Consider the following 52,538-nt stretch of genomic DNA (forward strand, 5'->3'; position numbering starts at 1 on the left):
TTTTGTCTGGCCAACGATTGAAACCCAAAGACAAATATAAACATACTATAGAAAAGCAAAGCTTTACATTGGAGAAGCTGGATCCAGAGAACGTTTGGAGTGTTTGCTTGAAAAATAATCAATATAACAATAAATTAACAAAAGTGTTGGCAATAAAGCTGAGACAATTCATCAATTGACAGAAAATCAATCTGTAGGCCTAATTATTTTAATAATCAAGCAACAGTTTGTCATTTTTCAAGCAAAAATGCAAATATTCATTGGTTCCATTATCAATTTTGAGATTTGATTGGCTGCTGTTCTTTGTTTTATAGTAAACTAAATATAAGTTGATTTTTTGGACTGTTGTTAGACAAAACATGCAGTTTCAAGATGGACTTTAGAAAATTGTGACAGGCATTTTACACTATTTTAAACACTTGTCGTTTCAGCTCCAAACTAGTCTTGCATTGCAAGACTTGTCTCCACAGCGCTGCGAAGTAAGGTCTGGCTGGCCCCTCCGCATACACTCCTGGATAGGAGGAAAAAAACGGTCTTGGTTTAATTGCATTTCTTTAAACCAATCACAATGGCCTTGGGCGACGGATCTGCCAAATGGTTTTGGGAAGGAACTTGTTTTGGTGGAATATTTGTAGGCCTACCACGCAAAAGGAAATGCCACTTACAATATTAAATAAAGTTAACTGTTAACACAATAGCCTACAGTGAACTATTTAAATTTGCTGTAGCTATACATAAATGTAATTTGGTTTTACCAGTTTATTGCCGTGTGTAGCCTATTTTTTCCATAGCAAATCCCCGCCAATCGGTACCAAAACGTCCCAGTTAGATAAATGCCGTAAACATAGGCTATTCTTTGTAAATCTTTACAATCATTCCCCGAAAGAAACAAGCAGGCCTGCATGTTGCACAATCCAAATGTTCTTCAAAACTTGCCATTAACAGCGTGTAGGCGAAGGACATCCTGCAGAACATCTGGCGCTGCCGGATTATCCATTAAATTAACTGTCGTCGTTCCAGACTAGTTAGGCTACTAGACACACCCAAAGAGAAATATCTTCCCCCAGACTATAGCCTATGTTGGCAAAGATATTGACTGGGTTTCATCTAGGCTATTATTGATTGATTATCTGGCCTATTGAATAATGATGATGATGATGATGATGATGATGATGATGATGATGATGATGATGATGATGATGATGATAATAGGATAATAATAACAATAATGATCATTCCTCTCTGCTACAAAATCCCTGTGGCCTGCACTGGCAGCAATGTGACATTAACGAGTCCTTGGAGCAAATGTTTGTGGTTTGATTTGTTCATGAAAAAGCTTTGGCACTCACGTTGAAACTCTGTGTAGACCTCCCTCTTTCACTCTCTCTCTCTCCCTCTCTCTCCCTCTGTCTGTACATATACTCTGCTATATTCCGCTCACTACATAGTCGCGGTTAACGTGCGTGCGGTTGCCAGGAGAGACGCGCGTACAGTTGGCTACGGCGTACAGCTGTAACGGCAGAGCGGTAATAAGGGCTCTCCCCCCGCCATTTCCTCTTGTCAATCCCTGGAATGTCGAGTAGCGGCTCGGGCTCTTCCTCGCGGAAGGAGTTCGATGTGAAGCAGATCCTCAGGATCCGATGGAGGTGGTTCGGTCACCCCGCTGTCCCTCCGCCTCAATCCCCGCCGCTCGGAGACTACTTCGCTGGGAGGAGAGCGGGCGGCATCTCCACAGACGGACCTTCAGTAAGCGGCTGTAGCACCTCGAACCCCAGCGCCGGGGGGGGTCACAGCGGGCTGGTCGCGAGCGGCAGCGCTGGTTCTAACCTGTGTAACAGCAGCAACAGAAAGTTTGCTGATCCGGCGGGGAGTCGGGGCGGTGGAGCAACGGGCAGCTCCTGTCCCCGCTCCTTCAGCCAGCCAGAGTGCAGAAGCCCCGCCGCGGCGTTGTCGTGGGTCTCCCCGCCGCTTCATCGTCGCTCCCGTCCGGCGACGAGCATGGAGACCCCTGGCGATGCCCCGGTGCCCCAGCTGGAACCCGAGCCACTCGCTCACGTCGGGGTTGAGGAGGATGCGGTGGCGGTGGCGGTGGCGGTGGCACCGGCAGCGTCTGGCACCGAGGACAACAACAACCACCCGGAAACCGACTCCAGCTCCTGCAGGTAGGAGGGGACGGTTTGAGTGGTCTTTTTCGGGACCATTGCTATAGCTAAAACTAAAGTTGTAAGCGAATAAAGTCAGTGAAATTATCAAAACACACTCCTAAAAAGTTAGGGTACCGGTAACCGGTTTAGTTAGCCTGGCTTTTACATTTACAGAAAGCAAATGTGTTAATTTGATAATCATTCTTCTATTCTTCTTTATCATATTTAACCACGGTTTTATAGTTCTGGCATTACGTTTTTGTCACTACAGTCATATGCATCATTACTGGCAGATGGAAATTGTGAATATCCTCCTGAATATAGCCTACTGTAGAAAACGTAAATGGGGGATTCACTAAGCAAGAGGCGGGTCAGACAGTAGCCTATGCAGCAGAGGGCTACTCATCATATCATATCAGATATTGACAGAAAGAGGGAAAGAGAAAATGATGGCTGAGTAGGCTACCTTTGGGACAGCATGTGGTCCACTGATTTGATTTCTCTCCTCAACCTCCTAATGAGGCTGCACCAACCAGGCTCTGTTAGAAGACAAACACAAATGCACACTCTTGTGAATTTGGGATTTTCAGAGTCAAATTAACAATATGACTCCAGGGCTGAGCTCCGCATGTAGCAACATACTGCACTTGACATTTATATTGTTTTGTCTTCAGTGACTGATTCTCTTTTAGCTTGTAGGCTACTCACAATCCTCAGTGCTGTGCATGTTTGTGTGCACATGCATGGTGGAGTGTATTGCATTGGTGTCATTCAGCTGTGGTGTGAAAGGGCATTTAATAGTTGCCGTGGAGACAGCAAAACAAAACAAATAACTCCTCTCAGATTTATGTTTTATTATAATGCGGCAGTAAATGTAATGAAGTAAAGGTATGACTACAGACAGTGACTGTGTGTGTGTGTGTGTGTGTGTTTACTGTACTGGCATAATGATGCATCTGAAAGCCTCCTATTATACTCTGTGTTCCCAAGACACACATCAGAAAATATCAATTATTCATAGGACACACAGTACAGTAAACACACACACACACACACACACACACACACACACACACACACACACACACTTTAAAACAGTGGGAGCAAAAGCTGATGTATTTTTTTTATTGAGTAATGTTTGATGGCTTTCATTCTACACTACATTTGCATTCACTGCAAATGTCTATGATTGCATGTGAGAGAGAAAAAAGGGAGAAATATGTTTTTCTTTTATATGTTGTTATGCAAGGCTTGCTGCCATCTTCAGTGATGTGAGTCTGTCAGTGCTTGCAAAGAAAATTACCTCTGCTTAATAGTAATGCACACATGTACATACAAGCTTCATTAGCATAAACAAAGACAACATTATAATGTGAACCTAAGCAGAATTTGAGTATGTATTGTGCATACATATTGACATATCCCTGCACATGTTATGGTTGCCATACCAACACAGAGGTTCGTTTCTGCAGCATACATATGCAGCTCTATATGATTTCTGCATGCATTCATCCCCTCCATCTGAGAGCTCCTGTGTACAGTATGATACTCCAAGAACAGAATCCAGTGGCAGAATCCCAAGCGGGATCATGGCAAGGGACGCGTTCTGAATCCCAGAGCGGCTGAAAGCTCGGCTCGACTCCGCTGATCTCCTCCTCTCCCTTTTCACTTTTTCACCCCACCCAGCTTCCCCCCTTTAATCCTGATGTGCCTCTCTTATTCACTCTCTCTCTCTCCCTCTGTCCTGTGTTTATCTCTGCCCACCCTTGTCCATTTATTTGCCCTCTCTTTTTTCCCCCATGTGTTGGGAAACACAAGCTTTTGTATGTGTGTCACAGAGGGGTTAACATGTGACCAGGCAGGTTAGGTGGATCACGTATTATATCAGCTTACAGAACCAAGTTTAATTTGCATTAACTGTTAGCCTACAGGCTAATCAGGCTAGATAGTTAATCACGAGAGTGTGCACGCAAATGTGTGTGTAAGAGAGAGAGAGAGACAGCGAGGCAGGGAGAGAGATACTGAATGACAGTGGTGTGAGTGTCCTTGCCTGGTGCAGGGGTTTAAAAAATCTGGCAGCATGGTGTTGTTTTGCCCCAGACACACACTCTCTCTTTCTCTGTCTCTCTCTCTCTCTCTCCCTGTGTCTCTCTCCCTCTCTGTTTCTCTCTCTGTCAATGTTGAGTGCCTGCCAGGCTCAATTAAGGGGACTGGAAGGCAGCTTCCCCCCCCCCCACACACACTTCAAAGCCATGTCCTCTGGCAGTATTTAGCCACGCCATTTGTCTACACACACACACACACACACACACACACACACACACACACACACACACACACACACACACACACACACACACACACACACACATAAGGACAGGAAAACTAGCCAAAAAGCCTCCTTGGAGGATTGGGATAGGGAAGAGAGAAAACTGAGGCAAAGATATATGTTGGAAAGTGAGTGATGGATGAGATTAGCTGAAGATATAAAATTCAGGATGGTAGATATAGAGAAGTAAAGGACAGAGGCAGAGGAAAGATGACTGCTGCTATAGCACATCAGCAGCAGCACACACACAAACCCGAATGTGTGCATGAATACACACACTGTAACAAACAGCGTTTTCTTAGAACTCTTCTTGCAGTGTCTCAGATTATTTTTTAAATTCAGGTCAAGTCATTTTTCAAAATTCCCCAAATCGCACATTTGCTTTTAAATGCTTTAAATCTGTAATAGCTGATTTTATTTTTGGTTACTTGGGAGCAGCAGAAAGAGGCTGTAAACACAACACAGACAGCAGACACAGAGAAACATAAGCATTCATTTGGAGTCGTGTTTCTGCAGTCCAATTTTCACTCTCTTCTAGCTCTGTTTTTGGTCTTCACCAACTGCTGGGTTAGCTGCTAAATGCTCCACTATGTTTACCAGCTAGTTGCTAACTTTGTGACGTTTGGTGCCTTGCAGGTAGTGTACAGTGGGTTTATCAATGCTTTTTGCATTTAAACAGAACCAAAACAGTGAAGTTGCAGGCTGATAATCACAACAATGACACTCAAATGCTCCATAGAGCTGAGGGGAACAGCTGAGTTTTGTGATAATTCTCTGTGGGTTTATATAGTCATGTGATCCATCATTGATAATTAATAGTCGCTTTAAAATCTGTAATCGGATAAGGACAAACTCAGTAGAAAACCCCTTTGACTGGAAATCCCAAAGTTAACAGAGAAAGGACTGGTTCTAGAGAAACAGAATGGCAATATTTGTTGATGAAATGGCAAACCTGGATCAGAGAACATGGTAACTTCCAGGTGTCAGGTTTTCTGTACCACAAAAAACAGAAAGAGGACACATTAGAGATACTTGTCATAATGATTTCTGCTATCAAATTTACAATCCTGTTTTAGATAATTTAGTACATTTTAAATCATGTTGTGTACACAAGCCACATTATTCCCTGCCTTCCCAGAATTTCTGTCTTTCTCTCTGTTTATTGCTGAGAGAATATGCGTGTGGAAAACTGGTGTCAAAATTAATCATTGCATCGATGCATTGCAATGCAGACCTAGGTGATTCTGCATCGATGCAGTGACAGACCATAATCAATTATTGCCTACTGATTACTGTTACTTGTTGATTTTCCAGTTACTCCTGTCTGTTATTTTCAGACTCCGCTACATCTTTTTTAAGTGCAGATAAAATGAAAATGGAAGTTAATTCTTGAATTTGTCGATGAAAACCATGTGTAGCAGTATATAATATATAATATTGATGAGGCGATGCATCGGGATATCGAATCGATTTGAATCGTTAACAGGATAATCTTAATCGAATTGAATCGTGAGACCAGTGAAGATTCACACCCCTAGTGGAAAACTGTGACTTAGGACAATTTGATTTGCAAAACACACACACACACACACACACACACACACACACACACACACACACACACACACACACACACACACACACATACTTCCACATCCCTAAAACAGTGGGATTTTTCATTGAAATTATATCATCCTTGGAGTATCATTTCATTTCTTATTTCTTTGTGCTGTAGGGCTAGTCCTGTCACTTCTGCTGTTAAATTAAAAATGGAAGTACAGCCCTGGCTCTCATAAATTAAATGCTAGTTTGGGAGCCATGATGGCTGATAATTCACAGGGTAGCTACTTCAGTGCTGTCTTAGATGAACACACATGCACACACTAACACACACACACTTACACCTTGTCAGTTTAGACTGGAAGAATAAGACATAACAGCCCTGGGCTGCAACACTTCCACCAGTGAATAACTAATAACAAATGTAAACCCAACTTCATTTCTCGTTGTTGGTATAGATACAAGGAAACTGGTTGCCATTAGGGAGCAGAGTAAATGACTGCACACTCTTACAGCTATTTAATTGGCAGCTTCTCTTTTAAGTAGGCTAAATTTATCTGGCCATTTACTCCTAGTAATTGGACCATTAAAGATCTTTTGTCTGCTTCAGGAAACATACAGTACCCCTGTCGAGAAGTGAAGGAGAGAGCGAAAACGTGTGAGGTAATGGCACAAAGAAAAAGATGGCACATGGATGACACAGAGCAGCTGGTGTAGCTCTCTCCACACATCTGTCTCTTTGTCTTGAACAAAAGAGAATCAGCACCAACACATGCACTCAAAGCTTCTGTCTCCTTCTCTTTGTGTCTGTTTGTCCGTTTGTTTGTGTGAATGCCTATCTTTGCACAGGACGTCTAACAGCAGCGCCACACTGTCCTCATGTGTGTCGATGGAGCCATGTGCATGTCCAGAGGAGTGTATGTTCACCGCTCTGTCCCACGCCGACGTCACCTTCCGTAAGATGGAGGGCTACCTGAGGTCCCGACAGCTGTGTGATGTCATACTGGTGGCTGGAGACAGGCGGATACCTGCACACAGGTATAGGAGTAAAGAGACAACACATATTACACAAACATGCAGCTGGTGACGTTGAATAGATGTACATCATTTGGGTTGCAACTAATGGTTATTATCGATTAGTTTTGTTTTGGATTAATTGATTAATTGTTTGTTTGACCAAATATTGCAGGTTCCCCAAAACTTGCTGGGCACTCTGTGAAGCATGCACACTATAACTATTACATTCACCCATACTCGCATACGCATACTCAGTCTGTCTGCAATCTGCAACTATTTAGATAGTCGAATAATCGCCACTTTTCAAGCAAAAATCCCAAACAAAATGAAAATTGTATATCTTTGGACTGTTGGTTAGACAAAACTAACAACATAAAGACACACCTTGAGATATGAGAAATTGTGATGTGGATTTCTCACTATGACATTTCATAGACAAAACAATCAATCAATTAATCGGAAAAGTAATTTATCAATAATAAAAATAAGTTAGTTGCAGCCCTTAACCCTACATGTACATCAAACGTTTTACTATGCACACACATGCACAAGCATTATGATTAATGTACATAACTAGTCTTTCACACACACACACACACACACACACAGACACATACACACACACACACACACAAAACCACAGTCATGCTCATAAAAGTCCCTTTTATTTTTGTAGTTTTTCTGTACCACACAGTCAACTGAGCCTCTGAATCATGCATCAAACACACACACACACTCACACACACGTGCCTGTCACACACCTCATATCCCCCCACTATGCTGCTTTGTTGCTGTTGCTCTCTGGGCATGTGGCCACGGATGCAGCAGCAGGGTCCATCTGCACAAGGATGAGACAGAAGAGCGGCCCTCCACCAGCAAAAAGCCTCTTTTTCTCTCACTGAATTCCTCCTCTGCCTCATTTGATTTAGTTCTTCAGGCACAGATGGTGACAAAAAACAGACCCTGCTGTATGAGAATCCTAATGGTGTATGTGAAAGCGTGTGTTGGCATCTGAAGTTGTGTGTATGTGTTGAGTGTGTGTACAAGCAAAGGGGTAGGAGTAAGATGTTTGAAAGTGGGTGTTTTGTTTGCAATTGATTTATTGTATGTGTAGGATAAAAATGTTTTTCTGGGAACAAAACATACACCCTCTCTCCCTGTCTTACAAGTACACACAAACAAATGCACCGTATGCTGAATAGGCTACTTGTACTGTGTATAGCTGCATACGTGTTTCTTGTGGAGTTTGTTGCAAGCAGTGCACTTTGAGCAAAACTCAAGCTCTATATGTACTTTAAAAAAGTAGAGCATAATTATACTGTGTGTCTCTGGGGCAGTGCTCTATACAAATACATTATCTTGCAAAGCTATTTTTGTACCCCCAAGTGGACACCTCTGTAAGAGTGCTACCTCAACTGATTTGAGTTAATATACCTGTGCACCATGCATCTGGGGTCCATTATGTCCATACAATGGTTATTGAGGGTTCATGCTCACAGTGATAATGCTAACATGTTGATGTTTAGAAAATATAATTTACCATACTCACTATCTAAGTTTAGCATGTAAGCATGCTAATATTTGCTAAATAGCACTAAACCCAAAGTACAGCTGAGGTAGACGGGAATATCATTAGTTTAGCAGGTATTTGGTCATAAACCAAAGTCAATTTAATTTATTAGCTTAATATTACAAATCACAAATTAAGGGGCTTTACAATATGTATAGCACACAAGAGCCGCCCATCCCCCCTTAGAACTAATGTAATGGGAAAAAATGCTAGAAACCAAAGCAAGTATTGGACAAACATTTTGATTTTGAAGTGATGACGCTAGTAGGAATTACTAAATTACCACAATTTATCCTGAGGGGGCATGGTAATCCATCCAATAGTTGTTCCAAGTTTTCCCTTATCCATTTCACTGGATAAGGGAAAACTTTGACCTGCTTGTGGCAGTATAGCAAAAGTCAGGGTTTCACCAAAGTCATTAGAAAACATCCTCCGGGGACCATGAATGTCTGTACTTAATTACATGGCAATAGTTATTAAGAGATATTTCAATCTGGACAAAAAGTGGTGGCTTCTACTCCCTTTATTTTGTGTAGAGAAAAGTCATAATAGTTGAGTCTCTCCTACCAGCCCTCCTGTTGTTTTCCCCTCTCTATTTTTCCACCACTGTGTCCTGCACCAAGCAGCACAGTGTTCAGTTTCCTCCTCGCCATCCTTTCCTGAGTCCAACTCGTCTGTTTCCTGCTTTCTTTACTCTGGCATTTTGTCTTCTCTGTGCTCTTTCCATTTCAGAGTGAAACACTGCCTGCCATGTCTCTGCCTTCTGCAAGGTGCATTTGTGTGTCAATAACTCAGTACTGTACAGTAGCCTGTGTCGTTCATGGCAAGTCAGAAAGAGACCCACATGAAAAATTAACGAGTAAAAATACTGTGTGTGTCAGAAAGCGAGAGAACTAAGAAAGAGATACCAGACTGGAACACTGGCAGAGCAACTTCCTGCTGACTATAGTATATTTGGACATCTTTGTCTGTAAAAGACCCACACACACAACTCATCTCTGCTTCAGGCTATCTGTCATGGTCCCAATGTCACACTCAGTAATGAGATTATACACATGTGCATAACACACACACAAACACACACACACATACACACACAAGCCTGTTGACCATGAAGTCAAAAAAACATTTTAACATGTGAAATTCTGTTCAGATAGCTGTCAAACAGAGCTCTAATGTGAACTTTATCATGATCAGTTAACATCAGCCATATTTAGATCAGTAATTAATAATGAACCCTGCAGTGATCTGGAGGACTACTTTATAGGTCAGTCATTTAGCATCCATTACACAGTTGCCACCTCATTTACAAAGACATCTCCAAGAGCAAAGAATAAAAAAATACTACTCATAAAATATTAAATAACAACCCATGTTTTAAACTTCACAGGGACATGAAAGGGTAATGGATTGTTGCGGTGGGGAATTAATTCACTTTTTTTGCAAACAACCTTAGGATAATTCCTTTCTGTCCTTTCTCTGGTTTGCTCTGCATAATGCCATATCTTTTTATAGTGCAAGCCAGGACTTTATCTGGCTGGGGTTGTGTCTTCTTTTATATTGTTTTCTGGGGACGCTTCTGTGAATTCTGTGTAAAACAATAGTCATTTTTTTTCGTAATAACGAACCATGTGTAAGTCAAGAGTTGAAAAATTTTGAAAATAGAAATAATCTTTTTTTTTTTACATGGGATAGTCATGCAACAAAAATATCTATGGAAGGTTACAGCATTCAAATAAGGAAATAATTTAAGTGAAATTACAGTACAGTACTGACATTCAGGCAGCATGGCCTTATGTTAATGTTTCGTATTCTTTTGGTGCCTATAGTAAAATGTCTTATTTTTAATAGAATCTTACTATGTTAAGACAATAATTCTTTTCTTAATGTAAGAAAAGCTCCAGGCCCTTATGGCATCTGTGTGTGTTCTTCTTCTAACATCTTTTCCAGATGTTCCAGTTTAGTTTCACATAATTTAGAGATCTGCTAATGTGGAACTGGTTTCAAAGATAAATAATCCTAAAAAAATAAATGAGTTTTGGTCAGTCTCCTGTATGTCACAAAATATACAGACACAGATATTAAAAACTTGGTTCTTACTGCTACTGAGTGAAAAACGTGCTCCACTGCAGTTTGATTAGTAAGCATTTAAACATCTGAGCTCTTTATTCTCAGTATGCTCACTATTTACAAACATCTGGAGATGCCTTAGGCTCATGCCAGGCTGTTGTTTGCACAGTTGTGTTCCACCTCTAATAACATCTCTTCAGAGAGAGCAGTATACAATCATAGTGCCATTCGGAGAGGATTGATTTCAAGTGATTTAATATTAAATGCACTCAATAAATGATAAAAAAAAAAAAAATGTGTAGAGCATGTAGGTGCAGGACTTCTTTCCATCTACAACAGTAATAATCATTTACAAACTGTTTTTATTAAGCATTCACGTGAGAGAGATAGAAGAAGTAATGATACATGCTTTACCTTGTTGTTCAACAGCCTTTATGTTAATCTGTCGTTTTTTTTCGGTTGTGATGGTTAAATTGCCATCATATTGACGTAAAGGGGTCTGGAAGTCTCAATCAAGCAATATAGAATAACAGTCAGATAATAAAAATATGTATAAAAATGTTGTATGAATGAGTGGAAAATGTCCATATATCCCCTCAAAGCATGGCGTGAAGCCTTAAAAATAACACACACCTACGTTATTCTGGCCTCTGTTTAGTTTAACTTGGTTGTTGTAGTTCTTATTTTGGCTTGAATTTTGACACTTCTGCTATATTTTCCACCTCACAACACTCACGCACCACCTCATAAGAATACTGTCCTGAAGGCTCCCCCCACCCCTGTTGCTAGTGCAGACTTTCCACTCTTGCCACTTTCCACTCTTGGTCATAGAAGGAAATGCATATCTGTTGTGCCCTTAAGTTATGCAACTGTAGATTTTCCATAAACTAGGTACACTCGTCAATTCAGCTTCTGCTTATCAACAGATCTGCGAAGGGACACTTTAGACACTTTTTTTTTATGTCTGTATGTGACGATTTGCAGACCACTTTTAAATCTAACACCTACAGGTCAGTAGGAAGAAGAGAACTACTTCACGAGAAGTGACATAAATAGTTTTATAAAGAATGGAAAAAGAGCTTAAGAGAGAAGTTCAAACCCTGCTTTCTTTCTTCCTTCTAGACAGCTGACCTATCTGACCTATCACTGCATGAAGTAGCAGTGAATGTTGATTGTCAGCTTCGTAAAGAGTTTGTTGGATGCAGCCCCCCAAATTCTGACAGTGAAGAGGTGTGGGGGAAGGGGGCTTCAGTCACTGTTTGACAAACACTTCAGTTGGAGCCTGCCAAAGCCTTTAATGTGACTCGCATGTGTATATACTTTGATATATTTACAGGATGATAATGCTGTGCGTTGTTTGGCTGCGTCATAATTTCCAGGCCTCTTTGTTCTGCATCTTTTCCCTGTCAGTCCAGACAGAAGGGTCAAAGTACTCCGCTCCTCCATTACAGCTGTCCGTCCTCTCTGACTGACACTCTCTCCACTCACAGACTTGTCCTCTCATCCGTGTCGGACTACTTTGCGGCCATGTTCACCAGTGATGTGAGGGAGGCCAAGCAGGACGAGGTGAAGATGGAAGGAGTGGACCCTGATGCATTGTGGGTACTTGTGCAGTATGCATACACAGGTAGGTACAGACACACTGATCGCCTATATTAGAAAAAGATCAGTACATACCGTCAGGCAAAAATCACATACCATGATGTTTTAGGAAATTACTTTGGAGACTTTTTAAAAATTTATTTTGTATCAATTTTTCAATTTTTGCACCTTCAGTAAGAACATATGGGCTTGGGGCTGAGTGCCACAGATGGGGTAGGAAGGTTGAAAAGTTTTGAGGTCAGCCTGAGCCTCCCTCTCTATGCTTCACTCCCGCTTTGTGAGCTCCGTGATGCAGATAAGCCACACCCACCCCAGCCCGGCGGCCAATAAACTAACTGCTGGATTATGACGTGTGACTTTGTTATTGTTAGGAAAAAGGAAATTAACGATCAAGATTCCAATATGAGCACCATGTACTGTAGCATTCATGCACGTTAGCGTCAGCTGAAGTGATGGCTTCTCTGTGTTAACACCCCTGCATCAACTTGGGTCACACAGTTTGTAATATCTTTTGGATGGCCAGGATAATCCCATTGGTAACAGACTTTTCAAAACCACTCCAACTATTGTTTTGCATGTTTACATTTTGTAATCTCTCCAACAGAAATTGTAAAATGGATGGCTGTAATATACGTATTGAACCTTTTTAGTAGGTTTTGGTTTGGTATTTACAGTAAGGCAAAAAAAATCCTTAGACACCACAATGTTTTCCATGCTAAATAAATGGATTCATTTTGGTCGCGTTGATGGCGGTGTTACTCTCGATTTCAAAACCTTTTGAATAATAATCTTAGACACTTTAAAATATGCATTCCTTTTATAATGTCTTTCTATTTTGCCATCCGACTGTCATCCTTCTTCTCCATCTCCCCTCTTTGTCTTCCAGGCCGTCTCGAGTTGAGGGAGGACACCATCGAGTCTGTGCTGTCAGCCTCCTGCCTGCTGCAGTTGTCATCGGTGGTTCAGGCCTGCTGTTCGTTCCTCATGAAGCAGCTGCACCCTTCCAACTGTCTGGGTATCCGCTCCTACGCCGACGCTCAGGGCTGCAATGACCTACAGAGGGCCGCTCACGCCTACACCATGGTTGGTACACGCCCAGTTCATCTCTATACCTCCAGCGATTGTAGAGCCACCACGGGAACATTTATGAAACAACTGCTTTAGAAAATATGGGTCTGAAAATGATGATGTAGATTCAGGTAGACCACAGGTGATGTTTAGGTTTTAACTTTATTAAGAACAATGAACAAGCTTCTTTCACCTCTCCCTTTCACAACTATCCCTCTCTACCTCTATACAGTTTTCTACAGTCAGACTTTGGTCATTTTCCATCCTTGACGTTATTCTTGGTAACAAATTGGTTCCACATGCACACACACACATCATCACAATGGCTGTTTTCAGCACAAGGTTGCTATGGTGACTGTGAAATAGCTCCTCCATCGAATTATTCTTTTTCTTTTCTTTTTCTCTCCTGTCTTAACGTGCCTTTTCTTCCATCCTGTGTCCCTCTGTGTCTGTCTCTGTCAGTGTCACTGTTTCTCTCCTTTTTCCTTTCTATCTAAGTGGATTATTGTTAGACTTAAATCTGTTGTAATTATGTTGTAGAGGTGGCTTTATCTGGGTGTGACTGTCTGCCTGCATCTGTAATTCACTCACACACACTTATTCACACACATACACCGCTCACAGGATTATTACAGCCAATGTGTAAGAGCTATACAGTAGACTATGTAGAGAGAAAATCGTTTTCAGTTTTTTTTTTATTTATTTAAAATGTTTTATTTATGTGGGAATCAGGTCATATTTAGACATTTGTATAACCTTTTCTACTTCCCACAGATTATAGTTGCCTCAAAATAAATAAATGGATAAATTAAAAAACACAAATGAGAATAGCTATGGCAAACCGTCACAGTACAACAACAAAAACAACAACAACAACCATTGTCTTTACTTTTATTATTGTCGTAGTTCATTATAGGCACACAATTACAAACCATAATGTGGACTAACACTGAGGACATGTTTGTATTCTGGCCTCTATGTAAACTCGCTACTAGAACTGAAACCGTTGATTAATCAATCTGTTGCAGAAAATTAACATGCAACCTATTTTGATAATCAATTAATTGTTAGACATTCTCTGGTTCCAGCTTCCTTATTGCGAGGATAGTCTTTTGCTATAGTATTTAGTAACTATATCTCTTTAAAGTTGTGATGGACATTTGTGACATATTGTGTTACATTATATAGACCAAACAATTAATTGGTTAATTTAGAAAATAATCTAAAGATCAGTAAATAATGAAAATGATTGTTAGTTGCAGCCCTACTCTATACCCCTCAAGCTACCTCCCCATTTTATAGCACTGTATTATTTCAACCGTTTCTCATTTATTCTCCATCTTTTCGTCCATCCTCCTCTGACCTTTCTCAAGCCCTCATTTCCTTCCTTTTCTTTTCTTCCCTTGATCCCTTTCTCTCTCCACTCATATCTTCCTATTGTTTTTTTCTCCTCTCATTCCTTTTTTTTCATCTGCAATTCATTATTCATTCATTCTTACTTTTTTTCTTTTTGACTAATCTGACTCTTTCCTTCTATACTCTTATAACCATTTCATCTCCCTGTCCATCAGGAACACTTTTTGGAGGTGGTGGGAGGCCAGGAGTTCCTGTTGCTTCCTGTGGAGGAGATGGAGAGGCTGATCACGTCTGATGACGTCAACGTGCCAGATGAAGAAACCGTGGTAACCTCTTTGCTAACGTGGGTCCTTCATGACACAGACACGCGACAACATCACCTACCCTTGCTGCTGGCTCACATACGACTGCCACTGCTGCAGACACAGGTGAGAGCTGCAAAGGACATAACGTACTGTTGTACTGTGCTTAGTTAAAGTGGCTAGAATGTTTTGTGAAAACAATATGAAAGGGGTTGCTCGTAATGATTAGAATTATCAAACCAAATCTTGTAGCTTTACAGAATTAATAGCGAGTTTCAGCTCAACGTTTAGCTGTCCGGCCCGCATTTTACTATTGTGGTACACAATTAGGGCTCTCATAGCATCGTTTTCAGATGCAGCAGGCAGCTGTTTTCAGTGAAAAAGCTCTGAAAACCCACATTTATCAGATAAAGAGACAGATATTTCCCTCAGAATTTGAGTGACCAAAAACAAAGAAGAGAGAATATTGAATTTACATTCATCAGGTGGCCACAAACATGACTCCAAATGAAGAAAGATGTTTCTCCAAGATGAATTATATTTACTAACAAGAGCACATTAGCTCACACTAACACTTAACCACATAAATATTGTAGGAGCTTTGCCAAAGTTGTTCATGTGCTCTTTGGATGCTTTTATATAGGCCTTAGTGGTCCCCTAATACTGTATCTGAAGTGTCTTTCCCGAAATTCAGCCTTGGTGCAAAATTACAGCCACTAGAGCCAGTCCCACAATGACCTTTCTTTAGTATGTGCCATTTCTGTGTCTGTAGCTATTGAGGAGGAGAGAGGGGGGGCAAGGTGGAGGGTGGGGGTGTGGCCTTGACCAACTGCCACTTTGCTCGTTTGAAAGCCATGATGTCTCGCCATTTTTAGCCACTGGGGGACCATAGGCAGGCTGGGGGAACGCATATTAATGTTAAAAAACCTCATAAAGTGACATTTTCATGCCATGGGACCTTTAATATCTGTTACATCAATGTATGAGGCAAAAGTTTGTATCAGGCTTCCTCCTCATGATCTGCTAGACTTTTCCATGGCCAAATTTGTCTCGTGCTCTGTCCCTCCTCCGTCTTCTCTACCTCCTTCTGGCTCCAGTCCATCTCTCTGTCTCTGTCCTCTTTAGGCAATTAGAGGGACTATAATCATTACGCTAACTGTAGATCACAACTGTTACTCTGTCACGTGTATGCTTGTGCTTGTTGTGTTTGTGTCTGTGTTTATTTGAGCGTGTGCATGTATCTCCTCCTTTCTCCTCTTTCTAGCTTGTTCAGCAGAGGATCTTGACTGGTAATGTGGTGCTGAGAAGTTTAAATGCTAGGCAGAACCTCAGTTACTGCCTAGGGCATTGGATGCACACACACACACACACACACACACACACACGTTTTAAACCTTAATAGTGTGATATCTCTCTTAACTGCAGCTAAATTATCTGTTCTGTTCATCTACCCCATCAGTCATTTCCTTTACTATATATAAAGAAGCTGTAGAGATAAAAAAAAAACATTGTGCCCCCCCCCTCCTCTTTCCATCTTCTCTGCCTGCAACTATACATCTCCCAGGTTTGCACTTGTGCGGTATAAAGTATAAACACCTCAGATATACGATTTTGCCCTGGTCAGCTGAAATCACAAGTAGCTGTAACATGTAATCAGGCGAGAAGATGGATGGTAAAGGAGTAGAATATCACTACAGCAGCGAGAGCAGAAGCAAGACAGACATAGAGCTGAGCTAAACCTTTAACAGTATATTACCCCACCTCACCACCACCACCACCACCATGCTAAATGGATAAATTAATGAATTCAGCAACCTCATGAGCTATGACATGCCAGTAATACGACGTATAAACCTCACACAGACATCTGATCGATTTTCATCAACCAATTAGTCAGCTCTTATCTAGGCCACTGTGTGATTACTCATCAAGAGGATGTCAATGCACCAAATGAATACCTTTAATCCCTTCTCCCCATTAACACTGTCGCGCACACAGACACACACTTGGTCTAATCTTCGCAAAGAAACATCTGTGGGCAGTAAATCGGACATTGTGCACCAAACAGAATGACAGGACAGTAAGTGTGTGTGGATGTCTTTAACAACAATGAACATTGATACATCTGCTGATCACTTCCTCAATTAACCATTTGGTCTTAAAAATAGCAGAAAATAATAAAAGAAACATACCCATCACATCGGGCAGGTGTATGGGAGTGTGTGTGTGTTTGTCATAAGTTGACAAAGTCCATGCTGAAACAGAGAGGGGAGGACTACTTTCTCACTTCCCACTGTGAGGTAAAGAGAGGACAGAGAGGAGAAGGTGGGATGTCTGCAGGATTCAGTCTTATCTTACCCTGCACATTCAGTCCTTCACAGCATGATGGATAAATAGCACAGGAGAGGACATGCACGGTTTTCTATCTCTGTCCTTCTTTATCACGCACACAAAAACACACACACACACTCTCATGTCTGCCGAAATAGGGTTCACCCTAATTTGTCCCTCTGTGATTGTGTGCAATGGAAGTGTGTGTTCACCCTGTCGTGTAAGCTGCTTATCCATTTACCATGCTTGCTTTACGCTCTCCGCGGCTGGCTAGAAACATTTATTTTATATTGAGTGACCAAATTGAATTATTTGGGCCGAATCTTTTTTTTTTGTGGTGGTAGACAGAACAGAGGAAAAAGGGTGTAAAAAAATATTTTTTTTTCTTTTCTTTTATCAAATGCTCTTTATTATACTTGTTTTCTGTGATTGAATCTTAGCAGCCATTTTTGAACATCCCCACCAACACATTTATATGTGCAGGTAAAATCTGGCTCCTCTTGAACCTCTACATCTTTCCGTCTGTTAACACACACATACGCTAGCACACACAACGCACATCTATCTAAATGTAAATCATGTAATTCTTGCCTTCGGGGGAAAACTTGCTTCACATCACCCTGCCTCTCTCACAGGCAGTGATTTCCTGTGGAAGTATTTTAAGCTACAGACTGGTGAATTGAAGTGCTTCATGCTGCAGCCTCTGGCTGTCTTTATGTGTGTGTATGTGTGTGTGATCATAGATGAGGTTAGAGGGTACGGACTAGAGAGCTGATGAGATGTTGGGGACAGATTAGTCCTCTAGTGTGTCAGATGATCTGTGTGTGTGTGTGTGTGTGTGTGTGTGTGTGTGTGTGTGTGTGTGTGTGTGTGTGTGTGTGTGTGTGTGTGTGTGTGTGTGTGTGTGTGTGTGTGTGTGTGTGTGTGTGTGGCTGCACACTAATGGCTGGTTTGATCTAATCTCTTAATCAATGAGAGAACAGCTTTCTTTCGACCCTCAGACCTCCACAATCAGTGATAACATTGTGACCCGCACATGTAGTGTACAGCTACCCTGCATTCGTTTGTTGATAGCTGTTATCACATGTCCCTGTTTGTGTGTTCATGTGTGTGTGTGTGTGTGTGTGTGTGTGTGTTTTATTATGTGTGTGTAGTTCTTGGCAGACTTGGAATCCAACCCTCTGCTCCGGGACAGTATGGAGTGCCAGCGGCTGCTGATGGAAGGGATGAAGTATCAACTCTTGCCTCAGCGCCAGCCCCAGCTTCAGAGTCCCCGCACCCGGCCCCGCAAGGCAACTGTTGGGGCCATGTTCGCCGTAGGGGGCATGGACGCTACGAAAGGTAGAACAGGCACTTGCACGTAAACACAGACCAGACATTACACACATATATATATATATATACACTATTTTCCAAGAATGATGTCAAAAAAAAGACGAAAAGGAAAAGGAGGGAATGCCCGGCGAATCCAGAACTACTTAAAAGTTTTGAGTTTGTGTAAAATGTGTGTGTTGTTCAAGAAAATAAATACATTTTGGGCTTTTCTGCCTTTAATGGATAGGAGAGTTAGGGGGAAGACATGCAGGAAATCGTCACAGGTCGGACTTGAACCCTAGACCTCAGCGTCGAGGCATAAGCCTCTCAGTATATGTGCGCCTGCTCTACCCACTGATCCAACCCGGCCACGGGGTATGTTAAATTTAAGAAAACAAAATTCACAGACATTTCCTCTTAATTCTGGCTCGATGGAATAACTATCCTTTGTCTTGTAATCATTACATTACATGTCATTTAGCTGACGCTTTTATCCAAAGCGACTTACGATTAAGTGCTTTCAACTGTGAAGGTTCAAACTCCAGACAACAAGTAGTAAGTGCAAGTACATTAGCTTTAAATAAGCAAAGCTACAAAGAGACAAATGAAAGTGCAGGTTCAAGATTTTATTTTTTTTTTATCCGAGGTGTAGTCGGAAGAGATGTGTTTTTAGCCTTCGGCGGATGATGTGTAGGCTTTCGGCCATCCTGATATCGGTGGGGAGCTCGTTCCAGCATTTGGGAGCCTGGACAGTGAACAGTCGGGATTTCATTGAGTGATTAGTTCTCCCTTGCTGTGAGTGGGCAGCAAGCAGTTTGGCTGATGCAGAGCGAAGTGGGCGGGTTGGGGTATATGCTTTGACCATGTCCTGGATGTAGGCTGGGGCTGATCCGTTTGTGGCCCTGTATGTAAGTACTAGTGTCTTGAAGCGGATGCGGGCAGCAACTGGTAACCAGTGAAGAGAGCGGAGGAGCGGAGTAGTGTGAGAGAACTTGGGGAGGTTGAAGACAAGCTGAGCTGCTGCGTTCTGAATGAGCTGCAGGGGTCGGATGGCACATGCAGGCAGGCCAATCAGGAGGGAGTTGCAGTAGTCTAGACGTGAGATGACTAGAGCCTGAACCAGAACCTGAGCCGCCTTCTGCGTTAGAAGGGGACGTATCCTTCTGATGTTATGCAGCATATATCTACACGATCGGGTGGTTGCAGCAATGTTAGCAGTGAAGGAGAGTTGGTCGTCAAGTGTCACACCCAGCTAGCAGTCTGGGTGGGGACTACCACAGAGTTGTCAATTGTTATAGTCAGGTCTTGGGTAGGAGAGACTTTCCCTGGAAGGAAAAGGAGCTCAGTCTTGTCAAGGTTGAGTTTCAGATGGTGTGCGGACATCCAAGAAGAGATGAGATACGTGCTGCTACTTGAGTTTCAGACTCAGGAAAAGAGAGAATTAGTTGGGTGTCATCTGCGTCATCTGTGTAATCATGAGAAGACATGAGAAAATGTTATAATACAGAGCTCATTTATCCATGTGTGCTTGCAGGCTGCGTCTCTACACACAAATACACGAGTCTACTGTTGGGGAGTAAATAAAAGTGGTATAGTCCTACCTTGAGCTGACATCTCGAGAGTGGGTATCGTGGTCAGGTTCGTCAGAAGTGCAAAATTAGAGCATATCAAGGGCTGCAGTTTTATTTTACATGTTTTTTCTGTTGTTCCCTGCAGGTGCTACCAGTATCGAGCAGTACTGTCTGCGTCGGGACACGTGGAGGCAGGTAGCCACCATGAGTGGACGGAGACTACAGTTTGGTGTAGCTGTCCTTGATGGCCGTCTCTATGTGGTGGGCGGCCGAGATGGACTCAAGACCCTAAACACTGTGGAGTGTTACAACCCGCACAGCAAGTCCTGGAGCGTCATGCCTCCCATGTCCACCCACAGGCATGGCTTAGGTGAGCCCCATGTTTGAATAGAAATGTGACATATAAGTACATTTCAAGCCGAAAAGGTCTATTGGGTGAGCATTTTAAAGAGGAAGGATTATGTTGTTGTTATTTGAATTTTGAGTATGGTGATCCTTGATCTTTGCTAAAAAGGTTGTCATTTCACTTCTAACAATGTGAGGTCAAAGGTCAGTTTCAGTTACACAACAGCACCTCAACAGTAAGTGGTTTAGTGCCATGCTCAAGAGCACTTCAACAGACTGAACCTGTGAATTTTGTTTGAAGGACAGTCTCCCCACTCACTGTGCAAGCCTACTATTACAATGACAACATTTGATAAGGCTTGCTATGCTGGTGCTTCATTGTTTAAAAAAAAATGTGTGCATGTGTGTGAAGGGAGATGGGGATTCAAACACACATCTGGCACCACAGATGCTCTGGCAGATAAATCCCTTGAGTATGGAGGTGTCAACATGCTGCTAACTCTGCACGCCTGATGTCCAGGGTGTTGTTGCACACACAATGAAAAACTCACACTCTGGTCCTAAATGCGTGTGGTTTTATGAGCTTGTCCAAGGTGATAGTGTTTTGGTAAGTTGCCATGATTAATCATGCACATGTGGATGTGTATCACAGGCGTAGCTGTCCTAGAGGGGCCCATGTACGCAGTAGGAGGACATGATGGCTGGAGCTACCTCAGCACAGTGGAAAGGTAAGACACTTCACACAGCTGTTTTATTCTGCTCTGCTTAAAGGATCAGTTCATTAAAATATATATATATATATATATATATATATATATATATATATATATATATATATATATATATATATATATATATATATATATCCCTAATATACTTCTACATCTTGTGGTATCTAGCCATGCAGATCATTTTATTTAACCAGGTTTTGAGATATTCCCATCTCCATCCTAATACAACGAGCTGACAGTTTCATGACATGGGGACTATTTCTTCAGTTGAAAATAGTTCAAATCAAATCTGTTGACAGCAGTTTCTGTGGATGATCTAGAGAAACATGGATCTGTTTTTGGAAACAGTGTTGCTGCTGAAAGATGCAGTGATGGGAAATCAGAATTTCTTAACTGCACCGTATATTTCATTAGTTGTTGGAACAGCCATATTTATTATGTGCAGGACTGAGAAGATGTTTACATAATTCTTATTAGGTGGGACCCCCAAGCTCGCCAGTGGAGCTTTGTTGCAAGTATGGCTACACCAAGAAGCACAGTGGGAGTAGCTGTACTCAATGGCAAGTAAGTAAATCAACTCACATATTGCTTCACACATCTACATTTATCCAAGTTAAAGAGTCAATACTAGCACATGCACTGTAACACTGAACATGCTTTTAGTTTGTTTGGGACATCTGTTTGTTGTCATCTTGCTCTTGTTGTTATGGGCGCTGTATGCACTTATTGCAAAACGCTTTGGACGAAAGCATCAGCAAAATTGATGTAATTTAATAAATTGTTGACATTTTTAGTAGAAATTACACACACATTGCCTACTGTACTTGTACAGTACAGTGTCATTTGTATTGTATAACTGTACCCGTACTCTACACCACCCCACCTCATTATAGTACATAGCCACTGTATGCCATACTGTATTATACAATTAATAAGCAAAATCTCTGGCTCATGGTTTGGAGAGAAGAGACCAATGGAGAACATTTTTCAGTGGCTTGAAACCAAACATTTTGGTCCGGCAGAAAGCAGCTGAACAAATATTACTTTGTCACGTGAGCGCATTCTTAGAGCATCACACAACAAACACACTCTGCTTGTTTGGAATTGAATCTCCTTAATACTTGCCCCAGAGTTCTACTGCAGCAAACAGTAGAAGTTGCAATATTGCACCCATGTTTTTATTATTCAGCGCCTCGTAGAGATGCTACATAGAAAGGTGTGTGTGTGTGTGTGTGTGTGTGTGTGTGTGTGTGTGTGTGTGTGTGTGTGTGTGTGTGTGTGTGTGTGTGTGTGTGTGTATATTGTGTGTGTGTGTGTGTGTGTGTGTGTGTATATGTGTGTGTGTGTGTGTGTGTGTGTGTGTGTGTGTGTGTGTGTGTGTGTGTGTGTGTGTGTGGGGAGTTGGGAGGAAAAGAGTTGGGAGGAAAGAAGTGCATCAGAACCAGTGAAGAACATAATGCAGATCTATCACCATCAGAGCCACACACACACACACACACACACACACACACACACACACACTGATTGCTCAGGGTTGTAATGCCGACGAAGAATGTTGGCTTATTGATTTTGCTCACCTCACTTTGTCCCCAAATCCTGCAAAACACACACACACACACACACAAATACACTCTTGTACCATCTGTGTCAGCATCACTAAGTTGAAAAGAGACTTCCAGAGTCCAGAAATGTGTGCAGTGTTTTGTGTGGCAGGTGTTTTGTGTGTGTCCAGAGGGGTAACACCATCTTCTGTCTTCCCCAGGCTATATGCAGTAGGAGGACGTGACGGCTCATCCTGCTTGCGTTCAGTGGAGTGTTTCGACCCCCACACCAACAGGTCAGAGACATGGGACTTCATCTGACCAGAATTAATGACCTACTTCTGCTTTATTTCCTGTCTGCTGCACTTTCTAGTAAAGCGCCTCTGTGCTTTTAAGGTTATTATCCACAGATCAAAGGAGATAGCTAACTCTCTAAGGATGTTAGAGTAGACCAAATATAAACAACTTCTGTTTATGAAGTACTGCACATTCATTATGGTCTTCACTGGAAGGGCTGAGACAAAGTTCTTATTGGTCCCCTGAAAATAATCTCCTATTTATATGAACAGCACATTTTGGAAGATTTTGAGTTGGTACATTTTTCTGTATTCCTCACTGCTGGAGGAAAGTCTCTTTTTTTCTCTTTTTCCTCCTGATGTTTACAACCTCCATCTACAGGTGGAATGGTTGTGCTCCTATGGCTAAAAGGCGTGGAGGTGTGGGTGTGGCCACATGGCATGGCTTCCTGTACGCCATCGGAGGTCATGATGCTCCGGCCTCATCTCTTGCATCTCGGCTGAGTGACTGTGTGGAGAGGTGAGTCTATATACTGGAATTATAATTCCTGTTTTAAATTGTTGACCAATTTGTTGCTGCATTTAAACGGTTCACACTTGAATTGTAAGATTTTTTTTTACTAAGTTGCTGGTGTGCGATTTATTATTTTAACCATATATAACAATTCAGGATATTTATATCAATTTATTTATTTGTTACATTTTGTTTTACAAAGTGAGCAAAGCAATGTTGCCTTACACATACTGTAGAAGAAATATCCCAGTCACTTCCACAGCAGTATCAATATCTGGACTGAAAAAGTTGGATCGATGCATCCCTAATTTTGATATAGCTCTCTGTACAGGCACAACGGTACCATACCTAGCAACCCCACAGTGATGACAAGACTGCAGGAAATTAAACAAATGTGATACAATATTGTTACCTAATGAGCTTTAGTGGTGCTGGTATTGTGTTTTTAATGAGCCAGCCTCGCTGTTCCCCCCCCCGTGCTTCGCCTCCTGGCTCCACCTCTCTACTGAATGCACAGACTTCTTGTCTAACTCTTGGAAAAGAGGAGAAAGAAGTGTATATCCCAAAATGTTGAACTGTCTCTAATAAAATAGACTGATGTTAATGTAATTTCTCACTTTGTATGTTGTGTTTGTGATTGGTGTCTGTTCAGGTATGACCCTCAGACAGATGTGTGGACGGCAGTTGCCCCCATGAGCATCAGCCGAGATGCCGTTGGTGTTTGTCTCCTTGGTGACCGCCTCTACGCTGTGGGCGGTTATAATGGGCAGGTGTATCTCAATGCTGTAGAAGCCTACGACCCTCAGACAAACGAGTGGACACAGGTACACACACAAATGCAACACACACACGGTGTGTTATGTTCGGAAGGAAAGCGTCCGTACAATTTAATAAGCTCCTTTCTCGTATAGTACACACATAGCAGCAGCAGATTTATATGTATCCACTTGCTCGAATTTACATAGACACATTGACTGTTGTTCAGTAAAAACAAGTAATAAATCATGATGTACGCCAATAAAGTGGTTATATAAACACACACAGTCACAGTTTGACCTTCTTCAAGCTCCTCTCCCACGTATCTTGGCGTGTTTTTCTTTGTTATGTAGATGTATGTTTTCCTCGTTCTAATATTGTCCTTGCCACCGCAGCAGTAAGGAAAAGAGGGGACTATTTTTAACGAGCTCACTCAGCACAAGTCTGTCACACTTCAGTTTATACTTCATCTCCTCCAAAGGATTTCCAACCAAAGCTGCTAGAAATCTGCAATTTTGGAGACACGCACCATGCTGAGAAGAAGAGGGGTGCAGATGGGCAGATAAAGAATACAAAGAACGTTCAAACTGACACAGAGGAATGAGGACAAACTGAAATGTGAGGGGACATGTTGAGACTGTTAAATGTGTCCTCTGTTCATTGTCAGAAACTGAGACAAACAAACCAGTGGATACGTTGTCTGTCCTGTCCTCGTAGCACCACTTCCACTGCTTGCTTTAGCACAAATCTGTCAATCTTTTTACTTCCAAGACAAATAATGTGGGTGGTAAGTTGATGTTTTTGAAATAAGGTGACAGACAGCTTTGATTATTAGCATATAAGCAGTGGCTACAAAAACTAACAGGACTAGACAACCACAACAGACACAAAGCTCCCCTTAGAGCCAAAGGATTATCGTCACTCCCCACTCCCTGCTGTGTTTCCTTGCAGGGAGTGATGAGGTTAGAGCATGACTGTAGATGCCAAATATAGGTGTTGTACATATCCTACATCACATTATAATCCATTTCCTTCAGTTGACTAAGTTTCAAAATTCATTCTTGACCTTGGAAACAACAGATGGAAAACATTCTTACCTCAAGGTCCATTTAGTAGTTGTTGTGGAGCTTCCCATCATATCTCATGATCTTCATCAGCTGAAGGAGTTGGTGAGTGGTCATGAAAATGTTCAAATTTCAATTTTATCTGAGCACCTTAAACCTGCAATAACTACATTGTTAGCCCCTTGGGGGTAACGCAAACAAGCTGGGGACACAACACTGACATATTATCACCTTTTCAGTCCATATGGTGAACTTGTTAGTAAACAGTTGCCTATTTAAAAATCAGTTAGACACGGATCAACATCAGCATTAATTTGGAGTTGTGTTTCTGGTTACCTGATCAATGTAAGTCCAATATTAACTCTCTTTTAGCTTTGTTTTTGGTCTCCACCAGCTGTTGAGGGAAATATCAGGTTCTGCTAAATGCTCAACTATGTCTGTCTGCTGTTTGGTGCAGAGCAGGTAGTGTACAGCGGATTTTATTTTAGCTTTTTTCACTGAAAACAGCTCCCTGCTGCGTCTGAAAACTACGCTATTAGAGCAGTGAGTGAACCAAAACAACTTGCGGGGTGGAAAACTATGTGCTGAAACTCGCTTTAAAGCTACGTAAAGCCGAAGGAAGCTGCAGAGTCTGGTGATAATTCTCTGTTGATCACTTTGAGCAACCTTTTAAACATTATACACGGTAATTTGAGCCATTGTTATTATAAAATATTGGTTATAGCCCCTTTAAGGACTTTTCATCCATGTTGGCTTAAAGTTAGTGTTCAAGGTTGGTGAATGTATTGACTGCATCCAATAGGTTTACAAAAGATGCTGTAATCTAATAGAATTTCGTCAACCCCAAACAGAAGTATGCCAACTTTTTACCTCAACTTAAAACATGAAAATGACATGATTTAAGTGGACTACACATATCTATAGTTCTCCACAAATCCATTGCTGCACCTTTTTAGTATTCAGCTGTTGATTGTGATTCTTTTTCTTAATTTCCAGGTAGCACCTCTGTGTCTGGGAAGGGCAGGAGCATGTGTGGTGGCTGTCAGACTGTGAAAACTCAAACACCAACATCAGATATGGCGGACTGTGCATGATGTGGCTCAGATGCTCTGTGTTACTGCTGACATGGTCACTGAAGTTACACCGAGAAACCCATCTGCCTGCCAGCATGAGAGAGACGTGAGAGACTGATTACTAAACACACTTGGGGTTTTACAATTTGGCAAAGTCAGATTTAACTCTCCTGAATGACATGACCATTATTCATCTTAATGTTTATGGTTAGGTTAGGGTTAAATCATGTGTCAGGTTTCTGATAAAGTTTTCATATATGAACATCCTGATAACTTCTCCCACAGTAGTGAAACGATACTGACATAATGAAGAAGAATCTGCAGTGTTTATCTCTGCATGATAGAACACCTTTATCTCAGCTTGTTTTCTTGCCTATTATTTTGTTCCTGTAGACGAGGTGGGACAGACACACACACACACACACATACCTACATGGTTGCTTTCAGCTTCTATTTCTGCTTTCAGAAAGGAGAGAGAGACAGAGAGAGAGATTGTAAAGACTGTTGAGGTGCCTCATCATTTTAAGCTCTCAGTGCTCCAAACAATATCTGATAGCGTGTATTGATGCTATTTTAATATATGCCCTATTATTTTATGCTGCAGTTGGCGAGTTGCTCTCCTCTTTCTTTCCCTTTCTCGCCCGCTGACAGATGAAAGAAAGACTTTTGACAGCACAACCTTCTGAACAGCCATACTGTAAGAAACTGTGGCGCCCTTTATTCTTTTCAGTCAACAACACATCATCATGCTTTTATCTAATGTTTCTGTGTATGTCTTCCATATTGCATCAGCTCACATCTGATGTATACAGTATACTGTTATGTGTAATTTATTGTAGCTTTTTTTCAAGCTACAGTGACAAATTATCCAACAGTTTGCCTTTTTTTAGTTTTTTACCTTTTTCATTTTGCAATTCTTCAAATAAGTGTAGTTATTAAAGCACTGCTATTAGGTTTATAACCAGAGTAATAATAAGTACAGTAACTGTGGCTCTTTGTTGATCCTGTAGGGAAATTTTGTTTCCCAATTTCCCACAGAGCACATGGTCAGCTATTTACAGGCTTGGTTTTATACAGGGTCAGTTGAGCTTTTCTGTCCTACCTCCCTTTGCTCCACTATAGATGTTGCCTCAGTGTGTGTGTGTGTGTGTGTGTGTGTGTGTGTGTGTGTGTGTGTGTGTGTGTGTGTGTGTGTGTGTGTGTGTGTGTGTGTGTACATGTGTTGAGAGATTGCAAGTAGTATATTTTTATCTCAAATGAAAATCTTCCCCCTTCCCCTCTCCACATCTTCAATTCCCTGCTGCTTTCTCTTCATCCCCATTTTCCCATTTCATCACTACACACGCACACGCACCACTATGTTTTAGTGCAGAATTGGATACTCAGACAAAATGAACAACAGACCATATAATGAGACCATGCATTTAATAACGTTGATTTAGCCAGTGCCAACGTTTCGTTTGATGTTGAGTTAAAAGCGTTATTAGATTTGATGCCGCTGCAGACAAAGTATGAGACATTAGTGGACAATGAATCCCGTGATACAACCTCATGTGTTCATATTTGTATACTTGTTTCAGTAAACTTACATGTTAAGAAACCTCAAGAATACAAAAAAAGCTGACTGCAGGTTCAATACTGACATGCCAAGATGATTTTATGCTGCCTACCGAATTGTGTATTTCTCCTGTGTGGCTCAATTGTGTGTGTGTGTGTGTGTGTGTGTGTGTGTGTGTGTGTGTGTGTGTGTGTGTGTGTGTGTGTGTGTGTGTGTGTGTGTGTGTGTGTGTGTGTGTGTGTGTGTGTGTGTGTGTGTGTGTGTGTGTGTGTGTGTGTGTGTGTGTGTGTGTACAGAAAGCAAACTCCCGATAGTGAGAGGCAAAGCAGGCATCCTGTCTGAACTGACAGAACTAGAGCTAATGTAGCCCCCAGGATGCACTTCACACACACACACTCACACACACACACACACACACACACACACACACACACACACACACACACACAGTACAAGACACACTTAACCACACAGCTGAAAGCCAAGTGCCCCAGGAGCCAGTAAAGATTGAAAAGCCTCCCAGATTTGCCGGCATGACATCTAAAAAGCAGAGACGGTGCAGGCTAGCGATTCCCCACAGCTGAGCTGATGTTTATTCAAGCCTAACGCACTGCTGCATTATTCTATTTTCTTCCCCTACAAACCTGCCCACTGTTTATTCAGAGAGCAATTCTCTTTAGATCAGAGCAGAAGTAGTGGGTCACCTCCACTGTGTAGAGGTAGTCAGAGTTTAATTTCAGTCAGAGGTTAAAAATAAAGACATACATTCCAAATCAAACTATATATTTTGTGTATATTATGTACATAAATATCTATAAAATCTTTATGTAGTCTTATTGCATTTTGCTGTATATTATACAGTGCCCTCTAAATCTACCATGTGTTATTGTGCATTTCTTTTTGTACCATGAATTAAAAATAAAGAAGAGGTGTAATAAAATGATGGTTGGTCAGAAATGGTACAGCTGCTCATCTCCTCTTTTTGTACCTGAATATTACACCTCCTCTTTTACAATATGATGTATGTCAATATATGCTGCTGTAATATTCTGTTATTGGTCTTTTATACATTAAAGTCAAGATGTGATGTAACACTTGTTTCTGGGGTTTAAAATCAGTTTTACAATAACAACTACACAATTTTGTGGTAAAGATGTTTTTGCAGTTTCCATTTGTCACAAAAGCACTATGAATACTATTATGGTGTAAATGTGTATACGTTTATATGTGGCTCTTCTCTCTAACAGCATCCCCATCAGCAGGTTTTTCTGCTCTGAATTAATTTTTGGGCTTGGAGGTTAATATGAATCACTAATATGAAAGTGTAGATGCTCTAACCTAAAAGCTGCAGCCTGAGCCAGGGACACAGCAGAAGTTTTAAACATTCACAGAGTGGAATAAGTGTATGAGGAAGAGGAATGCTCACGATTTACAGATATTTTAACCCCCAGACAGCAGCCAGTAGCCAACTGATTTCCTCTGTTATTTATTGCAGGGGAAGCTTTTAATCATAGCCAGCTCTGACAAATGGCTCCTGGTGGCGCTGAGAAATGACCTTGTATAATCACCAGCTCTGACTGGCGCCAATGACCTTGTCTTTTGACGCCTTAAGAGTACCTGAGTCCATTCTGCCTGACAGGAACGAGAAAGAGACTGAAAGTGCCGGACTGTCTTACTCCATATGTTCGACATCCAAATGCCGCTGCACATCTGTCACTGCTGTACACAGGTGTACACATCTGCATTTACAAGGCAGCTAAATTACCCAACTGGCCCCTCAGTGAATCATTACAAACGTGTGCTGTGAAGCCAAACATTGTTCAAACCCACACTTATATAATGTATATGAAATCCTAGTGGAGACCCAAAGTTTCCATAAATAACGAAACTATCAGGCTGAATTTGAGGAAATAGGCCTATGTATAAAATGATAAACAATAGTTCAATTTGATATATGCCCAACGTGAAAAAGGCTTCTAGCCATTTCTCAAAGTCATGGATTCTTCCTTGATCAGATTGGTCCTTCCAAGTGCCAATATTGGAAACTTCCCGCAATATCTCAGGCCATTGAATGCACCCTCACTGTCCAGAAGCCATCAATCCCCACCCAAGTCTCGGTCATGGTTACACCAATATTCTGAAATTTTCATAGGTCGTAGAGCTTTTTATTGTGAAGGGTAGAGCAGAAGTGTTAAATTCTGACATGTGTTGCCATTGACTATGTAATGTTATTCGAATAGGCTATAAAAGAGAAGAGGTGCAGTGCCGTCTCGGTTCGGAAGTTGAAATCCTTGTTTTTTTGAAATGGCCATTAATCCAGCTGTCGGATCAAAACATAAGGTCGTCATGCAACCTTACGGATCATACGAGCGTGTCCTCAGAGCGGTTTTACCGCGGATCATGTGTATGCAGCTTAGGCTATCCAAATCTTCCTCCTTCCCACATTAACCTACCCAAACCTCCAGCGTGACCTCACCCACCGCCCATGGTCAGGACAACTGCCATTTGCAAGCATGTTTGTGTTGCTCTGTGTTCTGGTTCTGCAGTCTTGATAACTTTTACTTACAACAAATGCCTGACATTTTCTTTCTAATTCATGCAGCAATAATTAATCAAAAACGGGTACAGTAGGCCTACACAACTTCTCAAAGTTCACCGAAGTACACATGTGGCACATTGACTTCTTGTTTTATTAGTGAAGAATGAAAGTATAGATTCTGCTGATTCGGTGTATCCTGCTAAAAATGAGATTCAGCCAGCAATCCAGTGGTAATAAACCAGCCCATATCAGAAGAGGAGTTATGTTCTGCAGTACTGCCATAATCTACTAAATCTAGTCCTGCAAGACAGTAAGTGAATGCTTCAGTAGGACTTTATAATACCTTTACAATACCTGTATACTCCCTACAGGACTCCTTTACATCTGAATCATAGGCATCTTCTTAAGGAACAGCTTAATTAACTGCAAAAAAAAAAACCATTACAACCCTAACCCTCTGCAGCTGCAAAAAACGCACATTAAATTTGATTAAACACAGTAAATCACACACTGTTCATTGCAGGAAGACAAATTGCATTAAATAGTTTATATTTCTTCTTTTGTTAGCTACTAGATTATAATACTTCAATTTAAATCACAAAAGCATTAAGACACTCTACTCACTTAATGTTTATTGTCTCACTGGCAAAAAAAGCATTTCTCAACATTATTTTTTCATCCGTTTTTTCTTTTTTATGTCTTTGCTCTAATTTTACCATTTTGCTTGGAAATCATATACAGCCGCTCCCTTCAGTGCATCTTAATGAGATCTGAGTCAGCAGGGTGCTTTCTGCTTCGGCATGTCGGAGAACAGTGAGGAATATTTGTGTCACACAGCTGGCATTTCATTCCAGCTCCCAACATTTGTACAGCAAAAGTAAGCTGTCACCCTTCCATCACTATATGGGAGAGTACAGAACGCGCTGTGTCACCAGAGTGTTTTCCTCTGCCTTTCTTCAATAATGAAATAACACAAGGAGTAGTTGATATTGATTTCAGATGAATAGAAGGATAGTACACTGAGCCTGCTCACTATCGAGTTGGAGAAGCTGAAGATGGTGTTCCTCTCTTTCGAAGAGCATTGCTGATTGCTTACATGAAATCAGAAAAGATTAGATGGGCCCGAGAAGATGTTAGGAACTCTGGTGACAGTGGAATGTCCAGTGAAGTCCTAAAAATTGTGCAAGGCTGCCATCTACTGGATCTGGGATGGAAACACAAGGTATTAGGATCACAGAAACTGCTGTGATGCATCTGTGGTGTAATGTCATGTTTTCATTCCTTATGCACAATGTATGTCAGACATGGTGGAAGAAGTACTCAGATCTTCTTGCATTAAACATTACTTCAATAAAAATACAAAAGAATTAACACTAAAATAAACCAAGTACCAAGTAAAAGTATTTATTATGCAGAATGGCCCTTTTCAGAATAATATAATATTTTTGGATTATAATTATTGATGCATTTATGTGAAAGTATCAGTTTAATGTTTCAGCTGGTAAAGGTGAAGCTAGTTTTAATTACTTTATGAACTACCAGTTTATCCATAACAATGCATTTTGTATTAATAATCTGATGCTGTCAAAACAAATGTAGTGGAGTAAAAATAACGATATTTAGTAGAAGTATAAAGTATAAAGTAACAAAAAAGGGAAAGTAAAGTACAAGTACCTCAAAATTGTAGCCTACTTAAGTACAGTACTTGAGTAAATGTGCTGTTTAGTGTTCAGTGTGTTTGTACATGATGTGTAATGTTATGCTAACAAAGAGGTGAGTAAAGTATGATTTCCAGTAAGCAATTAGATTATTCGACAATTGTAATATAAATATTATTAAACTGTGGTTAACAAATGAAAGGATTAGAATGTATTGGTATAGATTTCTCACAAGAAGAATGTGAAACTTAACGAAGCTTTTTTAAACTAATGTATTTGTTTTTTGTTGTTGACTTTCAGGTTATTCTACCAAGCTATAAAACCATACATTTCTACAATATAAGACATTATTCCATCAATTTTCCCTCTCTGCTTTGGAGGCACCTCATTGGCTGATGGTTGCTATGACATCGCCGTAGCTTCTGCAGACGCTTCAGAGTGAAGCATTGTGGGATACACACAACAGTTGTGTCGAAGATGTTTTGAATAAAAATATAGATTTAAAGTTTAAATGATTAAACGTCATCAAGATGAAGGTTGGTACCAGCGATTTTTGTAAATACCAGCATTACTTCTGGTTTTAAGAATTCTGTGTTGGGTTTTGTCACATGAACTGTCTTCAGCCAGCTAGCTAGCTAACCGAGCCAGGGTTACATGCTAATGTAACGTTATCGTTTTATGTTGGGTAACGTTAGCTCGTTAACGTTAGCTAAACCAGCTAGCTATTTTGTTGGATTTAGCGGTAATAAAGTCAACTAACGATGTGGGTTTTTAGGTGCGACTTTAACTTATTATAGAACGCAGTTTTTCCAAATGTTACGTTAAGCTATCCCTGCATTTTATTAAGACAGCAGGAAAGCATGCTGTTAGGCTAGCTAGTAATGGCCAGAATAATCAGAACACAGTGTGTCAAAGTGGTAATGTTACATACATTAATCACACACACAAGATAATGTGTGAGAGCTGTCTGTCATGTGTCCGTTTAACATTTTAAGCAGCTTATATAAATCCGTTAAACTAATTTTAATTTTACAAATGACCCACAATTACAAATAAGACATGGGTTTAGGCCAAGTGAAGAATCATGTTTGCCACTCTGCATTACATTCATTACATTGAAAATAGCTTTTATCTATCTATCTTATCTATATACATTTTACTCGACACCTGTTGCAGATAATACATACACTTAACTGACATTTTTATGGTTATGCTTTGAACAAAACACATTGTTTATAAGACTGTCAGAAACTGCCCAAACTTGAGTTGTCTTTGAGCACCGAGGCTTATTGATAGGCATTAAAAAAAATTGAGAAAAATTTGGAAACAAAAGCTTTGCCAGACCAACTGTATGTTAAACTTTCATAAAGTTGTGGAACTAGAGAGGCTGTGATACCCTAGTGAGACGCTAGTATGGATCAAACTCCCAAAACGCTGGACCCTGAACTTCTTATAACACTATTTGATACCGTCTTTCATCAGATCTTTCCTGCAGGGTAATCTTGAAACCTCTTTCAAACTCTTCGCCCCCAGTTTGTAATGCAGCTTTGCAGTTCAAAATTTGCAGTCTCCAAGCCCAAACCAAGATTACTCAAGTGATGTCACTACTCAGCAGGTGACAGCAGTTGTTGTGTAATTAGTGGAGTGATCCGCAAAAACGCAGAGATCAAGAATTATGGGATTTCTAGTTAGTTTAATTTAAGTCTTCACTTATGCCTACACCTTACTTACTTTCTACATTTTGAGCAGCACATTTACAATAATATTGCTTCTGGTTTGTCAAAAATGCTGAAATAAAGTGTGTTCAAAACTTTTGAAAGTTTTTTAAGATGGAACTCATGTTATAAGTATATGTAGAAAACTATGAATTATTTAATTTTAAATCCAATTAAATGTTATTTATAGTATCAAATTATAATCGAAGTTATCTCAGGACACTTTACAGATAAAGTAGGTCTTGACCACGCTCTAATCTCAGTTGGTATGAAGTAAGTATGTGTATGACTTTTACAAATAACACTTAATCTATGTATCCACAGAGCGTTTTCATCCTCGCTGACAAAGCCTGGGCGGGTTCTACCCTACTGTATAAGTGGCAGAAAACCCTTGGTAATTATATCGCTGTTGCAGGGTGAGTACAAACCAAAGAGTACTTTGTAATAATCTACTTCTCTTTATACACGATTTACGTCAGCACAGTACCTAAAATATGCATGATATTTCTAATCATGCAGACAGGACAACTCAGTGAAAATATTTGATCGACATGGACACAAGTGGACTGAACTCAACCTTCCGGGGTAAGTGTGAGAAAATCATGTATGGCTCCAGTTTTGTCTAATCGAAAAGCTCCAGGTGATTATCTCTTGCTGTTTAAAAGTATTTTAAGTTCCTTTCGACTTCTGTTCTTACTCCAACTCCCCTTAGGCGCTGTGTGGGGATGGACTGGGATAAAGATGGGGACATTTTGGCAGTGATAGCTGCAAAATCCAGCTTCATCTACCTATGGGATGCCAGCGTCAATAAAACATCCCAGATAGACAGCGGCATGAGGTATGACAAGCATCAATCGCATTTCCAAAGAAGGAGAAGTTAGCATGATTGGCTTGATTCTCTGGAAATTCATTGCCAGTGTTTCATTCATAATTCCATCCCATGTTGCTCAAACAGAGCAACTGTCATTTAGTTTGGATGACAGTAGCTGTGACATTGTAGGTAATCACTCCTAATACTCTGGGTTTGTTTCCTGCTGTCATTTGTTTCAACAGAGATCATATGTCCTTCATCTTGTGGTCAAAGTTGGGCCCACTGTTAGCAGTTGGGACAGTCAAAGGAAATCTGTTGATTTACAATCAGCAGACCTCACGCAAGATCCCTGTACTGGGTAATGCACACACAACACAACTGCACAGATATTTGTTCATGGTTTTGCAGTAGTCACTTCTGTTGGATTGATTGTCTCTCCCTCTCCCACCACACATGCCAGGTAAACACACCAAGAAGATCACTTGTGGTTGCTGGAGTGTTCAGAATCTACTGGCTCTGGGAAGTGAAGACAACACTCTGAGCGTCAGCAATCATGAGGGAGACACCATCAGACAGGTAGTACAATGGTACTACCTGGTAGTACAATAGTAAATACTAAGTAATCCTACATTGGTCATACTGTATGTGACAGAGAAGTACAAGGTAAACAAATATAAGATGACATAATTTTGAAAAATGACAGAACAGCAAAGTATCGAGAAACTTGAATAAGAGAGAAAAAAAAGAGTCCTGTAAGTACTGTAGTCAAGTACTGTATATGATTATTTTCTTTCTCCAGACAACACTTCGCGGTGAGCCTGCTGAGATGCACTTTTCAGTGGTGAAGACGGATGAAAGGTCCGGTCAAGGAGAGAGCACTGTAAGTTTGTGTTTTTTCTGCAATTTTCCCAAACTTGAATTTATCCACATTCTTCAATAATTTTTACATCACACATTTATTACAACTTGTTCACATTTTATTGTGTTGAATTGAAGTGTCACCAGTCAATAGTGCGTTCCATTTGTACTCAGAAGTCGGATTTTCTGGGGCCAAAGTCAGAACCACGCCCCCTGACCTCTGATTTCCGAGCTGTAGTAAGATACTGTTGTAAGCACTTCTGTCTTATTTGTGTCTCACTTAATCTGTCGTACACGCAGTGCTGTCCATTTTCTATCTGTGGACATGTTGTTTCGCTGTTTGTATGCAAAAACAGCGTAATGCGTTGTTATAAACTGCCATTGCTAACAATGGCTAACCTGGCTAGAGCTAATTAAAACAATGAAAATCTGACTTGTAAATTCAACTTGAGTGTGACGTCATTCCCAGCTTCGGCTTCCGAGTTCCGAGGTAAATGGAACGCACTATAACTTCTGTCATACCTTGCCAAAATAGTCTCCATTGGCATTGGCATGTACTGTACTTTCATTGTGAAAACCTGTTTATACTGTGCAACTTTTAGACAAACTTAAAGTTTGTATGAATTATATAATTGTTTGAACTTGACTTCATGGCATGTGTTTACCTTTATGCAAATATTGACCCTTCAGGTGAGTGTGTCTGTGGAAAAGAAGATACTGATGCTCTTTAATATTAACGACCCTGACAACCGGATAGAGCTGACCTTCCAGCGCCACTACGGAAACATTGTGTCCTACCGCTGGTACTGCACATGATCACACACTAACGAAACACTGGTACTACTGAATCATTGCAGTGAGATATTTGTGCTAAAGTTAGCTCTCTCTCCTCTGTGTGTTTGTTCAAGGTACGGTGATGGTTATATACTGATTGGCTTCTCCCAAGGGTACTTTGTGGTTATTTCCACTCACATCAGGGAGATTGGGCATGAGCTCTATCAGGCTCACAACCATAACCATAGTCTCAACAGTGTGGCCATCTCGGCAGCATTAAACAAGGCTGCCTCATGCGGGGACAACAGGTACAAACAGGCTTTTTAAAAGAAACAGCACAGCCAATCCTGTTTATGTTTAGGTAAGTGAAAAAAACTAAAGCCCCATGCTTCTTGTTGCAGCATAAAGATCCATGAGTTGTCCGAGCTCAAAGATATCAACAGTGTAGTTCGGCTGGATGATGAAACTAAAGGTGAGACAGTCCTCTTTTTCAGCCATACTGTCAGAGGGCTATCTTGAACCACTTCTCATTCATCTGCTCCTCACTCTCCTCCAGGTCTGGACCAGCTGAACTGGACAGATGATGGCCAGCTGTTGGCGGTCTCCACCCAGAAAGGAACACTCCATGTCTTTCTAACCAAGCTGCCCATCCTGGGTGGCAGCTTTGGAACCCGGCTGGCCTACCTTACTTCCCTGCTGGAGGTCACTGTGTCCAACCAGGTGGAGGGGGTGAGGACAAACACACACACACACACACTTTAATAGAATAGAAACAGAATTACATTCCATCCTCCAATCACAAGAGAAGATTTTCGTAGAGAGGGATTGAATGAATACAGAAACACAACAAGGAATAATTTAGAAATTGCATCCCTCCACCAAGGCTGCACAGTTCTCAAAATGTATTTACCAATAGAAGATATGTAGACATTTTCCGCTTTAGTGATACACAGTAATGCTGTTTGGTTAATGGCAGCCATAATATGGAGAATACCTAAATCCTGTGGTATCGAATATAAAAGGACAAATGCATAACCTTTTTGGGCTGTCTTGATGCAGATATGTTATGCTCTAATTTTGGTGCAGATTAGAGAAAATCTAAATGTATTTGCCAAAAGTAAGAAATGTAAAATAATCACCAAAGTTTCAGGAGCTAAAAGGAGTATTCATGCTATAATGAGACATGACCCAAAACTAATCAACAATTGTGTTTGGACAATAAATAAGTGAGCTCAGATTGATGGGGGAAGGGTTTTTAAAAATGAGAGTAAATAAAATGGGGAGATACAGTACGTAAGGTGTTACAGCTGGGGGGAAACCACCTTCAATCTGTCTTTGATCCATTGTATTTTTCAGGAGCGTCCTGTGGCCATAGAAGTGGAAGTAGAGCCTACTTTCATTGCGATGGGACCATACCATGTGGCTGTGGGAATGAACAACAGAGCCTGGTTTTACGCCCTGGTAGACCAAGAACCAGGTGTGTGTGTGTGTGTGTGTGTGTGTGTGTGTGTGTGTGTGTGTGTGTGTGTGTGTGTGTGTGTGTGTGTGTGTGTGTTGTGTGTTGTGTGTGTGTGTGTGTGTGTGTGTGTGTCTGTGTGTGTGTGTGTGTGTGTGTGTGTGTGTGTGTGTGTGTGTGGATGAATAAGTGTCACTAAACCATTTGGTTTTTCCCTCAGGTTTTAATAAGCTGAAGGACATTGAGTATTTGGGGACAATAGCCAGCATGTGCCTTAACTCAGATTACGCAGCAGCACTGTTTGAGGGAAAAGTACAGCTGCACATGGTGAGTCAGTGCTTTGTTTCTCTTTTTATTGACCAATTATCAATTATTGAGCAGGTTTCACCATTTACTGTCTGTGTGTATGTTTAGATCGAAGGCAAAGACCAGGAGGAGAAGAAGCAGATGAAGTTGTTTCCAGACGATGACCGAAAAGGTCGGATCCTTTGCCATGCACTCACTGCTGACTTCCTCTACTATGGCACTGATGTAAGGCTCAGCACATCCTCACCTCAATCAGCCCATTACAATCTTTTTAGCAGGATAAAATAGGTGGATACTATTTAGTTTGGTTTTTTTTTTAAATTTTTTTCTCTTTTTTAAAAAATTCCCCAAAAACATCAAAAAACCAACACAAAAAAATTTTTTGTGTTCCCTTATTGTATCCTTAAAACCTTTTTTTCCTTTTTAAATAAAATGTGTCTCCAAAAAAAAAAAAAAAACACCACAAAAAAAAAAAAAAAAAAACACATTGTTATTTTTTTTTTTTTTTTTTTTTTTTTTTTATGGATGTTATCATCTCTCTGTGTATCTGATTGTCAGTCAGGTAATGTGGTGTGTGTCTTGGTGGAGGACTGGGAGACTGTGAACAGCTACAGCCATTCTGTTGGTGTGAGGAAAGTGTTCCCTGACCTTAACGGCACACGGCTGGTTTTCATCGACGACAAGAACGGCGGCTTTCTGCTCTCCCCTGCAAATGTCAGTACATAGGGTTACCTGACACATCTATGTATACAGCTAAACATACAGTAGAGTATACGTACACACACTGATTGAACCAGTAAGTGATGAATTATTATGGTAAGACGAGCATTAATATTTAATTTAACTAAGATATAGTCATAACGACAATAAAGTCATAAAATAATAATGATGAATAATCAAATTTATTTATATGGCACTTATCAAAAGCAGTGATTACAAGGTGCTTTACAAGGATAAAACCGTATGATTTCAAATAACAGAATTGGATTAAGAAGAGTCTAAGTGTGTGTGTGTGTGTGTGTGTGTGTGTGTGTGTGTGTGTGTGTGTGTGTGTGTGTGTGTGTGTGTGTGTGTGTGTGTGTGTGTGTGTGTGTGTGTGTGTGTGTGTGTGTGTGTGTGTGTGTGTGTGTGTGTGTGTGTGTGTCCAACCCAGGCAACAGATTCCTGCTATGAGCTCCCAAACTTCTCTCCCACCATCACAGGAGTGCTGTGGGACAACTGGCATGCTGACAGAGGAGTATTTGTAGCTTATGATGATGACAAGGTCTATACCTATGCCCTGCACAAAACCACTATATATGGTAGGGTGATGGGTGATGCCACGCAATCGCACACATACACACACACACACACACACACACACACACATACACACACACCTCTCTGATATTTACCGCTAGCATATTAAACAGTATTAAACTACTACTAAGTACTGGTCCTTGATTTTTCTTACTCTCGCTGTCCTATTCAAAGGGACTTGCAATGAAAGCAACAGCATACATTTTAATATGTAAATCAACACAAATACTGTTATCTCACATTACATGATTCAATAAATCAGGGTTCTCGTACCCTTAAAATACTCCTGTTACCATAATTCTGTGATGTAAATGTAGCCAAGAGATAACAGGAAAGTTTTTTTAAACTTTATTTCCTTCTTTCTAACTCTGTCTGCCCAGGCCCCCGGGTGGTGTTGGTGGGAAGCACCGCACTCCTCTTTTCCCAGAAGCCTTTGCTTTTGCACAATGGAGAGCTGACATGTCAGACGGCAAGCGGCAAGACCAGTGAAGTGGCTCTGAGCACGCACTCCTTCCTCAAGAACTCAACCAGCACATCGACAGATACGCTGCCGGAGCTCAGCACGCAGCTCGGCACGCAGCTCACCCAGGCGCTGATGCTCAAGAGGTCAGCCATGTTGGAGATACTGATGATGTTTGCTTCTGATGGACAAAGATATATATTGGTGTTATCTTTTATCTTATTTTTTAGTTGGAAGTTTATTTGGTTGTGAGACCCTATGGTCAATCCAATTAGTGGTTAGTTTTTTTTTTTTAGATGCTGCTGTTCAGGGTGCATATGTGTACATTGACATTATGGACAGTTGTACTGTAACAGCATTTTGGATTGTTACATATTATGATAGATATGGAACATCAAGATGATTAATATTCTTCCTTAACACAGTATGTCAAGATACAGAATGTAATGGAAAAAAAGAAAAATGGAAAAACTAAACAAAACACAGAACCAAAAAGTACATCAATATGAAGAACACAAGAAAACACTACAAGGCCTTTACACACAGTACTTTAAGTTAGTGAAGCTTGACAGGACTTTAGATAGCCGAGTATTGTGCACTGCATAGTTTTTATGTGTTGCAAGTCCCGTTTTGGTTTGTTTGTGGTTTTGTTTTAAATGATCTAGTGCAGGGGTCACCAACCTTTTTGAAACTGAGAGCTACTTCATGGGTATTGAGTCATACGAAGGGCTACCAGTTTGATACACTCTTCTGAAATAACAAATTTGCTCAGTTTGCCTTTAGTTATATATGATTATTAATGATTAATGATACTCATCTATGAGAAGACACTGATCATGTTAATGATTTCTCACAATAATTATCAACAATGACTTAACAAGGTGGAAAACAGATAATATCAATTTTCAATTTTCATTTTTAGAACAGGCTTGAGGGCTACTCATGTGGTCCTTGGGGGCTACCTGGTGCCCGCGGGCACCATGTTGGTGACCCCTGATCTAGTGGCTCAGGATAAGATTAATATTCTTAAATGAATGTAGTTCTTTAAACTGACATTTATTTAATCAGTTTCTATTATTGAATGAACCAACACAAAGTCCAGGTTTGATGTGTTCAGAGGGGTTTTTCCAAATCTGTTTGCAAAAATAATATACAGTATATAATAATATAATTGGAGAGAATTTTTTTTAGATGTGACTCCTGTTCCTATATCCTCCATTTAAGAAGACCACAGTTATTTGAGTGGGTTTTACATGTTCAGACAGTATATGAAAAATATGCAAACAAGTAATAAAACCTTTCTGGACATATTTAACAAGAGGCAGTGAAACAGGACTGTTCTTTAAATTTTCACTCTGAGGTGGCTTTAACTTCATACAAAGTGTGCGTGTGCGTGTGCGTGTGCGTGTGTGTGTGTGTGTGTGTGTGTGTGTGTGTGTGTGTGTGTGTGTGTGTGTGTGTGTGTGTGTGTGGTCCAGGTTCCATGAAGCCTGGGGTATGTGTAAGTCTGCAGGTAGTAACACAGACTTGGCAGAGGTAGGCAAAGCCTGTCTGGTGCACATGGAGGTCGAGCTGGCAATCGAGGTCTACCGCATGAGTGGCAATGTGGGTATGGTCCTTTCACTGCAGGGCATCCAGGTACAACTAACACACAAACCATGGTTAATACGTCACACCGTCTTGATGACCGATACTGTTTCAGTCTGACAATTCTGATACCCTTATTCGTCCTCTCTCTCCGTCTGTCTTCCTCTGCCCAGGGTATAGAGGATATGAATTTACGGGCAGGACATTTGGCAATGTTTCTAGGTGACTACAACCTGGCCCAGGACCTGTATCTGTCCTCAGGCTGCCCAATCGCTGCCTTGGAGGTAAAAACATACAAACAACTAACGTGTGTGTGTGTGTGTGTGTGTGTGTGTGTGTGTGTGTGTGTGTGTGTGTGTGTGTGTGTGTGTGTGTGTGTGTGTGTGTGTGTGTGTGTGTGTGTGTGTGTGTGTGTGTGTGTGTGTGTGTGTGTGTGTGTGTGTGTGTGTGTGTGTGTGTGTGTTGCGGTGGGGAATCAATTCCAAAGAGACCAAGGCTGATTGCTTGACTTTTACTTTATCACCCAGTAGCAAAATTAATTACTAATGTCTTACCTTTCTGTAGTAAATGTTGTCATTAAGTGTAACGTGTGAATGTAAAGCTAAAGATAATTAATATAGGCTTAAATTCAAAGCAAATTCTTCAGCAGCTCTCACTGTGTGTGTGTGTGTGTGTGTGTGTGTGTGTGTGTGTGTGTGTGTGTGTGTGTGTGTGTGTGTGTGTGTGTGTGTGTGTGTGTGTCTGTGTGTCTGTCTGTGTGTCTGTCTGTGTGTGTGTCTGTGTCTGTGTGTGTTGTAGATGAGGAGGGACCTGTTGCATTGGGACAGCGCCCTTATGTTAGCCAAGAGGTTAGCAAAAGACCAAATTCCCTTTATATCCAAAGAATACGCTGTCCATCTGGAGTTTACGTAAGTACACACACACACACACACACACACACACACACACACACACACACACACACACCATTCAGTTGACCTGATATATCTACATTTTAACTTCTTCTTTCTCTCTCTTTGTAGTGGCGACTATGTGAATGCTTTAGCACACTACGAAAAAGGCATGACCCACAATAATGAAGTAAGTGCAATTTATTTGATCTCGACTTTCAGTTGAAGAAGTTTGTGAGGGTGACAATCTTTTTTTTTTTTCTTGGTATTTTAGTTTGTCACCATACTCGTCACATGTGACCTCACTAGCTGTCTAACTGTGTACTTACAACACATACCACACAAAAGGACATATACCTGCATCTAAAACATAATTGTGTGAATGCTAATTCAGCAGCGTTGACAGTATTGTTATTCGATTCTTCCATATGATTTTCGGTCGCCTACTACTTCTAGCTTCTACTTCTAGCTACAAAAAACATTAAAATATCAAAATGATAAGCTCTGGACATTTGTTCTTGTATTCAACTTTTCTCCACCATTCATCGTTTTTAAAATATTAAGCTTTTTTTCTTTCTACATACATCTTTCTACTACACTTTTGTCAACATACTTTACTATTAGTTTTTTTTCGATATACTATACTATGAGTTTTTAAACATTCTATATTATGACTTTTTCCGACAAACTATACTATGACTTTTTTATGCTGTTTTTCGTCATAAAGTACTATGACTAATAAATGGCTTTTTTTTTTTTTTACATACTATGCTATTAATTCTTTGGAGGCACTCTGGCTCAGAGGTTAGCACTGCTGCCAACAGGCAAGTAGTTACTGCAGACTCAGACCCAGGTTCGATACTCAGTCCAGGCTGTTTTTTTTTACATACAATAGTACTATGTCTTTTTGCGACATACTACGCTTTGACTTTTAAATGGCTTTTTTCGACATACTATACTATGACTTTTTTTGACATACCATACTATGACTTTTTTATCCCTTTTTTCAATAAACTATACTATGACTTTTTCATCGCTCTTGACATACCTATACCATGACTTTTCAACATGCTATACTATGACTTTTCAAAAAAAACTAAAATATTCCATACATTACTGGTATTATTCAACATTTCAATGAAATTCGTATTAATTAAAACCATTCCCACTTTTCCAACTATTCTCACTACTTTACCTTCTTCTTATGCAATTATGCCAGCAATCCAGTTTAGCTTTATTAATGTAGCTTTTCAGCATTCACAAGCATTTTCTGCAGGAAATGCATTTTCTAGTTATTTGTGCTGGTGTGGTTTAGCCTTCATAAACATTGTTGAAAAACCAAGCTGCTGTAGGACAAAGGATCGTAGCTTCACCACTGATGATATAGTATCACCTCCTTTTAGGCATATAAAATAATTTCAACTATTATTTTCCTTAATAATCAATGGCATGTCCAGTCCACGTGTAATTTCTGATGCTTCCTTGCTGAAAATGCATGCAATGTATCTACTGTCGTCCTTTCCACTCTGTATTTACAAAGGTTATGTCATAATGAAATAATTTGAATTGTACTTACTTTGAAGTCTCCTCTTTCCACTGCCCTTACCTTCCTCCGTTTTTCCCCTTGCGGTGCAGTTCCAGGAGCATGACGAGGCGTGTAAAGCCGGTGTAGCCAGGATGTCCATCCGGATGGGTGACATCAGGAGAGGAGCTGCTCAGGCAATTCAGCACCCAAGCAGACTCCTCAAGAAGGAATGTGGAGCCATACTGGAAAGCATGAAGGTAGAGAGTCAGCCTTCTCGCTCTCTTCTTGTAAACTATATGTTTTGGTAAATTACCATATCATAGGGTAGTGGTAGACTACAGTCATCTGATGTGTTCGTGTTTTATAGTGTGTTTCTAGAACAGCGTTGAGCGTCAGGTCATCTTTGTGTTCATATCTTCTTCTGTGGTTTTCATCTCTCTTACAGCAATTTTCTGAAGCCGCTCAACTCTATGAAAAAGGACAGTACTATGACAAGGCTGCATCAGTCTACATTCGTTGCAAGAACTGGTAAGACAAACGCCAACACACTCAGACCTGCAAGTTTCTCTCCTCCTAAATACAATTCCACGTTATTTTCTTCCATACTCAGGGCGAAGGTGGGAGAGCTGCTCCCACACGTCTTCTCTCCTAAGATCCACCTGCAGTACGCCAAGGCCAAGGAGGCGGACGGAAAGTAGGTTCTTAGTGTGAATGTCCGTCACATTGGAGATAATGACATCATTAAAGAAGAAGCTGATGTAATGTGTACTGTGTATATAGGTATAAGGACGCTGCACAGGCCTATGAGAGCGCAAAAGACTGGGACAACGTGATACGCGTGCTGCTGGACCACCTATATAATACGGAGGAGGCTGTTCGCATCGTCAGGGAAACGCAGAGCATCGAAGGAGCAAAGATGGTTGCCAGGTAAAGCAAACAAGAGCACAGGTGTATACAAACAACCTCAGCCAAATAGTTTTTTACTACCACTAATTGGGCTTTTCTACTGACATCCCCTAAATGTAACCAAAAACTTATTTTCACAGCACAGGTACAACTGGTAAATTTAGTTTTTATGTTTTATAAACTTAAGGATTATTTTATTTTTATTATTTTTTTGTGTGTTAATTATCTCCTTATTTAGTCTCCAGATAGATGATTACACTTCTGCTGAATCTGGCCAAAAGGAAAGGGGACACCCTGTGTAACTAATCCGATCTGTGACTCTGTTTAATCATTCTCAGTATGACAGTTCAAATAATGAACAAATAACACCCATTACTATTTTTATTTGCATTGTTTACCTTTTCACCAGCACATTAACATTCATTACTACTTTTTTAACACTTTGCGCTGAGCGTCTTAACGATTATTTCCACTACAGGTTAATCTCAAGATTATTTTTCACTTACTTGTTTAGGCTATAAAATGTCAAATAATTGTGAAAATACCATTGATCAAGTGATGTTGCTTGTTTTTGTCCAACCAAAAGCCCAGAGATATTTAATCTACAATTATATAAAAACAGAGACAAGATGCAAATCCTCCCATTTGAAAAGCTGTAACGAGCAGATGTTGGCATCCTTGATTGATAAATGACTTTAAACGATTACTCAATCATTAGTGCGGTTGCTAACAAATTTTCTGCAGACTCCAAATCTCCAGTTATTTCCCTCTGCTACTTTTCCTGTTTTTTGTAATAAACCTTTAACGGTTACACTTTACTTGAAGGTATCTACATAAGAGTGACATGACACTGTCATGAACGTGTCATAAACATTATAAACAAGTCGTAAAGGTTTATGACATAACGCTTCTGTCAGACAGTGTCATTTGGGTTTTTGTCATGACAAATTAGGGTTAGGGTTCATGTGTCATGACAGTGTCATGTGGTCATGACAGTTTCATGTCACTCTTATGTAGATACCTTCAAAGAAGTGTTAACATATGTTTGTGTGTGTCTCAGGTTCTTCCTGGGGTTGAGCGACTACGGCTCAGCCATCCACTTCCTGGTGCTGTCTCAGTGCAACGATGAAGCTTTCCAACTGGCGCAGCAGCACGGACAAATGGAGGTCTATGCAGACATCATCGGTCAGTCTGTGTGTTTATATGGACCATATAGACAATTTTACAGTTTGGGGTTAATGGGTCTGACTTTATTTCCTATTGCAGTATTTGCTAATGATTTTCTAGCACTGCAGTTTCGACACTTATATGAACCATAACAAAATGCTTTATTTATTTACTACTGCTCGTTATTCCCTTGTATTGACCCATGTACGTTTATCTGTTGCCTCTGACATACACCTTGTGTGTGAGTTTTGAAGTTGGGTATGTTGTGTATGGACTGGGCAAGCTGTAAATGAGTTGCCCTTCTCGGAATGAATGAAGTTGTCTGAATCTGAAAGTTGAATATTAATTGCGTGACTGCTGCGATGTGTTCGTCAGGTCCTGAGGCGACGCAGGAGGACTACCAGAGCATTGCTCTCTACTTTGAGGGAGAGAAGAAACACCTGCAGGCTGGCAAGTTCTTTCAGAAGTGTGGGCAGTTCAGCAGAGTAAGATTCAATTCAATTGTTTTTACACTAATGTATATATTCTAACATCTATTGACTTAGACATTGACTCACTCTGACTCATCCACCGGTTCAATATGTCTGTCTCTTCTTTCTTTCTGTCTCTCAGGCCCTAAAGCACTTCCTGAAGTGTCCCAACACTGATGACAACCTGGCTGTTGAGATGGCTATAGAGACGGTGAGAGCTGTGTGTCAAACTGGGATATTTTATGTACAAAAATGATGCGACCAGTAGTTTTAATGTGCGTGTGTATTTCAGGTGGGTCAGGCCAAGGACAGCTCTCTGACCAATCAGCTGATAGATTACCTGATGGGAGAGAGCGACGGTATGCCCAAGGTAATCAATACAACGGAGCCTTCTCTCTTGGCTTTGTCTCAGTGGAGGTGTGACTGTGTTGTGATATATCAAGCATTACCTCGTTCTCCCTCTCACTGTCTCTCCTCCTTGCCGTGTGTGTGTGTGTGTGTGTGTGTGTGTGTGTGTGTGTGTGTGTGTGTGTGTGTGTGTGTGTGTGTGTGTGTGTGTGTGTGTGTGTGTGTGTGGGGCATAAGTTCATGTTTTTGCCCACAGACGCACTGTAACTGTTTGATCAGCAGATTCAAAAAGGAAAAACACATTGTGTTCTTAAATGCGATAGCTTATTTCTATTCATGTGGCAACTGGAAGCTGAAATTCATAAATGTGAATGCATATTTTCAGTTGCTAGGTGTCTCAAGTCCAATAACACTCCATCCAAGTGTAGTTTAGAAAAAAACAGCCAACAGATCAGTGGTCTAGTAGGAGTTCATTATTTTTGGCAAATTGTCTATATAATAGGCAGGTGGCCTGTTGGTATGGGGACTGGTGTGTGTATGTGTGTCGTAGGTAATGTACATCCTTGTGAGTATCTCAGAGATGCGTGAACATCTTGCGCGTGACGGATCGTGCAGGCAGCACAGATCGGGACCCGACAGATACTACTTGATGTAGGATGTGTCCTGTGCTGTCATTGTGTGGCAGTAGGGCACGAGAGTCCCTTTTCCCCCAGCTTGCTCTTTATTGAGGGTGAGGTGAAGGAACAGTCAGTTGTATTTGCTAGACAACTGAAGTCCAAAGAGAGCGAGAGTGAGATTTATTAGTTTTGAACAATTCCAAAACCTGTTTTAGATGCACTGTGTGTCTAGAGATGGACCAGCACAGTTGGCCTGTTATTTGCATATTATCAGCGACCGTGAAGTAGGCTTCTCTCTAAATACGCGTTTAGAGGCCTGAAAACCAATTTTATAAACCAGCTTCTTACTGTGAGCAATACAGGAAAAAAATACAGGAAAACAATAGTCTCTTTTTACTTGTTTGGAGTAGGCAGGTCTCTGTTAGAAAAATGTAATGCACCAAAAATATCAGATGAAATATAATGAATGTGGTTGATTGTGCATCTGCTTGATTTTCTAAGGTTCACACAGTTTGGGTCTGTTTCAGTACAAATGTGCACCAATATTAAAGGGAGGTGGACATCATGTTATCATTGTCTTATTTGAAAAATAGTTCTCAGGTGGAGATGAGAAGGTAACATACGATCGTAGAAAATGTTTTTAAAGGTTACTATTTTATTCCAGCATCACTGCTTTTCACTTGCTTTGAGTTTGCTAATTTCAGACACTTAACTGCAGCTCACACTCTCCCCTTGCAGATACATCCACAGGTATTACATAACCCGTCACCGATTGCGTCATTAGCTGTGACCAACGCAACCTTAATAAAAGCTGCAGCACAATCTCACCCTGGGAATTCATGTATGCAAATCTGACCCTGAGTGACAGTGACACTGTTCACCAAACTGGTGATGGTAAGTTGACCTTTCTTTCCTCTTCCCAGGATGCCAAGTACCTGTTCCGTCTGTATATGGCGCTGCAGCAGTACAGGGAGGCTGCTCGCACCGCCATCATCATCGCCAGAGAAGAGCAGTGTGCAGGTACAAACGCGTTCACACAAACACTGGGCCAATAACAACCATGACACGCTACACAAACATAATCACACGTTTAATATTCATATGTTGTGTTATTTATTTATTTTTTTTCATGTGCTACTCCTAAAGGGAATTACCGTAATGCCCATGACGTGTTGTTCAGCATGTACACGGAGCTGCAGGCCCAGATGATTAAAATCCCTGCTGAGATGGCCACCAACCTGATGATCCTCCACTCCTACCTACTGGTCAAAGTCAGTACACACACACACCTGCCATGTGTTAGCTCAGGTTATTTACTGTTGTCATGGTGAATTGCTTTTGTAGCATAGACTGTCCAGAATTGTTTTAATAGTGTTGTATAGGGGGACATTTTGTCTAAAAAATATCTTTGGTTAAGAATGTACTGTTACATGATAAAGCTCCACAATCTTAACATTATGTAAGCGTGTAGTGTTCCTGAATCTCCCTCCTAAATGATGTTATGTAGATCCATGTAAAAAGGGGAGACCACCTCAAAGGGGCACGCATGCTCATTCGTGTCAGCAACAACATCAGCAAGTTTCCTGCACGTGAGTCCATAATGAATTTTCCAAACTCTAATCTACCTTCCAATTCACATGAAAAATAACAGCTAACCGAAAGCTTAAATGTCACTGAAATAAAAAAATGTCCAACAGAAGTCTCTTATTTGTGTAGATGTTGTTCCTATTCTGACGTCCGCGGTCATCGAATGTCACCGTGCCGGACTGAAGAACTCGGCCTTCAGCTTTGCTGCCATGCTGATGAGACCGGAGTACCGGAACGAGATCGACCCAAAGTACAGGAAGAAGATCGAGGCTATGGTTCGGTGAGTGATGAGAATCTTTATACACCTTCAGTTTTCTTTGTCAAACTCCCCTCTCCGGCTCTTCCTGACATCCCTCCTCCACACATATGTACTTCACCTCATCTGTGACTCTTGTCTACCTCATTTCCTGCTCTACCTTAAACTGCCTATTTGGCCACACCGCAGACGTCCAGACACATCGGAGCTGGAGGAGGAAACTACTCCGTGTCCCTTCTGTGGCTTCCAGCTGGCACAGAACGAACTGCTGTGCATCTCCTGCAAGAACAATCTGCCTTACTGCATTGCCACGGTACAAACACAAATTCACTGCCTTATTCATAAACACGCTGAAAGAAAAAAAAATAGTTTCCCATATACTTATATTTACATAATTTCATCCCTGTACCTTTTTCCTTTTACTCAGGGTCGTCATATGCTGAAAGAAGACTGGTCTGTGTGTCCTCACTGTGAATTTCCCGCTCTCTACTCACAATTCCTTCTGTAAGTGATGCATTGGTTTTTCGTCTTTTTTTTTTTAACTATCCAAATACGGATGAAAGGTTGAGGCACTTATCTTAATTCAGCTTGTTTTTCCCCACAAGACATTTTGGACATCAAAAGTGATCAGCTGCTATAAAAAGAAGGTCCAAGTTACTTGATAATTTTAAATCAAATAAGACCGTAGAAGGTTGGTTTAGAGTACCTCAATTTAAAGTAATAGTTTTTTGGGGGGGAAATACTTTTATTGGCTTTCTTGCTGAGAGTTAGATGAGAAGATTGATACCAGGAAGTATCATAGTATCAACATAGTTCCGTGTAGATTTAAGACCTGTTCTGAAAAAAATACTTTTTTGTACATGGCGGCAATGGAATGGAACAAACTCCCAGTTGGGATTAAGTTAAGCCAGTCAGATCGTTGTTTTAATCGAGCATGTGGTGAATGGTTATTAAATGCTAATTAGATTCAATCTTTTATGTAGTCTTAAAAGAATATTTATTATTACAGTGTATATATTTGTATTTATTTTGTATTTGGATGTGGTTGAGTGTACATAAGGTACCTTTTAGTCATCTGTAGCTTGCCTGGACATCTTTGTCAGACTACAACGAGGACCACAATGGAAATAAGTTTGTAACTTTCTTGTGTTATCCTCGACAGTTCTGATAAATGTACAATGTCACCGTGTTGGCATTTTGTTATGCATTTATTTCTGTTACTGTCTAATAAATCAATCAAAAATAAAAAAGGAAGTCACTGCTCCTGGCTGAGAAATAGTCCTGCACTCAACTCCCTGTGAAATCACGTTTTTATACGGATTAAACAGACAAGATATAACATGTTAATTAGAGACGCTGGTATTCAGATTTCGTTATCTTTGGACAGGGCCAAGCTAACTGTGTTCCTGTTTCCAGTCTTTGTGCTAAGCTAAATACAGACATGAGTGGTATCCATCTTTTGAAACTGCGGTAGAAAGAGAATAAGTGTATTCCCCAAAATGTCGAACTATTCCAGGATAAGCATTGGTGAGTCACTTCTGTCATCCATTGGGACATTCACAAACCTCCACTGAACCGTTTGTGTCCAGGTTGCTGGAAACAGAGACGGTGTGTCCCATGTGCTCGGAGACTCTCGGCGTCAAACAGGTAAAGAAGATTTCTGATTGTTCCAAATACCTGCAGACTGACGAACCGGATCAATGAAGACGAAAAAAAAAAAACAATCATGTATAAAAATGTCATGTCATTTTCTATTTGCTTAAATAAGTCAAATATATATTTTGGATAGATTGTATGCAGCTTCTAGTTTTGTATGATGCATTTCAAAAGATGCTTGATATGCCAACAACTGAAAGACAAATCAAATAAAGAACACCATTCCATTTCTGGTGAAATGTTCTCTTCTCATATTTTTTTTTTTTTAAGCTCCTATGTTTTTTTTGAATGACACCATTGCAAACAGAGTGGCTGAAGATGATTCAAACAGATCTCAAGAACCATTCTTGTGTCTTTCTTGTATTGGTTTTAGGGACAGGTTTTGGAGTTTACGTTAAATTGTGTAGTTTGAGCACCATGAAGTCCGTTTGGTGGCGGTTCTGGAGCTTTTGATCGGATCACAACATCTTCATATCATCATCCAAAGAAATATAGATGTTAAAATGTCTGTTTTTCTTTAAGGACCTCCTGTCCATGTTGGTTTAATGTGATTGAAAGAACATTTCTATGACAACTGGGTAACCACATCTGCTGAAGATTGTGTGATTAGACTGAAAGCTACTAAATGGACCTTAGGCTGAGATTGTTTTGTCAACTATAGTTTCCAAGGTCAAGAATTAACTCTCAAAATGTCGTCCTATTTAAAGATGCAGTAGGTAAGTCTTATAAAACTAACTTTCTGTCACATTTGCTGAAACAGACCCTATGTTCCAGTAGAACTACATGAATTATGTAATGTAAAAAAAATCCAGCTCCTCTGGCACCACCTACAGCCTGTACTGCGATTGGCAAAATTCCACCGCTCCCGGTCGATTTTCTCCAATCAGGGCCACAGGGGTGGTCTATCTGCCTGTCAATCACTGCTCAGGCACGTACACGCATATATAGCGTTCTCCCCTCCCCCTTCCCCGTGCACGAACTACAGAAAGGTTTCCCTAAACTCCGGTGAATATTGGAGAGGCTTTTCAGAGGTGCCGTGAGCTCCGGGATTTTAAAGATCTGAAGAACGATGCAGATGTAGCCACATTTCTTCTTGACAGGTAACAATAACCACTTGGTTATTAGTAGTCAAAAGTCCACAAAGCTACGTTGGTGAGGATGATAGTAACGTTAGCACAGTGGTCTGTCTGATATGATGCTAAAATGGCTAACGGTAGCCTGCTAGTTAGCATCGTTTTACTGTTGGTGAGTAAAGTTAACGTTGTGTTAGTGTTTAGTTATTGAACATGTCTGTCTGACATGCCGGCAGTTCTGTCAAACTCCGTTGTGTGGGAGGGGCTTAGGAGACGGTTTGGGCTGCAGCAGAAAGGGGGGGAGGGACTGAGAAGTTGTCGATGTTCAAATTTGTTGGCAAAGTCCTGGATCTTCACAATCTTACCTACAGCAGCTTTAATGTTTTTAGTCTAAAGAGCAGTAGTGACTGAAGAGCGACTTCAGTACAACTGCAGAATAAGTGCTGGGCCCTGATATCTTAACCCATT

The 52,538-nt window shown here is 40.7% G+C and overlaps 2 protein-coding genes across 4 annotated transcripts; both read left to right on the plus strand.

Annotated features, from left to right (window-relative positions):
* Window positions 1-1,243: 1,243 nt before the first annotated feature.
* klhl5 (kelch-like family member 5) lies at window positions 1,244-29,204 on the plus strand. Of its 3 annotated transcripts, none has more exons than XM_039797124.1 (13): window positions 1,246-2,162; window positions 6,883-7,071; window positions 12,181-12,317; window positions 13,179-13,375; window positions 14,932-15,144; window positions 18,504-18,690; window positions 20,380-20,604; window positions 21,232-21,307; window positions 21,788-21,874; window positions 23,073-23,147; window positions 23,530-23,667; window positions 24,314-24,485; window positions 26,478-29,204. In XM_039797124.1, the coding sequence occupies exons 1-13, from the start codon at window positions 1,573-1,575 to the stop codon at window positions 26,532-26,534; spliced, it is 2,343 nt and encodes a 780-aa protein (XP_039653058.1). In that variant the 5' UTR covers window positions 1,246-1,572; the 3' UTR covers window positions 26,535-29,204. The 3 variants fall into 3 exon arrangements, with proteins under 3 accessions (XP_039653065.1, XP_039653058.1, XP_039653069.1); XM_039797135.1 differs by lacking the exon at window positions 1,246-2,162 and adding an exon at window positions 6,193-6,696; XM_039797131.1 differs by lacking the exon at window positions 6,883-7,071 and having other exon boundaries at window positions 1,244-2,162.
* A 3,529-nt stretch (window positions 29,205-32,733) lies between these two features.
* On the plus strand, window positions 32,734-51,236 carry wdr19 (WD repeat domain 19). The gene is made up of 36 exons (XM_039803373.1): window positions 32,734-32,845; window positions 34,349-34,440; window positions 34,544-34,609; window positions 34,737-34,862; window positions 35,078-35,193; window positions 35,296-35,411; window positions 35,635-35,715; window positions 36,384-36,496; window positions 36,602-36,775; window positions 36,869-36,939; window positions 37,024-37,196; window positions 37,824-37,944; window positions 38,144-38,250; window positions 38,338-38,454; window positions 38,788-38,943; window positions 39,383-39,530; window positions 39,909-40,134; window positions 41,467-41,626; window positions 41,749-41,859; window positions 42,374-42,483; window positions 42,598-42,655; window positions 44,101-44,247; window positions 44,436-44,518; window positions 44,601-44,684; window positions 44,771-44,917; window positions 45,957-46,081; window positions 46,439-46,548; window positions 46,676-46,744; window positions 46,826-46,903; window positions 48,422-48,518; window positions 48,645-48,769; window positions 49,006-49,087; window positions 49,215-49,365; window positions 49,531-49,654; window positions 49,769-49,845; window positions 50,931-51,236. The coding sequence occupies exons 1-36, from the start codon at window positions 32,840-32,842 to the stop codon at window positions 51,043-51,045; spliced, it is 4,062 nt and encodes a 1,353-aa protein (XP_039659307.1). The 5' UTR covers window positions 32,734-32,839; the 3' UTR covers window positions 51,046-51,236.
* The last annotated feature ends 1,302 nt before the right edge of the window (window positions 51,237-52,538 follow it).

Source organism: Perca fluviatilis, chromosome 1, assembly GCF_010015445.1.
Source record: "Perca fluviatilis chromosome 1, GENO_Pfluv_1.0, whole genome shotgun sequence".
NCBI classification, from domain to species: Eukaryota; Metazoa; Chordata; class Actinopteri; order Perciformes; family Percidae; genus Perca; species Perca fluviatilis.

Coding starts and splice junctions, on each gene's coding strand:
- klhl5 (XM_039797124.1), top strand. CDS start 1,573: ATGTCGAGTAGCGGCTCGGGCTCTTCCTCGCGGAAGGAGTTCGATGTG. Junction 18,691..20,379: donor GGGCATGGACGCTACGAAAG/GTAGAACAGGCA, acceptor TGTTCCCTGCAG/GTGCTACCAGTATCGAGCAG. Junction 23,148..23,529: donor TTCGACCCCCACACCAACAG/GTCAGAGACATG, acceptor CTCCATCTACAG/GTGGAATGGTTGTGCTCCTA.
- wdr19 (XM_039803373.1), top strand. Junction 38,944..39,382: donor TTCTGCTCTCCCCTGCAAAT/GTCAGTACATAG, acceptor TGTCCAACCCAG/GCAACAGATTCCTGCTATGA. Junction 46,082..46,438: donor GGTCTATGCAGACATCATCG/GTCAGTCTGTGT, acceptor TGTGTTCGTCAG/GTCCTGAGGCGACGCAGGAG.